This window comes from Homo sapiens, chromosome 5 (assembly GCF_000001405.40).
Source record: "Homo sapiens chromosome 5, GRCh38.p14 Primary Assembly".
Lineage (NCBI taxonomy): Eukaryota > Metazoa > Chordata > Mammalia > Primates > Hominidae > Homo > Homo sapiens.
This window is the reverse complement of record NC_000005.10, coordinates 86,588,062-86,660,150: the sequence shown is the minus strand read 5'-3', so window position 1 is coordinate 86,660,150 and position 72,089 is coordinate 86,588,062. Positions and strand designations below refer to the sequence as shown.

At 36.6% G+C, this 72,089-nt stretch overlaps 1 protein-coding gene and 1 non-coding gene across 2 annotated transcripts, besides 6 other annotated features; both read right to left on the bottom strand.

Annotated features, from left to right (window-relative positions):
- Positions 14,888-15,534: an enhancer, noted in NCBI's record as "OCT4-NANOG-H3K27ac-H3K4me1 hESC enhancer chr5:85940434-85941080 (GRCh37/hg19 assembly coordinates)". NCBI's record gives its function as "activates a minimal SCP1, AML or CMV promoter by ChIP-STARR-seq in naive H9 embryonic stem cells {active_cell/tissue: H9 hESC(naive)}" and the evidence as "EXISTENCE:reporter gene assay evidence [ECO:0000049][PMID:30033119]".
- COX7C (cytochrome c oxidase subunit 7C) lies at positions 39,189-42,210 on the bottom strand. The gene is made up of 3 exons (NM_001867.3): positions 42,021-42,210; positions 40,655-40,798; positions 39,189-39,483 (listed from the first exon to the last, which is right to left on the bottom strand). The coding sequence occupies exons 1-2, from the start codon at positions 42,093-42,095 to the stop codon at positions 40,682-40,684; spliced, it is 192 nt and encodes a 63-aa protein (NP_001858.1). The 5' UTR covers positions 42,096-42,210; the 3' UTR covers positions 39,189-39,483; positions 40,655-40,681.
- SNORD138 (small nucleolar RNA, C/D box 138) lies at positions 39,583-39,645 on the bottom strand. Its single transcript, NR_145802.2, has one exon. It is a non-coding gene; the product is annotated as a small nucleolar RNA, C/D box 138 (small nucleolar RNA).
- Positions 41,120-41,785: an enhancer, noted in NCBI's record as "NANOG-H3K27ac-H3K4me1 hESC enhancer chr5:85914183-85914848 (GRCh37/hg19 assembly coordinates)". NCBI's record gives its function as "activates a minimal SCP1, AML or CMV promoter by ChIP-STARR-seq in primed H9 embryonic stem cells {active_cell/tissue: H9 hESC(primed)}" and the evidence as "EXISTENCE:reporter gene assay evidence [ECO:0000049][PMID:30033119]".
- Positions 41,786-42,451: an enhancer, noted in NCBI's record as "NANOG-H3K27ac-H3K4me1 hESC enhancer chr5:85913517-85914182 (GRCh37/hg19 assembly coordinates)". NCBI's record gives its function as "activates a minimal SCP1, AML or CMV promoter by ChIP-STARR-seq in primed H9 embryonic stem cells {active_cell/tissue: H9 hESC(primed)}" and the evidence as "EXISTENCE:reporter gene assay evidence [ECO:0000049][PMID:30033119]".
- Positions 42,083-42,172: an enhancer, noted in NCBI's record as "active region_22745". NCBI's record gives its function as "activates an Ori minimal core promoter by ATAC-STARR-seq in GM12878 lymphoblastoid cells {active_cell/tissue: GM12878}" and the evidence as "EXISTENCE:reporter gene assay evidence [ECO:0000049][PMID:35858748]".
- Positions 42,105-42,399: an enhancer, noted in NCBI's record as "tiled region #5947; HepG2 Activating DNase unmatched - State 1:Tss, and K562 Activating DNase unmatched - State 1:Tss". NCBI's record gives its function as "activates a minimal TATA promoter and a strong SV40 promoter by Sharpr-MPRA in HepG2 and K562 cells {active_cell/tissue: HepG2 | K562}" and the evidence as "EXISTENCE:reporter gene assay evidence [ECO:0000049][PMID:27701403]".
- Positions 42,463-42,542: an enhancer, noted in NCBI's record as "active region_22744". NCBI's record gives its function as "activates an Ori minimal core promoter by ATAC-STARR-seq in GM12878 lymphoblastoid cells {active_cell/tissue: GM12878}" and the evidence as "EXISTENCE:reporter gene assay evidence [ECO:0000049][PMID:35858748]".

The window sequence follows — 72,089 nt, the reverse complement described above, 5'->3', positions numbered from 1 at the left end:
TATAAAAATCCTAGAAGAAAATCTAGGCAATACCACTCAAGACATAGACATGGACAGAGATTTCATGACAAAAAAACCAAAAGCAATTGCAACAAAAGCAAAAATTGATAAATGGGATCTAATTAAGCTAAAAGTGTTTCTGCATAGCAAAAGAAACTATCAATAGAGTAAACAGACAATCTACAGAATGGGAGAAAATATTTGCAATCTATCCACCTGACAAATGTCTTATTTCCAGAGTCTACAAAAAATTAAATTTACACGAAAAAAAAACAACCCCATTAAAAAGTGGGCAAAGGACATGAACAGACACTTCTCAAAAGAAGACATTCATGCACCCAAGAAACATGAAAAAAAAGTTCAACATCACTGATCATTAGTGAAATGTAAATCAAAACCACAATGAGATACCATCTCACGCCAGTCAGAATGGCAATTATTAAAAAGTCCAGAAACAATAAATGCTGGGGAGGTTGCTGAGAGAAAGGAAGGCTTTTACACTGTTGGTGGGAGTGTAAATTAGTTCAACCATTGTGGAGGACAATGTGGTGATTTCTCAAACATCGAGAAGCAGAAATACAATTTGACCCAGCAATCCCATTAATGGGTATATACCTAAAGGAATATAAATCATTCTGTTATAAAGATACATGCATGCATATAACATGGAATCACCAAAATGCCCATCAATAATAGACTGGATAAAGAAAATGTGGTACATATACAACATGGAATACTACGTGGCCATAAAAAGGAACAAGATCATGTCCTTTGCAGGGACATGGGTGGATCTGGAAGCTGTTATCCTCAGCAAACTAATGCAGGAACAGAAAAACAAACACCACATGTTCTCATAGGTGGGAGCTGTACAATGAGAACCTATGGTCACATTTGTTCTCATTCGTTCCCAGGGGAAACAACATACACTGAGCCTGTCGGGGGTTGAGGGTAGAGGGAGGAAGAGCATCAGGAAGAATAGCTAATTAATGCTGGGTTTAATACCTAGGTGATGGGATGATCCATGCAGCAAACCACCATGGCACATATTTACCTACATAAGAAACCTCCACATCCTGCACATGTACCCCTGAACTTAAAATAAAAGTTGAAGATAAAAAGTAAGATATTTGCATATGAATATTTATTTTTAAATGCATAGATGATTTCTAGAAGGTTACACTAGAAAGTGTTAAATTGTTAACAGTGGTTACTTCATGGGAGTGAGTTTCTTCCCACTCTTTACCTCACTTCATGGTTAAAATTTTAGATCAATATATATTTATTGCATAATAAAAATATTTTTGCCATTATTCTATCTTCTCGTGGTTCCCGTAAGGTATGAATATTGTTTAGAAATTCTGAATCAGGAAATATCCGTCACAAGATATCCACAACATAATAAAAATAAATAAGGAAATTGGAGTAAAAAGAAATTAGAGCAGAAAACAAATTAAAACTAAGGTTTTGTCCACAAAAAATTCTGCTAAACAGTTTTTTCCAGTTCTTAAAGATGGACTGATAGTTGTTAGATGGGCTGTTTTCTTATACAGTTTGCTCCACTTGTTAGAGAAGCTCTGTGCCTCCAAATGTCTGAAGGAAATGGGCAAATATGATCAGTTTTGATAATTATGTAATATTATCCTAGTGCTATGACCTAAGAGTACTTTCTACTACCCTTGCTCTTCAATAGGACATTGTTTTCCATGGTAATCATCGTATTTCTTCATGGAAAGGAAACTGTCCATGTAAGAGAAGGGCAAATCAAAGAATCATCGGTTGATCCCAAATCAATGAAGTTTTTCTTTAGATGTGTCAACCATAGAAAAATTTTAAAATAACCATTAAAAAAACTAATTTGCTTCTTGACATATTTTATCACATAAAAGGAGGTTTAGATAGTTGAAGATTTGTTAATCCTAGGATAATGCCAAAAATTACTTTAATAATTTGTTGTACAGCCCTGAACTACAAGAAAATTTAGAAATGTGCTTTATCTAGAATCGAGAACATCTATAAAAACAAGGAAATGTATGTTTCCCTGGTAAAATGCTATACTACATTGTGGTCTTTATTTTCATTCCAAAATTTAGGCCTGTCTACCACTAACTATAGATACTAGCATTTTCTTTTAGCAGTTTCAGAACCATCGTTTTTTTCCATCATCTGGCCATAATAAAAAGTAATCGACACATCATATTAAATGTGTACAAAATCATGTAAAGTAAGGTGAAATGTGTAGGGTATATCAAATGTTCATGTTTACAGGTTAGTCCTTCCTTGTTTGCATTTAATTTCCTAACAAAAACATTAAATCAAACATACTAAATCAGCCATCTCTCCCATTTGATTCTGATTTCATACCATCCATTAATGTGTATGGCTCCTTGATGTAATGAATATGTATTTAATTTTCCCTACTTCTATTCCCACTTTGTAAAACAATTTTTTTCCAGGGCTTACAGAAAGTGCCTAAAGCGAAAAGATTTCTTCAAAGCTCTGATTTTATTTTTCTTTTGCCAAATATGTGAAAAAATTCCTCAAGTGCATTAGTGTATTCTACTGCATATATAGATATAGTCTATTAAAGTTCAAACACTACCCGAGCACCTTCATTTTTTGAAGTTTACATTACAAAGAAGGGAGAAGAGTGGGAAAAAGGAGAAAAAGAGGAGGGAGAGAAATACTGAAATAGCATTAAAGAACTATGGCATATTTTTAATATTTCCATTTATCAATTATTACTTTAAAATGCAATATCTGTGCTAAAACTTCATTTGGAGATAACATAAAAAGTATAAATTTGAAGCTGAGGATATGAGATATGGACCATCCTTTTCGTCTTTCCTCTTCTCCCATCTTCTTCCTCACCCACCTCCCTACTCTGGTTTGCCAGAAATCCTGCTAAGCTTTATAAAAAATGGCTCATTTGTGCTAGTTCTGATGGTTCTGATATTGGAAGTGCTATGAAGCCTCCCAGAGTTCTCACCCATGGAGGAAATGTGTTCCTGTCTACATTTCTCCAAAACATTGCATGGACACATGAACACAATGCCCAACCAGGGAATTAGAGGAAGAAAAAGAGGCCAGAGGGGAGTCTACAAATATCTGAGTGAATCTGTGTCCCAGGTGTGTTGTGGTAGGACCGTTTCTTAATACTCCATATTATACTAGTACTTCACTTATTGAAAATCCGTAGAAAATTATTAATCTATAACTTAATATTGTACAAATAAAATACCAATAAAATGTTTATATGAAAAACTGGCTTTAAAGTTCATTTGGAAAATAAAACATGCAAGAATGCAAAGGATATTTTGAAAAAAATTAGGAGTGAGAGAGAGAGAGGGGAAAGAGGAAAAGAGAAGAAAAGAGAATTTGACTTGCCAAATACTAAGCCTATTATGAAGTTAAAGTAGTGTGGAACTAACAAAAAGTAAACAGCTGGATTAATGGAACAGATTAGAATTCTGTCAATAAAGCAAAAGATATAAGGGAATATAGTTACCACATAAGTGGCACTTCATATCATGGAAAATTAGTTATTCAATAAATGATGTTAGGACAAATAGATATACATGCATGGGAAAATTTTTTATGAATACCTCCCTAATTTCCAATATGAAAAATAAATTTCAGGTGAAATTTGTATATAAAGAACTCAAAACCATAAAAGCAGTAAAAAATGTTATGGGGTAATTTAAAAAATAAATTTGGCATGGGAGTACATTCTAAATATGTCACAAAGACTACAAGTCATAAAAATGTTAACATAGCAATAAAAATTAGAAGAGAAAAGGCAACATCAAAAAGACAACTACAATTTTAAAAAAATGAAAAACTACTTGCAACACAGTTAAAATTTCATATAGAAGAAGCTTCTTCGAATCAACAAAACCAACAACACAATAGAAAAATAAGCAGAAAAATGGACAGTTCATAGAAAAGAAATAAAACAGTTTTTAAGTATTTGAAAATGTTTAATCTCTTTTATTTTAGGAGAAAGGCAACTCAAGCTAACTTAAAAATTCTAACGTTCACTTATCTAATCATCAAAGATCAAAAAGTTTGAAAACAAGGAAATAGAAAATTTTAGTTCTTAGTGGTGCGAGTGTGAATTAGTACAATATTTAAGGAGTGACATTCAGCAACATTTATCCAAACTGAAAATCATCAGTGATAATGTGTATCATTAGTTAACTCCATTTACTTGCTAAATATGATTCCATTGCGTGAATCCAGTTTGTTCATCCATCACCAGTTGAAGGTCAATTCGATTGTTTCTACTTTTTGGATATTATAAGTATAGCTATCATAAATTATTATATAACTTCTTATAAATTTATTTTTCTTGCACCCGTTATAAAATTTTATATATATATATATATATATATATATATATATTTTTTTTTTTTTTTTTTTTTTTTTTTTTTGAGACGGAGTCTCGCTCTGTCCCCCAGGCTGGAGTGCAGTAGCACGATCTCGGCTCACTGCAAGCCCCGCCTCCCGGGTTCCCGCCATTCTCCTGCCTCAACCTTCCGAGTACCTGGGACTACAGGCGCCCGCCACCATGCCCAGCTAATTTTTTGTATTTGTAGTAGAGACGGGGTTTCACCATTTTAGCCAGGATGGTCTTGATCTCCTGACCTCGTGATCCACCCGCCTTGGCCTCCAAAAGTGCTGGGATTACAGGCGTGAGCCAACGCACCTGGCCAAAAATGATATATTTTTATAAATATAAATATAAAATGATATATTCTAGCGCCAGTTATAAAATGATACTGTCACAATGATATTCGGTTGTCTGATATAAGAGGTTAATAACAATGTATGTGGCTGTGAATGGAGGGTCAGTTAAATTTTGTCACACAAGGAAACACTATGCAGCTTTTAAAAATAACAAGGATATTTATGTATATAACTCACACAGAAGACAAAAATTGTCATCATACAGAGGTAAAGACAGATGACTAGACATGGATAATAGCAAGGAAGCAAAGTGAAGAATCTCTAATGTATTACTATTTGAGTAAACAGAGAAAAAGAAAGGAAATACATATATACATATACATACAGGTTTGTATGTGAATACTATCTGAAATTGGCAAGAGTACTAGTTTCTGTAAAAGGAACAAGTGGCTGAGGACTAGAATGAAAGAGACCTATTTTTTTCTCTCTACCTTTTGTACCTTTCTTTTGTACCCTTCACATTTGCTACTATGAGAATATTCTACCTTTTAGAAATTTTTCATTAATTAATTAATGTTTAAGAGAAAGAAAATGAATTCTAAAGAGATGAATTTGTGTCTTACTGCCAAATATCAGATATGAATATGGAGACAAGACAGAGGCTTTGTGCAAAATTAATTCTACATTTGGAACTCATTTCTCCTCTGAGAAACAGTGGTTGAATACAAATCCACATAGGTAATTGTTGGCAAAAGACTTTTTTCCCTAGGATTTTCTTGTATTCCTCTCAGAGTTCTTGTTTGCTTAGAAGCCTTCAGAGATGGAAGGCAGAATGCTTAGCGGAAGATCTAAATGTACCTCTGCTGAAGAAAGTTCCTATTTGGGTAGGTAATAATTAATGGGAGATTTGAGAGTATGCAGCAGTTTTCAAGGCTGGGAATTCCAAAGGTGAATGTGCATCTTTGTAATTGAGAAGCGCATGTAAACCCCAAGCATGTGTCATGTAATGTTAGTGATCAGAAATGCATCTTCATCAGAGCAGCCTCCTTCCTTGAGAGTGGCATTATCCTCCCTATTAATAGAGTTCTGATTTTTCCTCATATCACACATAAGAGCTTTCACACTGAATTACACGAGAGGAGAGGATGAAATTGGGAATGCTAACAAGCTATAAAGCCAGGTTTGACTTACATCCTTTCCCCACTTTCTGGAGGCTTAATGCCTTGGAGCATCTGTGAAAGCTGGTGACCGCAGGTTCTTCCTGGCAGTGTTATAATCCAGTTCACTTTATTAGGAGGGTCTAACATGGGAAGGGCCTAAGGTAGAAACTGAGTAACAACAGTAGGTTGTAATTTATTCTTACCTCAGTATACTGGGGATATATAAATTTAAGGGCCTAGTGGATGTAGAGCAGTGGGGAATTCATACACAGAATGGTATTTTCAACCTAATAGGGATACAGCTCTCAGGTGTTTTGTATGTTTTGTGTTCCACACAGCTTGGTACATCCATATAGTATCCTCTGGGCCGTGTGTGTGTGTGTGTGTGTGTGTGTGTGTGTAAATGAAATGTTGCAATAAGTTGCTCAGCTATGTCTACCGCTCCCTGCATTGTTTGCCTCTGGGAAAAGAAAAAGTTGTATCTTCTGACACAGATGTTTTCCCCTGGGGTATCAGGACCAGGCCTAGGCAGCAGCTTAAAGTAAGCCTGTTGGCTTTCGGATCCTTTCATGTCTATTTTTGCACCTCACACTATGTAACTTCCCTAGCCCTGATCTTCAGATCCATGGGTTGAATTTTTCCCAGTTCTCTTCTTCCTTTCTTTCTGGTTCCTTCTGCCTCTCCCATCAAATTTAACAGCCTTGCTCCCCATCATTTCAATTTCAGATTTTTCAGAAAAAAAAACTGCATACTTTAACATATAGCTAAAATTCTAATATATGTGCTAATGTTACACCTACTTATACAACGTATTTACATTTAAAGGGGGTTGTCTGGAGATGTAATGATTTAACCCAAAGGGATGAAAGTGTCTCACATTTGTATAGCACTTGGTAGATTACTTCAAAGGCTTTTCACAAACAACATTCTAATGAATCTAAGTCACCCTGAGGCAGAGAGGGTAGGCATTTTAATTAACATGCACATTGGTGATAACTTGAGGCTCTGAGAAGTTTGAAGCTGCCCCAGAGTCACACAGTATCCAGCAAGATATTGACTGAAGTCACTGATTCCTACTTCAGCGTTCTTTCTACTATATCAGACACATACAGAAATAGCTGTAAGCAATGAATATATATGTGATCATGGCACATAAGTACCCAGTGGCTCCATCTGCTCATAGGGCCTGTAATATTCAAGGAACAAATCTGTAAATGGGGATGAAGTTAGAGATTCTGTTAAAAATGCAGATTTCTGGGCCATCATTCATTTACTAAATCAGTAACAGAATCTCTGATGCACATGACATCTTGAAAAACCTTGAATGATTCCTTCTTCCTAGTACAGATGTATGTATTTTCTAACCTAAAATTCTCCAGTGTTTACCATGACGTTACACAGATGGCTTTAATTTCTTTGGCATGTCACTAAAAGCCTTCTACAGTATCGTCCTAGCCAGCATTCTTCATTCAGGTGTTTTACTGCTCTTTTTCACTTTGATCCCTGCATATATTCTGCAGTTTATTCCCTCAGGGCTTTACCAAACACGAGTTGCCATAACTTTCATTGCCTACTGCTCCATGCAACTTTTCTTGACCAGCTGGGATTTCTTCTTCTTCCTCTGAACTCACAGCATCCTTTTCAGTGTTAGCTCTGACTTTTGACAAATGCATATAGTCATGTAGCCAGGATCGAGATATATTACAGTTTCATCCTTCAGAAATTCTCTTGCACTCTTTGTAAGAAATCTTTCCTCCCTACTGCCAAACCCAGCTGATGAGTTTTCTGTAGCTATAGTTTTGCCTCTTTAGGATGTCATGTAAATGGAGTCATAGTGTGTAGTCTCTTGAGGCTGGCTTCATACACTTGGCAAAATGCATTTGATTTTCATGCCTATTATATTGTGTATCACTAGTTAATTCCATTTTCTTGCTGAATATGATTCCGTTGTGTAAATGTACAATTTGTTTATCCATTCACCAAAAGGCATTTAGATTGCTTCTACTTTTTAGATAAGCATAGCCGTCATAAACATGTGTATACAGTTTTTTGTATAAATATGTTAATATTTTTATTGAGTAAATATCTCAGAGTAGAATTTATAAATTGCATGGTAAGTTTAACTTTATAAGAAATGCCAAATTATTTTTCACGACTGTTTTGTATTCATAGTAGCAGTATGTGAGAGTTACAGTTGCTCTACATCCCTGCAAGCACTTGGTATTGTCAATTTTTTTTCTTTTTCATTGTAGGCATTCTGATAGATGTGTAATAGTATCTTACTGTGGTTTTAATTTGCATTTTCTTAGTGAATAATTAATGATGTTGAATATCTTTTCGTGTCCTTATTTTCCATCCATGTATCTTATTTGCTTTAGTGCCTGTCCAAATCTTTGCCCATACTTTTTTTTTATTTTAATTGGGTGGTTTATTTTCTCATTATTTAGTTTTGAGGGTACTTGAAATATTTTGGATACATGTCCTTTATTAGATACATGTTTCATAAATATTTTCCAAGTCTCTAGGTTGCCTTTTCCTTATTTTTAAGTTTCTTTCAAAGAGAAGAAGTTTTAAAATTTTGATGAAGTTGCTTTTTATCAATGGACTGTACTTTTCGTACCATATATAAGAAATCCTTACCAAATCCAAGGCCACACATATTTTCTCCTTTGATTTCTTCTAGAAATTTTACAGTTTTTGGTTTTGCATTCGGATCCCTGACCCATTATGAGTTAATTTTGTGTATGAATCATGATTACTTTTGTTGTAAAAACTAGCCTTTCTTCATTGTAGTTATTTCTTCATTATAACTTTTTTGACCACGTATATGTGGCATGGGATGATCTCTTCTGTTCTATTGATCTATGTGATAATAGATATTGTTTTGTTGATTTATGTGTTTTTGGCTTTTGAGTTTTTTGTTTTGTTTTGTTTTTTTTGGTGAGGGGGCAGAGTTTTGTTCTGTCACTCAGGCTGGAGTGCAATGGGGTGATCATGGCTCACTGCAAACCCTGCCTCCTGGGCTCAAGCCATCCTCCCACCTCAGCCTCCCAAGTAGCATAGCTGGGACTATAGGTGTGTACCAACATATCTGGCTAATTTTTTATTTTGTGTAGAGACAGAGTCTCACTATGTTGTTCAGGCTGGTCTTGAGCTCCTAAACTCTGGCTGTCCACCAGCCTTGGCCTCCCAAAGTGCTGAGATTACAGGTGTGAGCCACTGTTCCTAGCCTGATAACTTAAAAAAAAAAAATAACACTTTATGGCTTTGCAAAAAAAAATCACTTTCTGCTTTATATCAAAATTACCTAATATAACTGTCTTGGACTCTTTTGCTAAACTGTGAACCTAGGGAAGGCTGTAGGCCTATATTTGCATCTTCTGATTACTTAGTTCAAAGTGTTGCACAGAGAAGATGATCAAGATGGGAAAAATGCATGGTTTTAAATCACATTCTTGTTTGCATAATTACCATCATAGTTTTGTTTGCTGGAGGACAAACTTAAGTTGGCAGACTGAACAGAAGTAAAAATAATAATGCTCTTCCCTTTTATTCCTGCAAGGATACATATATCTTCGCATGAAATAAATACAGCCCAATTTATTAGAAATTAGACTGAAAGTGTTTTATTCATTGCCGAAAAGCCAAATTTCAGAGCCACCAGATTCACGTAGCCTCATCTTTTGCTGGAGGGAATAAAACAGAGTTCGCTGGAAGAAACTCAGGAAGATTATTTAGAGCTATGGAATATTTTCAAGTGAAAGTGAACCCATTCTGTAAATAGAGATACATAACATAACAATGTTAGATGGGTAACGGTTCTTGATTTATGTTTGTATGTATGGGTTATTAATAGTAGTGGTAAGCATTTGGGGCATTTAGTTTTCATATTCTGAAACTGTTTAGAAGATAAGACAAGTGCTGCCTTTGCTGTCAGTGTCATCTGAACAGCGAGCCTTAATTTCTAGTACAGCATTGTCATCTGCTCAAAGCTAGTTTAATCACACATAGCAGGTTAAAGAGCAAGTGACCTTTTCAGGAATGAGGGGAGACTATATCAAATAAATTCTGTATTTTTTGTCTGCTGGGACAGATGTTAGATTGTGCTGGCATCTGTACAAATTCACAAATAGTTCCAGCTATGATTGTTAATTTACAGAAGAATTTCTATTACCCAGTGCCTCAATATGATAAATCTTATTATCACTCTTGTTCTCATATACCTTTGTCAACATTTGCTGAGACATATGCAGGAAGATTGTATTCTGGGAAAAGGTCACCTCATGCTGATGAATAGTGTACTGACATTGTAAAGATGATTTAGAGCGTCCAGACATCACCAAACCAACTGTCAGTTTCAGGCAAGGAATTTAAGCAAGTTTAAAATGGATGATAATCAAGGAGTAAAAAGGAGAGGGTAGTTTATCAGAAATCTTTGGATATGATGTAATATGGACATGGCTTAGAATATTTCATCCCTCCAATTTCTTTCAACTCCAGTTTATTATATCCTTTGTCATTTTGAAGTATTTTTGTCACCTTTCTCTTTAGCTGCCATTCATGAGAATGGAAAGCATTAGCTTTCTAATCCCTGTTTGACACTATACTCCTATTCTTAAGAATAATACCAAAAGGAGCTTCATAGATTAACATGACAAAACAATTGCAAAGATTAAAATAGCACTTTTATTGTAAAATATATGTGAAACTATTTTTAAAATCTTTTTTATAGTGAAAAGGTTTAAAAAGAAAGTACAAGAAAGAAGTTCCATGCTTCACAATTACACAACTTTTGAAGATCTTTCATCTATTTCTTATTTTTCATTTCTTTTGCTGCTAGAGTATTTTAAATAAAAATTCACACAGCATATCGTTTTATCCACACGTGCTTTAGTCTTTCTAATGAGAAAATTTTAAAAAACGTAATCACAGTAACATTAATCACACCTAACAAACTCAGCAATTATTATTTTATATCAGCTAATATCTAGTCCATGTTTAAACCTTCCCAGTTCTCTCAAAAATATCCTTTTTATTGTTGGTGTATTTGAGTCTGAATTCAAACAAATTTTAAACATTGCATTTGATCGATACCTGTCTTAAATTTCTTCTAATCCGTAACACGTTTCCTTTTCCTACTCTTTCTAAATATCCCCCTCCACTCCACTCTAGGTTATTTGTCTCATAGAATTTCTCAGGTTCTATTATAGATTTTTATTTTGGGATGCTCATTTAGCATATTTTTCTGGATTTATTTTCTATATAAGTGATCGAATCTACATGCTTAATTAAATTCAAGGAGTCAGGTTTCATTTTATTGTATTTTATTTGGGGAAATATTTTATTTGGGGAAAAAACATAAGTGGCTCTATGTATCCCTTATTACATCACATTAAGAGACACATAATGTCTGATTTTCCTACTTTTAATGATATTAAAATTGATCGAGAGGTTAATCCATCTATTGTAAAGTTGCCATCAACCTTTTACCTAATGGTTTTAGAAGGCATTGATGATTACTATCTAGATTAGTTACTATATTACATTTTGCAAAATGGACATTTTCTAATTGTATTATTCCTTTTCATTTTTTTAGTTTTACTTCTTTTTTCTATATTATTAATATATAACACTTATTTTTCCCAAACACTTTCAAAAACTTTTAATTTAATTTAATTTTCTTTTTTGAGACAGGGTCTTGCTATGTTGCCCAGACTGGTGAGCTCCTGGGCTCAAGTGATCCTCCTGCCTCAGCCTCACAGCTCAGCCTTCCAAGTAGCTGGAATTAGAGGTACATGCCATCTCACCTGGCTCATTATGATGTTTTTACCTTGTCAGAAAACAAGACTGTTACTCAAAACAGTGGCAATAATTTTATAGAAGGAAATAAGAAAGAGACAAGGAGACTTTCAGTTGTTCTTTACTACAAAACAGCAACAACAACCACTTGATTCAGTTCCCTGGAGCACATGACTAGACTGTTAAAAAGAACAACCACTATCTAGGACACAAATATATAAATGTGAAACATTAGCAAATTGTACGGGAAAACAAGTATGTGATGTAATATTAGACATAGATAAAAATTTGTCTGTTACCTTTTTTATTAACATTCATTGGTGTAAACTTCCACTAGAATAAAAATTACATGAATGCAGGAATTTTTGTCTACTTTGTTCACTGCTAAATTCACAAGACTTGAAAAGATGCTTGGCACATCATAAACTCTAGGCAAATATTTACTGAATCAATACTAAATTAACGAGTTAGATAATTTCAAGAAGTGATTAGTTAACAGTGATTACATCAAGAAAGAAGGAGATGAAGAGGAAAATACACTCTGGTCACTTGTGGTAATAGTTTACCACTGTGAGTTAAGAACTTACATTAGGAATGTATGTGTGCCACTATATGTAGTCTAAAGTCTTTGAATTATTTACTTACATCCCTTGCCAGTTAAACAGACACCTCTGGATCAAAGAATTGGTGGCATAGTTTTTATTTCCCCCACTGATAGCCTCCACTCCTATTTCTCCAGTCAGGAAAAATTTCATATTAAGTGTCTTCCATGTTTGCAAATACCTGTTGAATAATGAATGCAAAATTCACTGGTATACTGAAGTTGCTGGTAAAATATGTAACCAAGTTTTCTCCATAGAAAAAGAATATTTACCTCTGATGTTTTAAGATTTCTTATCATTTCACTTAATTATGCTGTTATTAGGATAAGGATAATAAGTATATTCAAAAGTCCCTTTTGAAATTAAAGAAAGTCTAAGGCACAATCTCAAAAAAAATCTTGTGCTGTCAGTGCCTCTTTTCATTAAAAAAAAAGAAGAATGTGCTTAATTTAGAGATGCTAGTCTACTGATGATCCTCCAACTTCTCTGACAACTCCCTCCTTTCTTTGTATCATCTCCTGTGGATAAGGGATGTTCATTGTTTCTCCTTTAGAGAGTTAACTGACTCTTACAATGGCAACAAAGATTTACTTAAATTTATATCACACACACTCATGCATGCACACACGTGCACAAGCCTACAAACTTTATCACCAGTTCTGACCATTTTCCTGTGCTCTGGGTCTGCATTTCCAGATGCACAATATCTCAAGCATGACTGAAGTCAAGTTTCAAATAGAATTCCAAAAGAGTTCCACTAGATCCCATGGAATTTATTATTTCTGCCAGTATCAATTTCTCAGTCTCTCAAGGTTAAAACCTTCTTATCACCCTTATCTTCTCTCCATTTTGCCATTCCACCTACAATTAATCACTAAATCCCACTGGTTTGACTTCCCTTATCTCTTGAATTGGTCTTTTCTGTTCCATTCCCATGGTCCCTTCTCTCATTACCTCTCAGCTTAACTATCAAAATAGCCTCTTAATTGGTCTTTAGTCTTTCTCTACTCCAGTCAATTTTGTCTACTGCTGCCAGATTAATTTTCACAATGCACAACTCAAAGTATATAACCTTCCGGCTCAAAAAGTCCAGTAGTCCCCTATTACTTAGAGGATTAAGTCCAAACTATTTTGCTTGGCTCTATGACCTTTGTCTGAATCACCCATAGTATATGCCCTAATTGCCAGCCAAAGTGAGTTATTTCCCACTTCCCAAATAAACTCTAGGATTTTCTGCCTATATTTCTTTAATTATGCTTCTCTCCATCTGGAATGTTCCCTTCCCACAGCCCTTTTCACTTCCATGTCCATACAAATACCCTCATCCCTCAAGACATTGCACAAATGCCATACACTTTCAAGGAGACCTTTCTACTTATCCTTTCCTCATGTTGTGGTCTCCTTTCTAAATTCCCTCTTCATTTTGTTGATACTTCTCATAGAAAAATTATCACATGTGAACTTAAATTGTGACTAATTGTATATTATTATATTTCCCTTTAGGGAATTTTTCTATCTTTAGAAAGAAGCCAGGTTTTAAAAATCTGTTACTATTCTTTTATCTTTCTGTATTAGGCTGTTCTCGCATTGCTGTAAAGAAATACCTGAAACTGGCTAATTTATAATGGAAGAATTGTAACTGGCTCATGGTTCTGTAGGTTGTACAGGAAACATAGTGCTGGCAATCTGCTTCTGGAGAGGCCTCAGGAAGCTTTTACTCCTGGCAGAAGGTGTTGTGAGATCAAGCACTTCATGTGGCAAAAGCAGCAGCAACAGTGGGGAGGGAGGTGCCATACACTTTTAAATGAACAGATCTTAGAAGAACTCATTATAATGAAAACAGAATGAAGCCAAGAGGGATCTGCCCCTGTGATTCAAACAGCTCCCATGAGGCCCCACCTCCAGCACTGGGGATTAAAATTCAACATGAGATTTGGGTAAAGACAAATATCTAAACTGTGTTATTTTACCCCTGGCCACTCCCAAGTCTCTGTCCTTCTCACATTGCAAAATACAATCAGGCCTTCCCAACTGTCCCCCAAAATCTTAACTCATTCCAGCAGTTACTCAAAAGTCCCGAATCCAAGTCTAAAGTCTCATCTGGGACTCATCTCTTCCCACCTATAAGCCTGTAAAATCAAAACAAGTTATTTACTTCCAAGATGTAATAGTGGGTATAGGCATTGGGTAAACATTGCCATTCAGAAAGAGAGAAATCAGCCAAAAGAAAAGGACTACAGGTCCCACACATATCCCAAACCTAGCAGGGCACTCATTGAATTTTAAAGCTTTAAAATAATCTCCTTTAACTCCATGTCCCACATCCAGGGCATACTGGCACAAGGGGTGGGCTCTGAAGGCCTTGGGCAGCTCCACCCCTGTGGTTTTGCAGTGTACATATCCCAAGTCTGCTCTTGCAGACTGTTGTTGAGCGCCTATGGTTTTTCCAGGCTCAGGGTGCAAGCTGCCGGTGGATCTACCTTTATGGGGTCTAGAGGACAGTGGTCCCCTTCCCACAGATCCAGCAGGCAGTGTCCCAGTGGGGACTTTGTATGGAGGCCCCAACCCTACATTACCCCTCTGCACTGCCTAAGTAGAGGTTCTCTATGGGGTTCCACCCCGTAGCAGGCTTTTGCCTAGGCATCCAGGCTTTTCCATACATCCTCTGAAATCTAGGCAAAGGCTACCAGGAATCCACCACTCTCATACTCTCTGTGTCTGCAGGCTTAACACCACAGGGGAGACACTAAGGCCTACAGCTTGCATTCTCCAAAGTGGCAGCTTGAGGTGTACCTGGGACCATTTGAGCCCGGCTGGAGCTGGAACTAGAGTCGCCCGCCAGTGTGCAGAAAGCAGTGTCCTGAGGCTGCACAAGTCAGTATGCCTGGCCCATGAAACCAGTCAGACCTCCTAGGCTTCTGGGCCTGTGATGTGAGGGGCTGCCATGAAGGTCTCTGAAATGCCTTTGAGGCCTTTTTCCCATTGTCTTGGCTAGTAGCACCTGGCTCCTTTTTAGTTATGCAAATATCTCTAGCAAGTGGTTGCTCCAGAGCCTGCTTGAATTTCTCTCCCCACAAAAAAAGATTTTTCTTCTCTGCTATATGGCCAGGCTGCAAATTTTCCAAACTTTTTTGTTCTGTTTCCCTTTTAAATATAAGTTCCAATTTTAAATCATTCATTTGCTCCCTCATTTAAGTATAGGTTGTTAGAAGCAGCCAGACCACATTTTGAACATTCTGCTGCTTAGAAGTTTCTTCCACCAGACACCCTAAATCATCACTCTTTAGTTCAAACTTCCACAGATTCCTAGGGCATGAACAGAATGCAGAAAAGCTCTTTGTTAGGGCGTAACACACGTGGCCTTTGCTCCAGTTCCCAATAAGTTCCTCATTTCCATCTGAAACCTCGGCTGTCTGGACTTCATTGTCCATGTAACTATCAGCTTTTTGGTCACAACAATTTAACCATTCTCTAAGAAGTTCCAAACATTCCCTCATCTTCCTATCTTCTTCTGAGCCCTCCAAACTCTTCCAACCTCTGCCTATTATCCAGTTCCAAAGGCACTTCCACATTTTCAAGTATCTTTATAGCAATACACCTTTCCTGGTACCAATTTTCTATATTTGGCCCTTCTTGCATTGCTATAAAGAAATACCTGAAACTGGCTAATTTATAACAAAAGTGGTTTAACTGACTCATGGTTCCATAGGCTATACAGGAAACATAGAGCTGGCATCTGCTTCTGGGGAGGCCTCAGGAAGCTTTTACTCATGGCAGATGGTAAAGTGGGGGCAAGGGATGGGGGAAGGTGCCACACATTTTTAATGATGAGTTCTCATGAGTACTTATTATCACAAAGACAGCACCAAGCCATGAAGAATCTGGCACCGTGATCCAAATACTTCCCATTAGGCCCCACTTTCAGCACTGGGGATTAAAATTCAACATGAGATTTGGGTGGGGATAAATACCTAAACTATATCACCCTCCCTCACAATATATGACACAGTCCTTTGCATACTATAAAGCCACATAAATATATGTTGAATTAGCATTAACTAGCTTTGTGGTAATTCTGAAAAACCAGCTACATTACTTGTGTATTAACAGAAATAACCATCTAAGTGTGGCTACTGTGCTGCCATTATCTGGGTGTTAGTAGGCACTATGTGTGCATGGCAATGTTGATAATGAAAATATCAAGGATGGAAACTAAGCTTTCTGGTCCTTTATGCACATCACATGGAAACTAATACAATGTGGATCATGCTTGCATTGATGCATCCTTGCTAAATGATTTGTATAAACTACAATAATTGTTTCCAACATTTCTCAAAGAATAAAGGGTTCATTATTTTGAATCAGCTGATCACAACCCTCAAATATACACATTCATTTTTCAACACCCCAAGGAGAAGCACCAAAGTCACAACAAAAGAAGATGATTTCAGATGGTAGTTTCCTGTAAATAATTTCCTGGTAGTAAGCATTTACAAGAACTAGTGGGTAACACTTCTCTGTCTACTGCGTCTTTGCCTTCTCTTGCCCTATTGCAAATTAGTACTCTTGTTCATAATGACAGTCCTAGGTCACTGCCAGATCCTTCTTCAGCAAAGAAAGATGTATATTCTGCTCTATTTCCTATGGCACATAAGCACTTTAGACATTTAAAATTCTCAAAAGTAAAATTTCACACTACTTAAATATAGAATTAAGGAGGTGCCAAATCACCACAATCTATGTGATTTTAAATTAAAATGATATACTATGTAATGAAAGCAATAGAAAGCTTTAACTCAGAGCTTCCCACCATTCCCTATTCCATGGAAAAAAAGGACAGTGGCAAGCTCTGAAAAATTTTAAAACGTCTCTACAATTGTACCACCAATTGAACAAAAGTTATTGGATAAATCATCTTAGTTATTTTTCATGGCTTTAGGAATAGTTATATAAATACAATCCACTTAGTATTTATATAACTTAAGGCTTAAAAATGACATACTTCTGTTATAGAACTGTGATAGATGAAACTTCATGTCTGTGGGGAGAGAGTTGAGCTCTCTCTCTCACCCACTGAATATCTTGAGAAAGGAAGAATAATTGAATTAAACAAAAATTGATAAAGTTTAATATAGGGAAATGGAGCAGGAAGAATTCTGTTCTATTATTGTTTAAAGAGTATTTATTTTCCTTTCTGGTTTCTCCCCTAAATAGTTGTGGATGTATGTTGGCAAAGCACTTAGCTTCTGAGGGCCTCAGTTTCTTACATAATACAAGAAAGTTGAACTACATGATCATTATGGGCCCTTCCTGCTTTCTTTTTCTTATGGGAAAATAGTTAATAAACATGTAAATTAGAAATATAACCTCAGCTAATGATAAGTGCTATGTAAAAATTTGGGTGGGACAAAAGAGTCACTAGAAGTAAGGAGGTGGCATTTAAGGTGAAACTTAAGTGATAAGAAGATAGTCATATGAAAATGTTGGGGCGCAGTGTGCTAGGCAGAGAGAACAGGAAATTCAAAAGCCCCAAGGCAGGAAAAAGACCACTGTGAAGGCTGGCACAGTGATAGGGTATGACATTGGGGAGGTGAGTCTATGGTAAAGAGTTTAGGTTTGACTTCATGACTAATCATAAAGGGAAAAGACTGACGGGGTTGATGCTGAAGAGTGATATGATCTGATTTAAGTTTTAAGACAACTATATGAGGTGCTGTGTAAGCAACAGACTGTAAGGAAGCAAGAGTATTAGCAGACAAGGCAGAAGGCTAAGGATGGTGGTAGAGACTAGGCCTTCAGCAGTGGGACAATGGTGAGAAACAATTGGACATGAAAGTATGTTTAGGAGAGAGCAAAAACAGGACTTGCTAATGGATTGGAGGAGAAGGGTGGGGAAAAGAGAGGACTAAGGATGTCTAGTTATTGATCTGACAAATACATGATTTTGTCTATAATGATAGTTTAATCTAAGGGCTCAGCTGTTGGTTATTTGCAACCGTTCAGCTGTATATGTGTCTGGATCATAGTGGAGATGTGAAGATTGAAAATGAAGATTTGAGAGACCTCAGCTTATACATGGTATTTAAAACCATGAGACTGGATAAAATCTTGAATGCTCTCATATTCACCTTTTTATTATCCAGCGGAAAAATTGGATCAGGTACATTGAGTCATTCTTATTAAATTACTTGCCATAGTATTTTAAAGTTCTCTGTGCTGATTTAATGATGTGATGCAGATGGGGAGAGAAGCTATGAAGTGTGGCTCTGAAAATACATGCTTTTAGTTGTAGCTTAATTTGAGGTTTTACTGTTAGTTTTTTATAACTGTGCAGTATTTTCCAGGCATATCTTCACCTAATGTTGTTCTTTATCAGACTGAAAGGGAAGACACAAGTTTTATCATCTAAATTTACTTTGATTGTGTCCCATTACCATTTGGTTTCTCATATATCCAAAGCCAATTGATTTCCAATTAAGAACAAAGTCTTCTTTAATTTTAAATCCACTTAATTAATTGTTTTAATTTCAAACATAACAGCATTGCAGGGAAATCTTCGTTTAAAGTTTATTATTAACTGAAGTAAACAGAAGATAATGGAAACTGGAAGCATAGGAATCTTCTGTTAACAATAAGTTCTTTATCTTTATAATAGAAGCTAGTGTTTCACCTTTATTTTCCCCATTTCTTTCTAAGATAAGCACTTAAGTCTCCTTTACATAAATAGTACGAAAGACAAAGGGCTTATTTCCTTAAAAGACAAAAAGCCATTATAAATCAGTAAGTGAATAATGATGCACATTCCAACCAAAAACTGAAAGCAAAACAAAACAAAAAGCAAGGCAAAGAATATAATCAGGCAATTCACATCATATAATAGATGCTTAACCTCAGTTTATACACATTGTACTCTGATTTTTTTCCCAAATTTTTTTATTTTATAGTAATAAACTGTAATTTTGTGATATCTGGTATATAATTCTGTGTGCCACTGGTCCTTTTTTTTTTTACTTTTCTTAGCGTCTTAAACTATTTCTCTGTGTCTCCTTTATTCTCCTAACTTATCTCTGATTTTAATCCTGATCTGCAGAATAACTAGATCTAAGCAGAAGGAAACTGAGGAAATGGAAGCAGGAAGTATTATTGGTACTAATTATTGGCCATCAAATCTGAGTTTCCTTCCCCTCTTGACTTTTTCTGATATATTTTCAAAATTCTCTTTTTGATAAATCTTGTTTTCCCAGTTTCTAATTAATCTACTTTTTGAAAATTTTTTTCTGTATTTACTCTTACAGATCCTTCCGTATTTCTCTACATAACAAAATATCTAAGATTTTCTTGACATTTTCTAAAGGAAAATTAAATTCAGATTACCTCTGAACATTAAATAATATGGAAACATTTCTTTGAAAGGTAGAATAGAAAAGTTCTGAGAATTCACATCAACAAAAAAGGACTCTTAGAAATGGGAACTAGGAGTTGCAGCTAATAAGGATGTTGGTTCTAGCAGGTAACATACAAATTGCTCTTAGAATGAAAATATACCTTTGAAGGATCTATTACATTTATCTTAAATATCCAGAAACTAGGCTTTGGAAGCTCAGAAACTAAGAATTAAATTTTTTTTTCCTCAAAATGGAATAAAAAGATTAGAGTGGTCCTAGCAGTCAGGCCACAGTCTAGTTTGGAAAGGGAGCTGACGCAGTTTCTTGATAAAAGACAAGGAGTTAAATAAAGCAATTCTCCCTCCCTCCTCTTTACAAAAATATTTTGAATTTTTTTTTTGAGCTAAATTCTCCTTTGATGCAGCTCTACTCTTAGTATCAGATCTAGGTTTCACTATTTCTAACTTTTTACATATATAATGACTAGTATATCTCATTATTAGTTTACCAACAGGATTCAAAATTGTAGGAAGCACAGAGCAGCCAGTAGATAGAAATACGGGGTAATGACAACAGGCTTTACCAATAGCTGTTGCAATATTAAGAGTGATCCTCATGTAAACAATAGGAGAAACATGTTTCCTGTCCACAAATTGCTCTATTACACCGGAGTAACTAACATCTAATATGGTTGGCAAACCATTACCTCACTTGCTGACAGTGGTACAGCTCTAACTTGTGTCATAATCCTGAGCTGGCCACCTCACATGTGCAGCAGAGGTAGCTGAACACCACAGTTTTCAGGTGGGTGCTCCATCTATAAAGAAGCAGCCACCTTCCCTTCAACTCAGCCTTTACCTTATTGACAAGCCCACACTTTGCCAGCTAGTCTGCAACTCTTGAATACGTTTCAGAATGAAACAGAGATATGTTTGGCTTTAAAAGACCTACCTCCTATATCATCTTCTAAAATTCATAGCTCAAACTCAGTGCTGAGTTGGGTTCCCCGCTTGGCAACAAAATGTTTTCCATTAAATATGGAATTTTTTGTTGCTTAGTCTGTATGGATTTTCTCTTTCTTTCAAGGTAATAAAGAAATTAATGACAGAATTAGCTAGATTATTGATAATTATTGGTTTAAAAATAGACTGTGAAATATTGATATAAAAGGTATTTTTGCTGTAATAAACTTAAAATCAGCAAAGGCAGTATCTTCTTTTAGTTTGAAAAAATTATTTTTGGAGTTAAGAAAATGTATTAAATCAAATCTCTACCAACCCACCCTTAGATAATAACCCATCAGAAACAGTTTTAAAATATATATATAAGAAAATGTTGATGGAGTATGTGGGCTGAGAAACCTTGGGTAGAACACAAAATGTATCCATTTGATACAAAATAGAAATAACTATTAACTTGATCTATTTTTAAGAACTAAAAAGCAGATTCTAACATCAAAGTATATTTTACTGCAAAGCTGCAAAAATGGACTTTGAAATACCTGAGAAATTAAAGAGACAAGTCTGATTTTAATTGCATGAAACTTATAACTTTTATGGATATTATGCACTTCTGTACTCCCAAATTTATATTCTTAGAAATATACTCATTTGCAGTTTACCTTCAGGTTTACACACATACATGTGTGTGCACACATGCATGAGTACAGACAACTTACATAATCAAATTGTAAGAGAAAATGTAAGCGACAGCACTTGAAAACTGAATTCAGAACACTAAATTTTTAGAAAATTAATAATGGTAAGGGTTTAGCTCTTTGAATCAGTAAAATCTACATTATCTCATATGGTGGCCCAGATCTTAGAGCTTTGGCAGTCATTCCTTTTGCTTAGGCAAGTTCTTTCATTCATAATGGCTGTGTACAAAATCAATTCAAAATTTAATAAAACAATAATCATTTAATACACAGTTTTTGTGGGTCAAGAATTCAGGAGAAGCTCAGCCATAAAGTTTTTGCTCAAGGTGTCTCATGAGGTTGCAGTCATGTGGCTGTGGCTGAGTCAGCTCCTAAGTTTCTTTACTCACCTTACTGGTATATCATCTGCAAAAATTCAAACAGCTGGGACTGAAACATCTGGGGCTGCTTGGGCCTCTTGCTCCATCTCTGTGATCTGTGTGATTTCTCCAGCATGGAATCTTCAGGATAGTCCGGTTTCTTACATGCTAACTCCGGACCCCCAAAGAGAGAAAGAGAGCAAGCTAAGACCTTTATTATCTTTTATGACCTTTTTTTTTTAACCACAATTATTGATGGATTGAGTTAAAAATTTCTGCTCAGGTTCAAGGGGGAACATAGATGCACCATTTAATGGAGGCGTTATCAATATCACATTGTAAGAATGTGACATGGGATATATATTGCTGTGTCCAAATGTGGATAAATACAATCTGCCACACTAACAAATGTCTGGCTAAGCGTTACACTTAGAATTTTTTCTATATAATGATATTTATAACAGTAATAGAAATAGTTTTAAAATGGCAAATAAGGAATTGCCACCACCATAGAGGAAAGAGATCATTCTTTTTGATGAACATACACTCTCAGGTGACAGCTTTTTATACTTAATTGTATCCATCTCATGTGTACGTTCAGTTTCTGTGCTTCTTCTTTTTCTTATATTTATTTATTTTATTTTATTTTTTCTGAGACAGGGTCTCTCACTTTGTCACGCAGGCTAGAGTGCAGTGGCACAATCTCAGCTCACTGTAGCCTCGATCTCCTGGGCTCAAGGTATCCTCCTGCCTCAGCTCCCCCATGTGCCTGGGGCTACAGGCACGCACCACCATGACCAGTTAATTTTTTTGAGGGTTTTGCCATGTTGCCAGGGCTGGTCTTGAACTCCTGACCTCAAGCAATCCACCCTCCTCAGCCTCTCAAAGTGCTAGGATAACAGGCATGAGCCACCACACCTGGCCCCTTTCATTTTTTTGTTGTTGCTGTTTAACAGATACTTATTACCTGCTCTATAGTAAGCAGTGTATAAGAGGATGAGGTTGAAGTTATAGGCACAAAGTCATAATTGCTGTCCTCATTGAACACAATGAGAACTGTGTTTTGAATAGTTTGTAAATGAGGCAAGTCTTCAACATAAGTAGCAGCAGATTTGAATTTTAGGAGTTCATGAAGACTCTACAAGAAAAAAACTGCATAGTACCAGGTTGAGTTCAAATAAAGGTAATGTAAAGTAGGGAGACCAAATTTGCGTGTGTGTGTGTGTGTGTGTGTGTGTGTGTGTGTGTGTGTGTGATTTAGAAATAGACTCTGAAATAACTTAAAGAGATCAAATTTGCGTGTGTGTGTGTGTGTGTGTGTGTGTGTGATTTAGAAATAGACTCTGAAATATCTTAAAGAAAGAAGTTCAAAAAAGAAAAATGTTTTGAGACCGTGATGGTGGTAGTACCACAAAAAGATAATTAGCTTAGTTCTCCAAGGAAACTTACTGGAAAGTATATATCAATTTAATTATGTAAATTTGAGCATAAGTGCTTTAGTGTATATTCTATAGGAGTTGTGTGTGTGTGATAAGTCTCCTATTATCTTATAACTTTTTTTAGTGTTTTGAAAATCAAAACAATGTCTGGGACACTGCCAGAAAAAGGTATTTATTACATAAAAAATTATGATTTTATAGAAACTTAAAACCTTAGCTAATTATTAATTTTAAAAATCTAAGGTCAAAGCCCTCTTCTATTAATAGGTTTGATATTCTGGTGTATAATCTGTGCAAAATAAAGTCATAAAAGCTCATTGTTTGTAGGGACTTTAAAAATCATCTAGTCCCCAAGTTTCTCCCATGTTTTAATCCATTCCACAAAATTTCCCACCAAAGTTGTCCAGTTTTTTTTCTTAAGTAACTTCAGTGAGAGGGCAAAGCATGGCCAGCATCCAGTGATGTGGTGTTTATTTCATTTTTCAGTCTCCTTGCAAATACAGTTGATTCTCTTTATTCAAAGATTCTGCAATTGTGAATTTGCCTACTCACAAAAATTTATTTGTAACTCCAAAATCAACAGTTACTGCACTTTTGCAGTCATTCATGGACATGAGCAAAGTGGCAAAAACTTTGAATGTAATTATGTGCACGTTCCCAGTTGAGGAACAAAATGGTGCTTTGCCTTCTTGTTTCAAATCTGATACTGTAAACAAATATTCTTTCTGCAATCTATTTAGTGACACGTATTTTGCATTTTTGTGCTTTCTGTTGGTAATTTTGTTATTTAAATGGCCCCCAAGCTCAGTGCAGAAATACTGCCTAGTGTTGCTAAGTGCAAGAAGGCTGTGATATATCTTACAGAAGAAGTACATGTGTTAAATAAGCTTTGTTTAGGCATGAGTTATAGTGCTGATGGCTATGAGTTCAATGTTAATGAATCAATGATATACATTAAATAAAATGTCTTTAAACAGAAACACAAAAACATGTTTATGTATGGATCCATTGGGAAAAAAAATGTTGTGAATGGGGCTTGCAGAAACCTAACCTTGTATTTCCCCTATGAGCAATAATTCAGTATTTATTAATTCAGTGTCTGCCACAACTTTGTAGAACATAAATACTGTGAATAATGAGAATTAAGTGCACAAATAAGCATATTACAAATACCCAATAAGAGTGAGCACTGAGCTTTCCTTTGAGTATTCTCAGTAGCCTCAAATGACATTTCTGAACTTTTAATTCTTTCTCACTGTAGAAAGAATAGATCTTACGATATAGCTTCTAAATTATACTGAGAAAAAAAATCAAATAACTACAAATCATATTAGCCGTGATTATTTGGCCTAGCAACCAGAATTCTGTTGTGCTTTTCCTCTGTCAGAACTATTTTCACAAAAATAGCCACTGGAGCCAGTTTACAGTCAACCCTCATAGAAGTAACAGAGAGAAGGCAAAATTATATTCACGTTGGCTAGAGAACAAGCAGCACATGATAGAGAAGTATGATAGAAACAAAACATTTTTTTTTCTTCTTTTTTGAGACGGAATCTCGCTCTGTCACCCAGGCTGGAGTGCAATGGCGCGGTCTCAGCTCACTGCAAGCTCCGCCTCCTGGGTTCACGGCATTCTCCTGCCTCAGCCTCCAGAGTAGATGGGACTACAGACACCCGCCACCACGCCCGGCTAATTTTTTGTATTTTTAATGGATACGGGGTTACACCATGTTAGCCAGGATGGTCTCAATCTCCTGACCTCATGATCTGCTCACTTCGGCCTCCCAAGGTGCTGGGATTACAGGCGTGAGCCACCGTGACCAGCCAGGAACAAAACTTTTAAACCATTTGCTATGGTCTGAATGTTTGTGTTTTCCCCAAATTCATATGTTGAAACATAAACCTCATGATATTGGTATTAAGAGGTGAGGTGTTTGGGAGATGATTAGGTCATGAGGACTCTGCCCGCATGAATGAGATTCCTGACCTTATACAAGAGGCCTGAGGGAGCCTGTTTGCCCCTTCTGCCATGTAAGAACACATAAGACAGGCCATCTATGAGGAACAAACCCTCAAAAGACACTAAATCTTCTGGTACCTTGATCCTGGACTTCCCAGACTCCAGAGCTGTAAGCAATAAATGTCCATTGTTTATAAATCATCTAGTCTAAGGTATTTTGTTATAGCATCCCGAATGGATTAATACATCATCCCTGGATTTCATGATCAACAACTTTTTCTTTTAATTCAATGGCAATCCTTCAATAATAACCCATGGCAATTGTCTATATTCCAAATGTGTAAGCATGGCTTGACAGGGAGAGAAAATTTTGTTGTGTTTTAAGGTGTTGGTAGTAGAAAAACCAGAAAGTTGCAGCTATTGGAATGATGTGAACAGAAGCAAAAGTATACCGATGATAATTACCATATATTACATTTCCACATGCTCCCCAGCATTTTCAAATCTTGTTGTTGTTAAGCACGGCAGTGTGACTAGTCCTGGCTGATGTTTGGGCAGAAGTGGCACACTCTTCTAGTAGAAGCCTACAAGCAGGTTTCTTCTCCACTACTTCCCTTGTACTCTTTTCCCCTGACACAGTGAGCCTAAGAATTTCTATTATTGTGATGGTATCACGAGAGGACTAAACCTCTGTCATCCTGAGTCCTTAAACAAGAAGCAGACCTCTACTACCCCACCCAGCTTGATGACTAATTATCATGTAGAATAAACCTTGGTTTTGTTAAACCACCTTGACTTTGGGATTACTTTATTTCATTATTGTTACATATTAAATGCTTCTCTTTCTTCATTTCATCCTGAATACACATACAAGGTGTTCTGGGTCAGAGACAGGTTTCCTAGTACTAATTCCTCACAGTAAAGAAGTGCATTGGGCCCCCTTTGCCCAAGTCCTAACCCTTATGGCAGCATAGTAAAAGCCAGGTCAATTGACCTACATAAATGGCCAAGGAAAAATTATTTTTCCCTGCTTATAAAGAGGAAGGAGGCAGCTGTCACCTTTCCCTTCTAAAAGGATCTCTTGACTTCAACCCTTTGATAGGTAAATAAAATCTCTCCGGGAGCCAGATAGCCCATACATATCTCAACTTTTAAAACCTACCTACCTAGAGAGGTCTTCAGATTCTGGAGTTTCATCCTGTTTTGAAATGTGTTATGGTTTAGATGTTTTCCCCCTCCAAACTTCATGTTGAAATTTGATCCCCAATGTGGCACCTCTTAATGCCATCACAATAGCAATTAAATTTCAACATGAGTTTTGGAGGGGAAATTCAAAACATAGCAGAGGCCTTGTTACCTGGTGTCTAAGTGTCTATATGTCAATATGAATGCATCTAACAAGGGTCTCATACGTTCAAATGTGAGGGAGGCTCAAAGCAATAGTAAGTATTGAGAAAAAAGGGCTTCCTCAGAATAAATTCTGTACAAGTCATAGTTTCTATAAGAAGCTGGGGACTCCAACTCCTTCAAGTCTGACTCAATCTTGGTATAATAAAGTAATTTAACTACATGGACCTGGCCCAGAATGTGCCTTAGGGGGACAAACACCTCTCTGGGCTTGGCTTCTGCTGTCACCTTCATCGTACTTTTCTCTAGTGATGATTTCCAGCAGTTGTCATTCAAACTGACTGTAAATTAGACTTCGAATTTAAAAGACCCAAAGCAACTTCAAATTTTTCCCTTTAAAGGGTAAAGTAAAGCTCTTAAACTGAGGTTATGTTATTACTTAATTAAGAGAAATTAAATGAAGATCTAAATATCAGCTATAAAATCTTTCTTTTTGTTTTCTTGTTTTGTTTTGTTTTTGAGACGGAGTCTGGCTCTGTTGCCCAGGCTGGAGGGCAGTGGCACGATCTGGGCTGACTGCAAGCTCCACCTCCCGGGTTCAGGCCATTCTCCTGCCTCAGCCTCCCAAGTAGCTGGGACTACAGGTGCCTGCAACCACACCCGGCTAACTTTTTGTATTTTTGGTAGAGACGGGGTTTCACCATGTTAGCCAGGATGGTCTCGATCTCCTGACCTCGTGATCCGCCCACCTTGGCCTCCCAAAGTTCTAGGATTACAGGCGTGAGCCACCACGCCTGGCCAAAATCTTTCTGAATGTAAATTCTAATCCAGTTTTCAAGGGGAATCTGAGAGTCTCTTGAGGAACCAGGGCATCATGTTCTAAACATTTCTCCTTCTGTGGACAGAAAGCCTAACAGAACACAATATAAAATAACATGAACTTTATCCATGGCTTCAGTCTTTTTTTTTTTCTTCAATTTAGCTCATCAACACCAAGCCACAGGGGTCTGTCTTCAAAATCTTAACATAGCAGGGAGAGGAACATTTTATCTTCCTGATGAAAATAATAAAAATAATTCTTATCTCCCATAAAATTCCTATCCTCAAAAAGTTGGGGTAAATGGTGACTGTACTTTGTGCATATCGTTGTGGTATTTCACATGGTGTTTGGTTTTTTCTCACCTGTAATTTAGTTTGACATCTGGGAAGAAATATCTGAAGCATAACTAGTTATCATTTCCCACCTCTTAATAATAGTATAAAGTATTTGTAGGCATTGTGAATTTAATTCACATACAAACAATATGCTTATGGATGGTAAGCATATACTAATTTCCACATCAAAAATTAAAAAAAAAAAGAAGCTTTTTGCTGTGTAAGTCTTTTGACAGAGCCTCTTTTAATGGTTCATTTTTTTTTCTCATAATTATATTTCTGGCATAGGTTTGGCTCCAAACAAGAGCATTTATCTTAGCCTTGATAAGGATCCAGGTGCTAAATGATAACTTGAAAACTGAATAGAGGGAAAATTTAAATAATTTAGAAGGCAGACACATAGAGAAATAAGGGATATTTGGAAGGTGAAGACACGCAAATAAGAGAAACTGTTTACAAAATAATGTTGTAAACATCATTTAGGGGAATTATTGATTCTACAGCAACCTCTGCCTTCTTTCCCACCCAGTGTGAGAGAACCTATTGGGGAGATTAAGAGCTTATGTGGCATGAACCAGGCCTGAGTTCAAATCCCCTTGTGTCATTTAATAGGTACCATGTCCTTGAGCATATCTGGACACTCTCTTAGATACAGTTTGTTGTTATGTAAAAATAGAGAGAAGGATCCTTGACTTCTCTCATTCTCCTACTCCTTTAACAACCAATGTGCCAGGAAATTCTTGTCAGGAAATCCTATTAGCTCTACCTTCAAAATATCTAATGGCTAAATTTATGCATCAACTTGACTAGTCCATGTAGTGCCCAGATATTTGGTTAAACATGATTCCTGGGTATGTCTGTGAGGGTGTTTCTGGAAGAGATTAACATTTGAATCAGTAGACTAAGTAAAGCATATTTTCTCCCCAACATGAGTGGAACTCATCCAGCCTGCTGTAGGCCTGAATAGAATAATAGGCTACGATAGAATTCTTTCTTTCTGCCTGTTTTTGAGCTAAGATGTCACTCTTCTGCTTTTAGATTTGGACTTGAACTGAAACTTCACCATCAGCTTTCCTGGTTCTCAGGCCTTCAGACTTAGACTGGAATTATACCATCAGCTTGCCAACTTCAGATCTTGAAATTCTCAACTTCCATAATCACATGAGCCGATGCCTTATGGTCAGTCTCCCCATTCCTCTCCAGATAGATAGATAGATAGATAGATAGATAGATAGATAGATAGACAGATAGATAGATAGATGATAGATAGATGTAGATGTCTATCTCCTATCGGGTGTGTTTCTCTAGAGAACCCAGGCTAATACAAAATAAATCCATGTTGGTTCAAGAGCCCATTATCCTTTGTCTGAATACTGAATATGCTTCTCCTTTGTCTTCTGATTTCAATCTTGCTTCCTACTGTCTTGGGTTCTCAATGTAGCAGCCACAATGAACCTTTTAAAATTTAAGTTAGATTGCAAGTTTTAAGATCTGTCCTTCCTTTCCTCTAAAGTCTCCACTAATTCCCCTTCTCATTCAGAGTAAAAGACAAGGTCCTTACAAAGGCTTACAAGGCTCAACTTTATCCAGCCCCCAGTGACTTATCTCTTACTAGGCTGTATCTCATTGGTATACTCTAGCTACTCTGACTGTTTTACTATTCTTTAAGCCTGATAGACAAAACTCTGCCTTAGAAACACTCTTTTCTCAGATTTCTCAAGTTTTTGCTTAAATATTAACTTCTCAATAAAGCCTTCATTTCCACTGCAACCTCAACTGGGCACGGTGATGCATGCTAAGATCATGCCACTGCACTCCAGCCTGGGCAACAGAGCAAAACTCTCTCTCTCTCTCTCTCTCTCTCTTTCTCTCTCTCTCTCTCTCTCTCTATATATATATATATGTATATATACTTTGTATAACCAACCCTTTTCCGTATCTATGAGCTCAGATTCTTCACATGCCTTAAGACATGAATTCCAAAATATTGTTTCAGATACACTAGGCTTCCAGCCGCTGACCCCATTCCTCCCATTACCCTTTTTCAGCCTCTTTTCCAGTACTTACGGCATCTTAATTTGTACTCAATTTATGTGCATAAGCATCTATATTTTCCTGAGTTTCTGCACTCCTGAAAGATGGGGAATACGTACTTCTCTTAGTGTTTCTCTCAAAGGCCACTACAGTACCTTAAACATAGGAGTTAAATAGATATTGAGTGAAATGAATATATGTCTTTGTCAAACAACTCCTTGGGAAGAGCACATAGAGTTTCTGGACTGACAGTTACTGCATTGATGGAGTACTGACATCCTATGTACCTATGTAAATGGGGCTGCCTTCAACTTTAGAGATCAGCATTCATCTTATTAAATATTAAAATGAGCTCTCTGTAGAGTACTTTTTTTACTGTCATTTGATTAACTGCACTATAAAGTTATTTTATAATGTCAGAGAAAGTGCGAAGTATTCAAGACATCACAAGACTACCACAGGTCTTAGAATACAGAGGCATTTAGATTTTAAGACCAGAACTAAATTAACTATGGAAATAGAGTAGTGAAAGCACTTTTCACATTGGCTGGCCCCGTGAAGAATTTTCTACTCTCATTTCTTTTACTGAGTCACTATATAAAAATCCAGTGTTGTATTTTGCACATGTACACAATATAATAGAATTCCTAAAGAATCTAATGAAGTGCACAAGTGTAAGAAGCCCATTGCTGAAACAGGACAATTAGGGACAACAGGACACATGATTTTTCTGCATTTTATTTTCAAATATCTCTTAAACTGAATAATGTTCTAAACCTGATTGAACCTTCATATTCCCATTCTCAGATTACTTGTTTCTGGTTATTCTTCTCCACAGCTTCTCTTCTTCCCAGGTCATCAGGCAGGTAGTTGCAAATATAATATTGCTCTTGTCATTCATATGCTAAAAATTGTAAAGGGCTGTATCCCACCATCACTTCTAGACCTTAAGTTGTCACATAAACAACTCACCCATCCCACTCCCACCCAGGACCTTTCTTCTTTGCCACACACATGTCTACCAAGTCTCCTCGAGGGTACTCAATAAGCCAAGGACTTCTTCATACTTCACAAATCTTAGCTATTTTCTTATCTTGAACTGTGTTCATAATCTCCCCTTTGGTTGGCATGCTCGTCCATTGAATTCGCTTCCACAGACACTTAGCAAGTATTTACTGTTTCCCAGAAACTGTGTTAGGTAACAGACACAAAATGTAAATATGTCACAGTTGCCTTCAAGGATACTTCATCATTCTTTTAATCTTTATTTGTCAATTTTTTTCTTTTGTCTTTTCTTTAACACTACTTAAGATCCTCTGAGACAAAAAATTTTCACCTCACCTGATAATGCTTATTCTTTTACTCCATACATCTTTTTATTCCATATTCCACAATTTTTTAATTATACTATGTCATCTCTAATTTCTTAGGTCAGGTTTTCTCTGGGAAATGCTTTGACAGTGCTTGAACTGATATGAATATTCACATATTCTAAAATAACATCATTTAGTAGCATATACACAAAGCATCATCTCTATATTCTGAAACTTTTATATAATAAATATATATAATATGAATTTCTAGAAAAGACTACAATAACCTATGGTGAAAATCGTAACATTTATTGCTTCTGGAAGTTGGGGACAGGGATTGACTGGCAAAGGACATGAGAGAACTTTAAAGATTAAGGTAACGTTCTGTATTTTAATAGGCATTTGCATTATACAGATACATTTGTCTAAACTCATTGAACAATTATGATTTTGTGCATTTCGTTGTATGCACATTTTACCTTTCTCTGTCTTTGATTTGTATTTATTTCTTAGCTGTTATATACCTTTCTTCCAGTTCCTTTATTAAACTTTTAGGCAAATCTATCCTTAGGCATCTTACAATTTAAAAGATTACTGTGTTTTTCATGTATTTTTTCTCCCCGTTTGGTTGACTCTTGTTTCCCATCGCTTCCCCATTCTGTTCCTGTTCTAAATTTTTGAATTTCTAATTTATGGTGTTTTTTCTCCCCTAATATTTGCAAATGGTTGTTTGAGGTTAATTCAGATTAGGTTGTGTTAGGGATTTTTTCTGCTGCATGAATGGTATTTATTAGGGGCAGAATTTTCATCAGCTGAAATAAAATGTTAGGCTTCTAAATTTCTACTTTATTCTTATAATAACTTTATGTGACTGTCATCTGTCATATTTTTGCTTTGATTTTTTATGTGCTAATATAATTATTATTAACCTTTGAGAATTTGAGGAAGATAACTAGGTTTTTTTGTTCAAGGGTATTTCACTTGATATGGTGAAATATTATAGTTTCTTTAACCAATGTACTTGTTTGGTTGGGAAAAACTTGGTGTCTTCTGATTTTGTGACCCTCTTTTTGTTTTAACAGGAATATTCATTTCCCCCTTTTGCTTCCTTTTTCTTCTTTTACCTCTAAGGCACCAAGGGCGCAATCTTCTTGACACTTCTATTTACTTGGAAGTGGTGCCATTCTGAAACTCTTGCCTTGGGCTCCATTGATTTTCAAGTTCCTGTCTTTCAATTCCCCATCAGTCACCTACAAGAGCTCAAACTAACTCTCAGTATTTTCTTGCTCTGAGTGGCACTTGGTTTGAGCAATTTTATCTGTATTTTACCATCCCCATTCTCCCTACCCTACATCCCTCATCTATATTCCCATCTTGCCCTCATCTCTGCTTGTCTCCCATTGGGTGTAGGCTCTAGATACAATTTTGCTTGTCTCAAGTGTTTATTTTCCTATTGGTAGGTAATTTAAAATCTATTTCCTAGCTACATTAAAGGTATAGGTTATGAGTGAATTTTCTTTTCCTGACAATCAGCATGATTTTTTTTGGAGGATGTGAAGGGAGATTTAGATTTAAAATAAGTCCATTTTTTTCCTATGAAAACATGGAAATACTTAGAATTCCTTTTCTAAAATCCAGATAATTTACATTAAATCCCACAATGAAAAACATTGCAAGCCATAGTCTTGCTGTAAGTTCATTGTACTCTGCATCCAAAAGTAATGGATTTCAGAGCTGTGTAATTCAGAACTATTTCCCCAAAGCGCAGACTCTTAGTAAAAGGCAACATTTGGGAATTTCAGACCATCTGTTGTATAATTGGTAATGAAATAATGGTACCAAGATTAAGCAGAATTAGTTCTGCTATACTGAGTGTATACAACCCAATTAGTCAATTTTTGGTGTTGGTAAAATCCACAATTTCCCAAAACAGGTGTATATATATATATATGGGTGAAAGGAACTCTACGGGTGGTCCAGTAACTGAAAAGGGAAACTATGACCACTGAACCATCAGAAATTACCATCTGATGGGTTAAAAAAACAGTAAAATTCAGTAATTTCATATGGTTCAACTTAGTATATATTCTGTCTGGGGAAAATAAACAATCACTTTTAAACAATTGTTTTGGTAGCTAGTATGAAGGCTGGAGCGTGAATAAAGATTTCACACTAGGCAGTTTCATAGATGGTATAAAATCCCTCTCACAACATAATGAATGGGAAATTTTTTTGATAATACTAAGCTAATTAGGGTTAAGATAACCCTGATAAATTTATCAATATATGGGTACTTAACAATCACCTCCTGGTCCTCCTTAGAGAGGGATGCATCAAGTAGAGAACTTCCTAGACTGGTTTCTAATGCTTTTAAACTCGAAGATGCCATTAAATCTGATTAGTATTCTTCCATGCCTTCATCTATCTAAATATATTTGTTGAAAGCTTAATATTTACTAAGCATAGTGCTATGTTTTGGAATCCAGCAAAGAAAACACACAAAGCTTATTCTAAAAAATACAGACCCCTATTCAACCCATAATAATTATGCTATCCACCTTTTGTTAGAGCTGGGAAAATTTGGGGGGAGGAGTGAATTTTAGTAGGAATAATCTGCAAAATTCAAAGTTGAGATGACTGTACAGGAATGTAACACAAAGCTGTACTGTTTTACAGTGATACAGAGGTACTGAACAGGAAAGCACGAGGGCTCTGGCATGATGCTGTGTCCCTCTGGAAGAAGAGACTCACTTTCCAATTTTTACAAAAGTATACAATGGGTAAATAGAGTCCATGAAAATGAGAGATAAGGTGGAAATGGCTAGTAGGTAGTTGCTCAGAGCTGCATCTGAAAACCACTTTGAAAGCCCAAGATGACTTATCTCCATCATTCTGGCCCCTGTCCACACATGAAAAGTGCTGAAAAGAGATCTTACCACCTCTGAGTCAGGCTTTTGTGTGGTACCCACATTTGTAATTGTAGATACAATTCACTTTAATTGGGAAGAGTCCTTAAAAGATCATCTAGTTGACACAATTCTTTGACTGAAGAATCAGAGAAGTAGATAAGTGATACTTTTGAAGGACATATGAAGTGCTTAAGTATTCTGAAGGTAGGACAACTTTTACTGCAGTAACTAATGATCCCCAAACCCCAAATGCTTATAACAATGAAAATTTCTTGCTCACTCTATACATCTGACATGGGGCTACACTTACAGAGTCTTTCAGGAACCTAGGCTGATGGAGGCTATATCCCTGTAGCAGGAAGAAGGGAAGTTGGTGAAGGGTATACTGCCTTTTAGAGCTTTCATGTAGAGGTAATGCATGTAACTTCTCAGTTTTTTATTGTCAAAGCAAAGGGGTTAGATTTTGATCCTATGTGTACAGAAATAGAGCTGTCATATTTATGAAAAGCCTTAATGATTACTATACCAGGTTAAGGAAGGAAATGTGGGTACCACACAAATCAACTATACATTTTTTGAATTATATACTCAGTAAAAAATCATCACTGTATTAAGATATATGGAAAGTGGCTATCTTCCCTCTGGGTTATAACGTTACAATAGCTATGATAACAAAACACCATTTGATAATAGATGAAGTTTTTAAAAAGGTTTTGATGTAGGCAGAGTATAAATCATATAAAAGCTCATATTATTATTTTCTATTGAAAGGAGACAGAAAGAAAAAGCATAAACGGTATTTCTGCTCTATTCTATATAGCTTACTCTAAAGACCTATGCTGTGATCTTTATTTATTGGAAACACTAAAATGAAGGCTTATTACATTTTATGGCATTCCAGTCCATCTTTTTAGTATAGTATATAGAATAATTGCAGCAGGCAGTGTCTTTTGCATACCCAATAGCCACTTTCTCTTCCCTTTCTGGTAGAATCCTGACTTGTTTCAGTATCTCCTCTGCCCACGTAAGACTTGTGAGAAAATGCTAATTGATCAAATTTAATCATTGTCATGCTATTCCCTTGCCCGTGTTATATTCAGAAGTGAATTTATCACTTTTCTGGACAGTGACTAATGAGGGATAGTCTGAAGGAAAGCTTTCTTCACTTTGAAAAATAACAAAGACAGTAATTTTTCTTGCTGGGTATTGTCAAGTCTGTATGGGATAACTGGAACTGTAGCAGCCATCTTATGAGAATGAAAGAAATGGTTTAGAAAAAACAGGCTGAGGAACTTGGAGGGCCCTAAAATTCCTGAGCTCCATCTTTTGTTACACAAGATTAAAAAAAATAAAAAATTCCCCAGTTCTTTAAGCCAGTGCTTCTTAAAATGCTGGCTTGATATAAGATGAAGAGCTTTCCTGGAATGTATATCAACACACTTTCCTTCATTAAGGGTTTGTCTGCAAAGAAAAAGAGATATCAGATAGACTAAACAGTGGTGACATAGTTGAGTTACATTTTGGTGCAAATTTAAACTCATTTTTTTTCAACTGGATTATTTCAATACATTTATGTTTGGTGGGAGAACCAATTTCCAACTATCCAGGAAAAATTCATTTTTATTCATAAAGCATTGAAACATACATTTAGTGCGTAAGAGGCCTAGAATTTGTTTTTAGGTAATTTTTATTCTTGGCTTCAGATTATTGAAAGGATTAATAGAATAGAGTGTTAATGGATCACCAGCTAAATTATAGATGCAGGATACATGAATAAAGAAGGCTCTCTGGGCTCAGAAAGATCACAAGCTGGTATGAAAGGTAGATAAGGAAATCAGTAATTACAGTACCTGCTGAATTATAAGGCTGTTTACAGGGTGTTAGAGATTTATGTGGAGTGTGTTAAATCAGGAAGGGACTGGGTTTGGTGGCACATGCCTATAATCTCTCAAAGGAGGAGTAATTGCGGCCAGGAGTATGAGACCAGCCTGGGCAATACAGTGAGACTCAGTCTCCTCAAAAAATAAAAAGTACTAGCCAGGGATGGTGACAAGCCCCTGTAGCCACAACTACTCCAGATGCTGAGGCAGGAGGATCCCCTGGAGGGTGGCAGCCAGCTATGATTGTGCCACTGTACTCCAGCCTGGGTGACAAATCGAGACCCTATCTCTTAAAAAAATAAAATAAAAAGGGAAGGCTTTATAGAAAAGGTGGCACCTGAGCTAAATTAAGACTTGGAGGTGGTACATAAAACTGTGTGATATGGCTGGGATGAGGCTGAAACTATAGGGAAGTGACCATTGTCATGGTGAGGTGTCTTACAGTGAGTAAAATGATGACTTGCATTTTAGCACTATCATTCTGGCATCACTTTTGAAGACACAGTGTCTACAGCACAGACCAATCTATTAACTATTGCAGAATTGCTCTGGGATCAACTTTAACGACTTACACAATGCCCATTATACTTCCCCCATCTCGCTTGTTTCAATTAAGCACTCTACACTAAAAGCTTAAGAAAATTTGCCTCAATTTAGGTGTATTTTCTTTTTTTTTTTTTCTGTTTTCTTTTTTGAGACAGTCTTGCTCTGTCTGCCAGGCTGGAGTGCAGTGGTGTGACCTCGGGTCACTGCAACCTCTGCCTCCTGGGTTCAAGCAATTCTCCTGTCTCGGCCTCCTAAGTAGCTGGGATTGTAGGCGCCCACCACTACACCCAACTATTTTTTTGTATTTTTAGTAGAAATGGGGTTTCACCATGTTGGCCAGGCTGGTCTCGAACTTCTGACCTCGTGATTCACCCACCTCGGCCTCTGAGTGCTGGGATTACAGGTGTGAGCCACTGCGCTGGGCCTCTATTTTCATTTTTAATCTTCACAACTACACCAAATTAGATAAAAGGGAGGTACAGATTGTCGAAGACGAGGAATTTATCAACCCTGGCTTTGAATCCAGCCAAGACTTAGTTCTGAGCCCACATTCTTAACCTCTATGGTCTCTGCAGCAAAACCTAAGACATTTTGAATTACTTCCTTCATTGTGGCCATAACTTAATTACGGAAACAGTGATAGTGACTTCTCTTTAAAACAAATCCTGGATTCTAACCAAAATTCCTATTCCAGTATTCTAGTGAGTTAGGGAAGCATCTGCAAAAGGTACAAACTTTTTACTTGGTCCTGATTAGTTTCACATGGGCATTTGTGGGTTCATCCAGTGTAATTTTTTTTTTTTTCCCCGAGAATCTGGATTTTTATGGAGACCTCCTGGTTTTAAATATTGGCTTGAATTTTAAAAACCAGTTTAGGGAAATAGAAAACTGAACTACTGTTATGGTTAATTTTGTGTCAACTTGGCAAGGACACAGTGCTCAAATATTTGGATCAACAATCCTCTAGATATTTCTGTGAAGGTGTTTCTTGAATTATCATGAGTTTACCATTTAAGTCAGTGGACTTGGAGTAAAGCTGATCCTCCTTATGTGGCTAAGCTTCTTGAATTCGTTGAAGATCTTAATGAACAAAGACTGACCACAAGGAGGTCCTCCCGCAAGGAGGAATTCTGACAGCGACTGCCTTTGCCGAGTCTCCAGCCCGCGGGCATACCCATATTTTCAACCCAAGCCTCCAGAATCAGATGACAATTTTAATTTTTTCTATGTGCATCCTCTTGATCTGCTTGTCTAGAGAACCCTAACACAGAAACTAAGCAGTTATACACCCTCTACCACTTACAATAAACTTACGCACTTACAGCCAGCCTGCTGAAGGCTTTTTATGGGGATGGCACAATCTGTACTATTACAAGACAGGCAGAGGAGGTTTTTTTCTCACTCACATATATCCCTCAAATACTTTTCTAGCTAGACCTAGCTACCCATAACTGTTACTATTGATTCCTAATATATATTTGAACATCCTCTCCAAAAAATTCATATTCATTTAGGACTTGTGAGAAGTTTTTATATAACTTACTGGATCTCAAAAACAATCCAGTGAGGTAAGCCTTACCATAATTTCCAGGAAAACCAAAATCATCTAACGAACCTTAAACTCTTACTCTTGCTTCTACTTTGAGACGGAGTATCGCTCCATCACCCAGGCTGGAGTGCGATGGCATGTTCGCAGCCCAATGCAACCTCCGCCTCCCAGGTTCAAGTGATTCTCCTGCCTCAGCCTCCTGAGTAGCTGGTACTACAGGCACATGCCACCATTCCCAGCTAGTTTTTTTGTATTTTTAGTAGAGACGGGGTTTCACCATGTTGGCCAGGATGGTCTTGATCTCTTGACCTCGTGATCCGTGCGCCTTGGCCTCCCAAAGTGCTGGGATTACAGGCATGAGCCATCATGCCTGGCCGCTTCAACTTTTTCCAAAGATAAAAAACCTTTATGTTCCATACAAGGAACTCTCTCAATACAGGATACCTGATTTATCACTGAATAATCAAAAAACAATGACATACAAGTACAGGGGATATATGAGCAAAGTCATATAAATTAAGGTTGCACCATAATTAAGCAGTTGTCAGGTGACTGTTGAAGAGCCTAAAGTGAGGCAGTAGTCGAGAAACAAAAATATCAAAATGTTAAGTTTTTAGCAAATCAGTAGTTGTACAGAAGGGCCATATAAGAAATCTAATGATATAGTGGGGAGTGGCCTACACAGCTATTTTCTTCAATGAAGAGATATAGAACCACTCAGAACAATTTTTCAAAAATCCAGAAATACACTTTTATGGAAATACTGTTTTTTAAATGTTGATTTAAAAAGAGCATCACCCTTTCACCAAAGTCTAGAGGCCAAACAGACTACCAGTTTGGAGTGTTTTACAGCATTTTAACATCACTGGTATTCCAACAGTGAGCAGAGGAAAATACTCAGTAGCTAGTTACTGTCCCACATCTTACACAAAGTCCTAAAATGTAATGACCTCATTACATTTTAAATGGCAAGCAGCATTTCACTACTTACAAAATAAATTCGATTCACATATACAATTACTAATCAGAACTACCTTTTATCCCATTTCTGCTAGGCTATATGATAGTCAAAGCACCAGAATAAATTGGGAGTACTTCCTATACTACAAATTTCATGGTATTATATTCAATTTCAAATATTCTTTTATTCATTCTAAATAAGACCAATACTGGTCACCAAAACACTTACTGAGGCAAACACTTCTGTTTTAGGTTACAGACCTAGAGGAAAAAAAACAAAAATGAAGCTCCTAAATATCTGATTAACCACAACTTCAATTTGAATAAATTAAGTTTTCTTGATGATTAATCAATCATGGGAAAAAAAATTTACTATGTCAAAGGGCAAGAGCAAAAGTATTTTTTCCAAGTTAACGATAAAAAAAAAAATCATAGAAATAAACCTAAGATCGATTTGTATTTCCCTTTTATTATATAAATTACCAACAAAATCCTGACCTGGGAATCAAAAATTTAATATAACCTCAGTTTAACACCATTAAATAAGCTAAATCACAGAGAGTAATACTGGAATGTTACCCAAATAATAAAGTAGGCAAATGGCCAATTATTACATTCCCTATTTCAAAAAAGAGGCATTAAGCATTCACGTCATAAGTTTATTGACAAACATATCTAGTATGGCATATGAGTTCTAGTTTGATCCACTTCCAGAGGCTGCACCTCTTAAAATGCTCTTCATATCTGCAAAATAAAAACAGAAATTAATGGCATTTTAAAAATCCCATTCATTTAACAGAAATCATGTAGTTTCATGAAAATATTTTCTATCAGTTTGAGTAGTACATCAGAAAGCGTTTACAGTATCATGAATTCATTCATACTGATTTGCTTCATCACATGCACCGCAACCTTTCCGCATTAGTAGCTTGGATAAGTTATTCCCCCTCTAAACTATGACACTCTTTCCAATCATCCTAGTGTTCTATAGTATTACTCTGAGAAACTCTGATGACAATTAAGCTAAATATTTTATCCACACACAGCAAATCTGCTAACCTTCCAATATGAACGACTCCTTTGAGCATATATTAACATATCCCCTTGACACAAGGCTTCTCAACCTCAGCACCACTGGTAATTTTGCCCCCAAGTTGGAACGATCAAAAATGTCTCACATTGCCAAATGCCCCATTGTGTTGTAAAATCATCCTCATTTAAGAACCACTGCCTTAATGAGGAAAGTATATTTAAAAGTTTGAGTTTCCCAACATGGCTGAGTTGGTGAGGCACAGATTTACAATTGCATAATTATCTGGGACTTATGTATCAAGGAGCACTAGAAGGGTTTTATCTTCAGGGATTTTTCACAACTTAAACAAGTATTGTAAGCCAATTTAAAAACTAGGAGCACAGTGACCACTTTCTAAAAGAAATGGAAATGTTTATAGTGTTTTAAAAGACACATTCTCAGCTACTGTTCTAGTAACAGTGTTCAAGATAGAGTAACATTAATCAGTTTATCAGTTTTACCTGGTTAAAAGTGTGAGTTCTGCAACAAGAAACTGCCTGGGCAAGAGTCCTGGTCCACCATTATACTAGTTATGAGATGTTGAACAACTTAACATCTCTGTGTCTCAGATGGGGTTACTATCATCCGCCTCACAAGCTTGCTAGAGAACATGAGATATCGATGTAAAGTGTACCTGATAAGCAGTAGTATTCAATAAACACTGGCCATTATTGAAATATTTTTATATAGGTTTACAACTAGTCTCCACCAATGCCACATCTACACATAACCTCAGGAATCAGCCCTACACAACAATGTATTTGTGTGTGTGTTCTGGGTGATGGGGAAGAGGCTACTTAATAAAAAGGCCTGCTTTAACATGATTAGAAATCCACTAACTACCTGTTAAATGGAGGAACTGAAACATCCTTATGTTTTAAGCAGTTGGTGTCTTACTACAAGGAAGGGTGTAGCAAATGCAGATCCAAAGTACAAACACATCTTAGCTAGTAACGACCACTTGTTTTCCACTGAAAATGGCAAATTCTGTTGGAAAAAAAGAGAAAAAGTAATCGAAATTGAATCTCAAATCATCTGCTTAATAATCAAAATACAAGTATACAGGAAATGCTAGTTATATTTTACATCATCAGGTTAACATATGCCATAAATCATAACATCGTTTTAAACATTTATCTTTCAAATCCTATGACCTTCATCACAAAACACTACATGGCAAGAAATAATCTGGCTTTACTAAGCACTAGGCAATGAATGGTCTTGAGGACTCAAACGTCAAATAGTGAGAAGTTTCTTACTTTAGAAAATCGAAAAAACTACTGTCCTAAGTAGTCACCTTAGAAGATACATGGCAATGTTAAGTGCAATACAGCTCTTTTTTTTTCTTTTTTTTTTTTTTTGAGACGGAGTCCCGCTCTGTCCAGGCTGGAGTGCAGTGGCCCGATCTCGGCTCACTGCAACCTCCACCTCCCGGGTTCAAGCGATTCTCCTGCCTCAGCCTCCCGAGTAGCTGGGATTAGAGGCACACACCACCACGTCCGGCTAATTTTTTTGTACTTTTTAGTAGAGACAGGGTTTCGCCATGTTGGCCAGGCTGGTCTGGAACTCCTGACCTCAGGTGATCCGAACGCCTTAGCCTCCCGATTACAGGCGTGCGCCACCGCACCTGGCCCACAGTTTTTTTTGTTTGTTTGTTTTTCATTACCAAGCACCTTCTCTGGCCTTTATGACTAGGCCTCGTGTGACCCTCCGAGATTGTTACTGCTATGTGGTTTAAGTTATTTACACCTGAGGCCAAACCCAGCCTTAACTGAGGTGAAGGGTTAGTACTTCTAACTTAGGCAGCTAGTTTAAAAAGCCTGTTCCATAACCAGAGGCCCTGATTTCCTCATGATTTTCCAATGACCTTCATTTCGGGTCCGATGACCTCCAGCTCGGATTTAACCAACACACCTACAGCCGTGGCCTCCCGGAGCCATCTCAGGGCTTTCTGCGGGGCGGGGGAGGGGGCGTCAGGTGGCTGATGGAGGCAGGGCTTCCGGATCTACCTGCCCATTCCTTTAGCGGCTACGCGCTAGGATGCCCAGCTTCCTCACTGGTCCTTGGGCTAAGTGGAATGCTAGTCTGCGTCTCAGCCTGGTTTCTGGCTATCATCTCCCACGCCACAGCCCGGAGGCGGCCTTGCAGGTGCGCGAGTCACAGCCAAGCGCCCCCTCCCCCAACGAAGCCGTGCCCCTTACACACTAACCTTCCCAGGGCCCTCCTCATAGTGGCTCCTACGGACCACAGAGGTTGTGAACCTCCGGATGCTCTGGCCCAACATACCGCTGCTGGAAGCTCTGCGAAAGGCGCAGAGAATGAGGACAGATGAAATGGCGGCACCTCACCAAGACCTTTTTTTTCACGACCTTGTTCCCCGGTGCGCAAGGACTGAAAAGAAAGATGGGAAATGGGGCGGAGCCTTGAGGAAACGCGACAAAGCGGAAATCGCCCTGGATTGTGGGAATTGTAGTTCAGACCATTGCGGAGCCTTATCAGCCCCCGAAGGATTGTGGGAAATGTAGTTTCGCGCCAGGCTTAGGTCTAGGATTCCTGGGGCCTGTTACCGGAAACGATTTTATTGAATCAAGTGAAGCAGTTTCACCCCGTATACTCTAGTCTGTTGAAAAGGACAATAAACCCATCCCTTTTCTCTTCTTTCTTTCTTTTTTAAAAATAAAGTATATGCTAGGTGTCAATGATTTCGAGGACTTTTGCCAATGCTGAGAGATATGTGCTAATGATCCTAGCTGAAGAAACAAAGCATAAACACAAGTAATCAAACAACGTGCAGCACAAAGGACTTCAGAGAGAAAACTGAAATGCTAAGGGAATGATCACTAAAGATAATGGGAATCGAATAAAAAAGAAGGAAGAACAAAGGGCAGGGAAAACTCAAGTCTGGTATGAGTACAGCATGTGTGAGGAGTAGAAGGGAAAAGTGGCCTCTGACACCTGGAGCTAGCCTGGACTAGGAACTGGTGTCCGCCTGATGAACGTACACAATTTCAGCAAGCATTAGCATCCAACAAGACCACTCTGACAGTGTTCATTAAGAAAAGAATATGATCACTGTGTAATCACATCTGAACACAGATAAAACATTGTCCAAGCCACGAAAATGACCGGACATCACCCTATCTGGTTTAATTTGATGACTTCTGCTTCTTTACCAATTACAATCTTAGCCTTGATCTAGCCTTTCTTCCTCCTAAGATTTGGTAAGGTAGCCAATATTAGGAGAAAAAAATCCCAAATCCAATAAGCATTTTCTAATATTTTACAGAGAACCCTTACTGCAATGAATAATAAACCCCGTTTGTCAATTACATGTGTGCTTCTGGTGGTCTTTGACCAGAAGGTATTGAGAAGAAACCAGTGATAAATGAACCTGGGAAAGTGGTGTTAGGTTAGATTGTGAAAGGCCCTGGTAACCTAAATGTTATGTTATTCATCTGTGGGGGAGTGTATATTGCCTCACGTGTCTCATTTATATAGCATTAGGAAACAATTCCAATAAGACCTAAGGTTTGCTTTGAAAAGGGCATAACATATATGCTCTTTTCGTCTTTTTTTTTTTTTTTTTTTTCAGTTTTTGGAAGAGAACAACCATGCCCCTCCCCCCCAAAAAAACACTTAAAAAAAACACTTAAATTCATATTTTGTTTCAACAAGTAGCTTCTTTTTGAGTAGGGGTTCATGAAATGCATCATAACTGGTGTCCTCTACCACCTAATTTATAGAAGTTATGTGACATTCCATTTTTTTTTAACATTCCGTTCACTGCCTTTACATATTAAAGAATTCTGATTTAACTATAATTGAGAAACTTTTTCACACTTAATATTTCTAGATTACACTTTTCAATCTAGTGTGAGTAATGTTATCTGTGGATTTGGTTCATTGTTGCTTCTAATTCACATTAATTGAGCCTCCATTGGGTATCTGGCTTTGAGTTAACTCTTTAGGGACCTGCAGGGCAGAGATTCCAGAATATGGTTTCAGAACTGTCTGCCTTCTCATGGGCTTTGTGGTAAGTTAAATACAAAAAAAAAAAATATGTTTGGCCGGGCGCGGTGGCTCACGCCTGTAATCCCAGCACTTTGGGAGGCCAAGGCAGGCGGATCACGAGGTCAGGAGATTGAGACCATCCTGGCTAACACGGTGAAACCCCGTCTCTACTAAAAATACAAAAAATTAGCCGGGCGTGGTGTCGGGCGCCTGTAGTCCCAGCTACTTGGGAGGCGGGGGCAGGAGAATGGTGTGAACCCGGGAGGCAGAGCGTGCAGTGAGCCGAGATCACACCACTGCACTCCAGCCTGGGCGACAGAGCGAGACTCCATCTCAAAAAAAAAAAAAAAAAAAGTTTATACCTATGTAAATATGGGGGAGGGTGGTGGTTACACTCAAGTGCCGGGCATGTGAGTGAAGCTATCTTGGACACTTCAGCCCAGCCCCGCCCTCAGCTGAATATTGCTGAGTGACCACAGTCACTGCTGTGTGGAGCAGAGTTGTCTAGTTGACTCCTACCCAAAATGTTGTTCTAGAGATTTGTGTGGTATAATAAAATGGTTGTTTTTTCAAGTCATTAAGTTTGGGGTAGTTTTTTATGGAGCAACAAAGAGAGAACTAGAAGTAACACAGCTGTTCTATTTAAGGAAATTAGCCTTTCTTCTAGATGCCATGAGGAAAACAGTTTCTCATTACCAATCTGTAGATGAGAATTTGGCTGTATCATGTAAAATATTATCTTTGCTTCAAATATATCTTTCTCTGGAGTCATGTTTCTGTGATAGTTCTTCAGCTATAATGAAGATGGATGTGCCAAACATGCCAAAACATTGAAAGTATGGGAGGTAGAGTGGTTCCATTTGAAGGTGGTGTAGCAGCTGGCATATTCTAGAGAATGCTAGACACTCAGAAATGCACTTTGCAGCTTTTTGATGCTACTGATAAGTTAGGAGGTAAATTGAAGTGGGATTCAAAGTGGCTGAGATCACTCATTCTTGGCAGATTACTGACTTTTGTATTAGTGGCTAGATACCACCTATAGAGCACACTCTTGAGAATTATTTCAAAATATTTTCTAAAGAATATTTTTGTCAATAAGCCACACTGAGCACAAAATAAAATTTTATACTAGTTGCTATATGGTTTTTTCTTAATTACTAAGTAGAAAGCAATTAATAAATTAGTTAACTAATGAATGTAGTCTGAGTTTAGGAGTTTTATGCTAATTTTGGTCTCTTTCAAATTCACTAAAGAAGGAAGAAAAAGTTTAAATAAATCTAGCAATATTCCATTTTTGTGTAGGCATCGTAGGAAATTAAAGATGGCCACAATTTTTTGGAAATTCTTTCTATTGAGTGGTGGGGTCTAACATCCCTTTTCTTGACCTTAGTGACCGGATTGACCAATAGAATGCAACAGAGTGACATTCTGAGACTTCTGAGGCTAGCTCATCAAAAGCCTTGCAGCTTCTCTTTAGCAACTTGGAATGTTTTCTTGGGAGAAGTCAAATACCATGTGAGAAGTCTAACTATCCAGAGACTTTCAGGACTAAGAGGAAAACCAAACTAACTATATGGAGAAGCCACATTACCAGGGGCAGGGGTTGGGGGTAGGCTATGTGCAGAAGGGGAGAGGGAAGAAGAGGGAAGAAGGACAAGGAGAAGGAGAGGGTAAGTAGGGAGAGGGAGACAGGGAAAGGGACAGACTTACCAGCACCCAGCTATTCTTGCCATCCCAGCCCAGGCATCAGATATATTTGTAAAGGTGCCTTCAGGTGACTTTAGCCACAGCTATATTTGCCTGCAACTTTATGAAGCTTGTTAAACAAGAACTGCCCAACTGAGCCCATTAGCCCCCAGAATTGTAAGAGAAAATAGTAAATTGTTTCCTTGAGTCACTAAGTTTTGGGGTAGTTTGTTATACGGGAGTATAAACCTGGAACAGATATGTTTTATTTTTTCTTATACAAGTAGCCTAACAATTTATATTCATGTCATAATAGCTGGCAAGAAAAATGTGAATAATTCTAGAGCAACTTTGGATTCAGTATGATACTCTTTCACTATAAAGTGCATTTAAAGAGAAATGAGACATTTCATGAATTGATGGGTACAAAATAGAAAGTGTCTTTAGAGACATGAGGTTTACTTCAGCATTATATCTTAAAAATAAAATCCAATTATTTTAAGTAGTGAGTAGGGTGTATATCAAAGAATGAGCAATGTACTTTCTAGATCCACTTGAGGCTTTAGAGACTGAAATTCCGTTATATAAAACAGTATATCCAAAAACTAAAGTACAATATTTGTCATTTTCTCAATATTGTATAGAACAGTATATCCAAAAATTAAAGTACAATATTTGTCATTTTTCTCAACAGCTGCTATGTTAGATTTTTAAGGACTAGGTTGAAGTTTTTTTTAAAAAATAAATTGTTTAGTGAATAAATTACATGTTTCCATCCTATGTTGCAAAACTCAAGTTAACAAGTTTCTTTTTAAGTTTTTATAACTTCTCGCTACTGTAGCATTAGAATCAGGGCTCTGTGTTAACATCTATTTGAAATTTTATGTTTGTTGGGGAAAGGGTTGAGGGGGAGCCTGGCTTCAGGAAAAGGAGAAAATGAGATTCTTCTGAAGAAATTAGGGTTGTGAAATATTCTGTGAGTCTTCTGAATGATTTATTGATGACTCACTGAAAGAGAAAGTTTTGCAAAAATCCTTACTTACTGATCAAAAAACTATAATATATGTTTAACTCTTTATATTGTTTCTTCTTTATAAAATGCCCTCGCTTCCTTCCTCTTTTTCCTATTGTTGACTTCAAAATTCTACATCCATGTCACTTTCTCTAAGAAGCCTTCCTAAAACCCTTAAAAGAAATCAATTTATCTTTCCTTCAAGGTCACCTAGAATTTAATTTATAATACTCTTATGTTAGTAATATCATGCATTGTAATTAGTTATGTATGTATCTATCTCCTTACCATATGCTTTTTTTTTTTAAAAAAAAGGACAGTGTTTTGTCATTTTATCCTCTCATATAGTAAGTACTCAATAAATTTTTGTTTCATGAATAGATGGATAAATAATGTATTCAATACAAAGTGGTTCAGTGTTTCTTCAACAAAGTGGTCCCTGGTGCAAAACACATATTTTTTCAGTGGTTCAGTGTGTTCTTAATTCTACTTAAACTTTTAAAATTCATTAATAAAAACTAACACCCAGTTCTTACCATAGCCTTTACATATAAGATCTCATTTAATCTTCATAATAATAGAAAGTGGTTCAGTGTTTCTTCAACAAAGTGGTCCCTGGTGCAAAATACATATTTTTTCAGTGGCTCACTGTGTCCTTAATTCTACTTAAACTTTTAATATTCATTAATAAAAACTAACATCCAGTTCTTACCATAGACTTTACATATAAGATCTCATTTAATCTTCATAATAATCCTATGAAGGAGCTATTACTATTGTTATCATTACTATTTTATGGAAGAAGCAATTGAGGCTAATGAGTCTAAATAACTTGCTTTGAGCATCAACAGCTAATAAGTAGCAAAACTGGAAGTTAAACCAAGGTTTATCTGATTTCAAAGTTTCTGCTCCTAATCATTGCATACCGTGGTCTAAATGAATTGCTTGGAAGACGGGTTGCTCATAGCCTAAGGGAAGGCAGGTGAGAGTTCAGTTTATACATGATTATATATGGATTCAATTGTGTGTGTGTGTGCATGTGTGTGTGAGATATGGTTTCACTCTGTCCCCACCCAAATGTCATCTTGAATTGTAATCCCCATAATCCCCATATGTTGTGGGAGGGACCTGGTGGGAGGTCATTGAATCATGGGGGTGGTTTCCCCCATGCTATTCTCCTGATAGTGAGTGAGTTCTCATGAGATCCGATGGTTTTATAAGCATCTGGCATTTCCTCTGCTTGCACTTCTCCTTCCTGCTGCCTTGTGAAGAAGGTGCCTTGCTTCTCCTTTGCCTTCCACCATGATTGTAAGTTTCCTGAGGCCTCCTCAGCCATGCTGAACTATGAGTCAATGAAACATCTTTTCTTTAGAAATTATCCAGTCTCAGGTATGTCTTTATTAGCAGCATGAGAACACACTAATACAGTGTATGTAGGCTCTTCATGACTTAAAGCTTCATCTTCTGCTGCCTTACGCTGAACAGATCTCTCAGATTGCAGAGAGAATTAGAGTTGGACTGTTCTTCAGGTTCCAGAGACAGCATGGCTGGGTGGTAGAATGGCAGGGCAGACTGCCAGGTCTTGTGATCGTTGACTAACACCAGGGCTCTGAACTTGTGCTTCTAACACATCTAAATTGTCTTCTAGGAGACTTGAAGTCATTGGTTTTGCAAACATTAATCAAATCCACCTTTGGAAATATTTTCCTCAGAAAAGTTAAATCTGCCAGGGCTTGAGATTGCAATGGGATAATTGCATGCTGGCTGCCTCATTCTTATCCTCTCTCAGCTACTTAGCTGGCCTGGGGTTGAATCTCTTTGGCAGGGGGATACTAGACCCTACCACATTTATGGTGCTTTTCTACTACTAGAAGGGAGTGAGAAATGCCTGGATTATCCTTTTGTTATTATTTCTACTTAAAAATTTAGAAGGAGGGAATTCTCCCTAACTCATTCTACGAAGCCAGTATCACCATGATACCAAAGCTAAACAAGGACACAACAAAATAAGAAAACCACACACCAATATCCCTGATGATCATAGATGCGACAATCCTCAAAAACATACTAGCAAATGGAATTCAATAGAACATCAAAAAATACAGCAAGATTAAGTGGAATTTATTCCAGAAATTCAAAGATGGTTCAACATATGCAAATCAATAAATGTGATTTACCACATAAACAGAATTAAAAATAAAAACCACATGATCATCTCAATGCAGAAAAAGCATCTGATAAAATTCAGTATCTCTTCAGGATAAAAACCTTTAACAAATTAGGAATACAAGGACCATACCTCAAAATAATAAAAACCATATATGACAAACCCACAGGTAACATCATAATGAATGAAGAAAAGCTGAAAACATTCTTTCTAAGGTCTGGAAGAAGACAAGAATGCCCCCTTTCACCACTCTTATTCAACACAGAACTAGCAGTCCTAGCCAGAGCAATCAGAAAAGAGAGAAATGAAAGGCATTCAAATTGGAAAATAAGAAATCAAATTATCTCTGTTTTCTGATGATATAATGTTATACCTAGAAAACCCTAAAAAGATTCCTATACTTGATAAATGAATTCAGTAAAGTTTTAGGATACAAAATCAGCATATAAAAATCAGCAGTGTCTCATACACACCAATAATGATCAAGCCAAGAAGCCAAGAAGTAAATCAAGAACTGAATCCCATTTACAATAGCTCTAAGAAGAATAGAATACATAGGAATATATTTAATTAAGAAAGTTTCAAATAAAATTATGAAACACTGAAGAAAGACATTGTAGTCAACACAAAAAAGTGGAAACACATCCCATGCTCATGGATCAGAAGAATTCATATTATTAAAATGACCATACTGCCCAAAGCAATATACAGATTCAATGCAGTCCCTGTCAAACTAGCAACATAATTTTTCACAGAATTAGAAAACACAATCCTAAATTTCATAGGTAACCAAAAGGGAGCCTGAATGGCCTAAGCAATCCTAAGCAAAAAGAACAAAGTTGAAGGTGTCATATTTTCTGACTTCAAATTATACTACAAGCCTATAGTAACCAAAACAGCATGGTGCTTGGATAAAAATAGATAGATCAATGGAATAGAATAGAGAACCCAGAAATGAAGCCACATAACTACAGACAACTGATCTTCAACAAAGTCAACAAAAACATACACCAGGGAAATCAAACCCTATTCAATAAATGGTGCTGGGAAAATTGGATATCTATATGCGGAAGAATGAAACTGGACCCATATCTCTTATCATATACAAAAATTAACTAAAAAATAGGTTAAAGACTTAAAAGACCCCAACTATGAAAATACTAGAAGAAAATTTTGGAAAAACTCTTCTGCACATTGGCCTTGGCAAAGAATTCATGACTAAGAATTCAAAAGCACAAGAAACAAATCTAAAATAAGACAAATGGGACTTAATTAAACTAAAAAGCTTCAGCACTGCGATGAATAATAATCAATAGAGTGAACAGACAACTTGCAAACTGGGAGAAAATATTTGCAAACAATGCGTCCCTTAGGAGCCTGAGATCCAAAAGTTACAAAGAACTCAAACAACTCAACAAGACAAAACTCCCAAAACTCATCAAAAGTGGGCAAAGGACATAAATAGGCATTTTTTTTTCAAAAGAAGACATACAAATAACCAACAAGCACATGAAAAAATGGTCATTACTAATCATCAGATAAATGCAAATTAAAACCACAGTGGGATATTACCTTACACCAGTCAGAATTGTTGTTATTAAAAAAGTCAAACAACAACAGATATTAGTGAGGATGCAGAGAAAAGGAACGCTTATGCACTGTTGGTGGAAATGTAAATTAGTACAACTTCTATGAAAAACATTATGGAGGTTTCTCAAAGAACTAAAAGTAGAACTGCCATTTGATCCAGGAATCCCACGACTGAATATCTAACGAAAGGAAAGTAAATCATGATTTCAGAAAGATACCTGTGCTCATATGTTTATCGCAGCACTATTCACAATAGCAAAGATGAGGGAATCAATCTAAGTGTCCATTAGTGGGTGATTGGATAATGAAAATGTGTCTATATATATATATATATACATATGAATATATATGTATATTCATATGTATATATGAATGAATGCTTTAGGAATACTACTTATTTATTTTAAAAGAATAAAATCGTATCCTTTGCAGCAACATCAGTGGAATTAGAGGCCATTATCTTAAGTGAAATAACTCAGAAACAGAAAGTCAAATGCCACATGTTTTCACTTATAAGTGGGAGTTAAGTAATATATACACATGGACATAGATTGTGGAATAATAGACATTGGAAACTTAAAAACATACATGTGGGAAGTGGGTAAAGGATGAAAAATTACTTAATGTGTGTAATGTACACTATTCAGGTGATGGTTACACTAAACTCAGACTTCACCACTATGCAATATAACCATGTATCAAAACTGCACTTATGCTCCCTAAATTTATACAAAAAAATTTTTATTTAAAAATATTTGTGCGTTAGGTCGTTTTTGCTCTGCTATAAAGAAATACCTGAAACTGGGTAATTTATAAAGAAAAGAGACTTAATTGGCTTACAGTTCTGTAGGCTGTACAGGAAACATGGCACCAGCATCTGCTTCTTGTAAGGGCCTCAGGGAGCTTATAATTATGGCAGAAGGCAAAGGGAGAGTAGGCCCATCACATGACAAAAATGAGAGAAAGAGAGAGAAAGGGTAGGTGCCAGACTTTTCTAAAAATACAGATCTTGTGTGAACTAACTGAGCAAGAACTGACATCCCTAAGGGGATAGTGCTAAACCATTCATGAGGGATCAGCCCATATCATCCAATCACCTCTCATTAGGCCCCACCTCCAACACTGAGAACCATATGTCAACATGAGATTTAGAGGAGACAAACATTCACACTATATTGATTTGGAAATAATTTAATATATTTAGAATATATATAAAATGTATAAAATATACTTATTTTTATATATGAACTTATAAATATTAACTTATACTTAATGGAAATGTATAGATATTTAAATATAATAATAAAATTTAATTATTTTAAAATATTAGGAAATAATTTCAAACTTGCACAAATAAAGTTGCTTAAATAAAATTAGTACAAGAAACATTTATATATTCTTTAGCTAGATTTGCCTATTTAAAAAACTTTATTTTATTTTCTTTAACATTTGTACTTTTTCTTTCTCTATACCTATTTTTTTTTCTGAGTGGTTTGAGCCTAACTTACATTGTACCACTTGACCCCTAAGTACTTCTGTTTGTATTTCCTAAGAATAGGGCTATTCTCTTATATAACTACAGTGCAGTATCAACCTGATGAATTTATACTGATATAATATTTTTATCTATGCATATTCCAGTTTTGTTAGCAGATCTACTAATAATGTCTAGAGACAAATACTGCATTTAGCCATTATATCTCTTTATCTCCTTAGTCTTCTATAAGCTGGAGCATTTTTGATATGATTTTGCTCCGTGTCCCCACCCAAATCTCATCTTGAATTGTAATCCTCATGTTTTGAGGGAGGGACCTGTAATCCCCACATGTCGAGGGAGGGAGGTGACTGGATTATGGGGACCATTTCCTTCATGTTGTTCTCGTGATAGTGAGTGAGTTCTCATGAGATCTGATAGCTTTATAAGTGTTTGACAGTTCCTCCTTCACCCGCTCTTCTCTCTCTCACCTGCCGCCATGTAAGATGTGTCTGCTTCCCCTTATGCCATTACTTTAAGTTTCCAGAGGCCTCCCTAGCCATGTGTAACTGTGAGTCAATTAAATCTTTTTTCTTTATAAATGACCCAGTCTTGGGCAGTTCTTTATAGCAGTGTGAAAACAGACTAATACAATTTCCATAGCCTTTATTTGTCTCTTAAGAAACTAACATGTCTGAGTAATACAGCCCGTCTCTACATTTTGAAAAACACAGAACATTCCTCATTTTGTGTTTGTCCAGCGTTTCCTTAGGAGTAGACTGAGACTATGTGTTCTTGGGCAAATGCTGCATAGGTGATCTCGTGTCATTTTAGGGCATCACATGCAGAGGCACAGTATGTCCATCTGTTCCTCATTGGTGACATTAATGTTCACAATGTAGTCAAGATGTTGTTTGACTTTTCCACTGTGCAATTACTGTTTCTCTCTTGCAACTAATAAGTACCCCACGGGAAGACATGTTAAGACCATGCTAATATCTTACTCCTCACAAAAATTTCCTTTGGATATAGGCTCCACTGATTATTATTTCCTGATTATTACCATAATAGTTGTGAAATAATGATTTTCCAACTCCAGTACTCCTTCCATATTTACTAACTGTCCTTTTACATTCAACTATATGAAAAAGACCTTCTTCCTACTCTATATATTTACTTAATCTATTTATTATTGGTAAACACTAATGAATTTTTAAGTGGTTTATAATTCAATACTCTACTTAAATATTTTAGTGCTTACAGTGTTCCAGATTTGGTAGCCCCTTCAAGCTTCCATCTGTGTTTGTTATGTGTCCTCATCATTTTTTATTTTTTAATATTTCTTATTTTATTTCATAACAAGATATTCCTGGCCTATTTATACCTACCTTATGTCAGTCCTGGGAACCAGAATCTCTATGAAGAATGCTCATTGGTTTTTGTTAGTGGTAAATGGTAATAAAGATCAAGGGCTGGGTGTTTTGCATGTTCACTGCTACTAGGATGCCTTTGCTTCCTAGAAGTTATGTATGTACACATAACATATACGTGTACATAAACATGAAAATGCAGATGCATATACACATTTTAGAAATCATATCTGGCCAGGCGCGGTGGCTCATGCCTGTTATCTCAGCACTTTGGGAGGCCAAGGCGGACGGATCACGAGGTCAAGAGATAGAGACCATCCTGGCCAACATGGTGAAACCCGTCTCTACTGAAAATACAAAAATTAGATGGGTGTGGTGGCACGCGCCTGTAGTCCCAGCTACTTGGGAGACTGAGGCAGGAGAATCGCTTTAACCCAGGAGGCAGAGGTTGCAGTGAGCTGAGATCGTGCCACTGCACTCCAGCCTGGCAACAGAGCAAGACTCTGTCTCAAAAAAAAAAACCAAAAAAAACAAAAAAGGAAAAATAAAAAAGAAAAAGAAATCACATCTTTCATCAATACCTCAATTTTTAATCCATCCCCACAGGGCTCTTTCTTGCTTTCCCCTGCTCCAAGTCTGATCTATCTTGCTAGGAGAAATAATGGATCTTCTTTATAGTCTCTCCATAGAAAATGATATTGCAAAATTGTCACATGAAGGGGTGATCAAAAGGTATGCAACAAAAAACTATAGGAAACTGTCTTATAGAAATGTATCAGGCAATTAATGATTAAAATATTATTTTACTTTTGTGTGTTTGTCCTTCACATGGAAGCAGCAAGGAGAAGTGCAGAGTGAAAGGGGGTAAAACCCCTTATAAAGCCATCAGATCTCATGAGAACTCACTATGACGAGAACAGCATGGAGGTAACCACCCCCGCTTCACTTCAACACCTAATGTTTTATTTTTAATGCTTTGTGGTTTTTATCTAAAAAGTGCCTCCTTATGATCCACCTCTGCTTGTCACCTAGCACAACTGCATAAATTAATGTCCAAGGAGACAGAAATTGTCAGAGAATGAAGTATGTTCAATTATACGATACATTTTAAAAATGTTATTTTTTCCCCAAGTGTTTCAAAATATATATGCTACAGGATGGCTTTATTCAACAGTCTCGGCTCCAAAATAACTTCTGGGTATTTCCAAATATCAAATCCACTCCAAGGAGATTTGACAAGACTTAGTTTGTACCAAGAGAGTATGAGAAGGTGAAATGATTTAGAATATCAGAAGCTAAACCAAACAACAGACAAAAAACAAAGTGAAAAAACGTCTCGTTACCTTTGGATACCATTTTTTCCCTTAAAAGTGTTTCGTGTTTTTCATTCCAACTTATTTGTCTTACCTTAATTTAGGTTTAAAAATGGTTCACTTTTCTTGAATCATCTCATAATACAACCATTTGTCATTGAGAATTACCAAGTATGGGTAGATACATATTTATAAGATAAACACAGAAACTAATATTTCTCAATTTGAAAATCACCAAGTCTCGTTATATTTATATTCCATCTCCATTTTAGCTTAACTTGCTGTGACACTTTGTTACTGCTTTGACCAGGTCTTGTTAAATTGCTACAGTAGGGCGGGGTGTGGCGGCTCACGCCTGTAATCCCAGCACTTTGTGAGACCAAGGTGGGTGGATCATGAGGTCAGGAGTTCAAGACCAGCCTGGCCAAGATGGTGGAACCCCATCTCTACTAAAAATACAGGCAGGATGCGGTGGCTCACGCCTGTAATCCCAGCACTTTGGGAGGCGGAGGCGGGCGGATCACGAGGTCAGGAGATCGGGACCATCCTGGCTAACATGGTGAAACCCAGTCTCTACTAAAAACAAAACAAAAAAAATACAAGAAATTAGCCAGGTGTGGTGGCACACGCCTGTAGTCCCAGTTACTGGGGAGACTGAGGCAGGAGAATTGCTTGAACCCGGGAGGTGGAGGTTGGAGTGAGCCGAGATCTCACGCCACTGCACTCCAGCCTGGGCGACAGAGTGAGACTCTTAAAAAAAAGAAAAAAGAAATTACTATGGTATCTCGTGCTTTGTTTTATAACTAGAATACCAAATGATTAAGTAGCTTCATTTATTCTTTTTAGGGAAACATAATTTAAATGATGAAGGGTTTTTTATAATAAATTTGATGCATTGTTCTAAAAAGAAAGACTTTTTCCAGAGTAGGAGCAAAATAAATATAGGAGAGATTTGAGAGTAGAACTAACGTTCTTGTATTCTATATGTTGAATATAAACAATTGTGCAAGTAACTCCCTGAAAATCATGATTTATAACCAGGTCCAATACTATTGATCAATGTATGTAAGCTGCTGCTGTATTTCTATTATTCGGGTGAGACTACAGAGAGGCACTCTGATCCTCTAAACAATGTGTTTGTTGGCAACTACATTGTTAAAATAGTGATACGGTTTGGCTGTGTCCCCATGCAAATCTCATCTTGAACTGTAGTTCCCATAATCCCCACGTGTTGTGGGAGGGACCCTGTGGGAGGTAACTGAATCATTGGGGTGGTTACCTCCACGCTGTTCTCGTGATAGTGAGTTCTCATGAGATCGGATGGTTTTATAAGGGGTTTTACCCCCCCCCTTCACTCTGCACTTCTCCTTGCTGCTGCCATGTGAAGAAGGATGTGTTTGCTTCTCTTTCTGCCATGATTGTAAGTTTCCTGTGGCCTCCCCAGCCCTACGGAACTGTGAGTCAATTAAACCTCTTTCCTTTATAAATTACACAGTCTTGGGTATGTTCTTATAGCAGTGTGAGAATGAACTAATACATATAGTCCATCAAAAGGTATTTGTGTTATAACAGTTTCTGTGTTTGGCTTTTCAGTTTGGACTTATAATTTTGAAAAAATGGAATTTACTTGATAATAACATCTGTGCCCTTTGTGTAAATTATGACTGCATTCAACAAAGAGTTGTTTTAAACATGTCAGCTAATTATAAAACTATTACACAAAGTGGGTTAGGTTTAATTACCAGTTCTCTTCACATCCCTCATTGAACAGCATTCGAAAACTGTATTATTATCCCTGAATTGTGCTTGGCCATCTTCTTTCCTACTTGTGCTAAGGGATTTTTATAAATAACAGACTTATAAAACTCATTTATGGATTTACTGTGAGGATTTTTTTCCTAAGGATGTGGTTCAATACACTTCACAGTGTCATTTTTATGAGGACCCATAGGAAAAATTTCTCTCTGGTCTTAGACTAGAATAAACAGGCTTCTTCCGAGTAGCTGACTTGCTTTTTTGCCTGTTTGCCTATGGGTACTGTTAATAATGAACTTCACTGTGATTTCCTCTTTAGGTTCCTAGAAAACTTAGAGCCAAATATGCGATCCATCTTCAGTAGAAACGATGAATGTATTTTGTGTACCCTACTCCTGGCTGTATCTTCTTTTCTAAATTCACCTTTGCTTCACTTTACTTCTCAATTTAAAATCTATTTTATCTTGTTATATAGTGTGTGTCTTTCTTTGGCACGTCAAATGTTTTCTGGAATAATATTAACATGTAAATCAACTAATAAATCATAAATCATAAATTTCCTCACATAGAAAGTTGTTGCAGTGTAATTTATCAAGTTTTCTCTTCTATGCTTTATGGAGCCTGGGCCAGACAACATAATTGAAGCTAGCTAATGTAACATACAATCCCCAAATTTAGTGGCTTAACACAATTTATTTCTCACTCATGTCATAATCTGAATCAGATGTTAAGCATGTGATCTTCCACGTGATAATTTAAGTGCCATCATCTTCTAGGGTCTCTTTGGAGTCCTCTACTCGATTCACACACTACTACCTAGAAGACAGGGGTCTGAGAAATATGGGATTTCTGTGTGCTTGAGAGGAAATTGGAAATAGCTTGGTTTAAGACATACTGTTTTCTTCAGAGACTTTCTAATTTCTTGCTGGAGTATTATGGAGTGACTCCACAGGAATTTAATATCCGGTGGTTAAATATAATCTTGGGGCTTTGTTACAGTGGCTGAAAAATCCTCATAATTCTACTGTGGTTTTCTTGCTCCTACACATTTCCCCAGAGTTGCACACTCCAAGGAACACACTATAACCTGGAATCAGACTGACATGGGTTCAATCCAAGATCTACCATATTTAGCTTTGGGCTAGTTGCATAACATTTCCCTATCTTTCAAGTGGGGACAATAATGTTACCCACTTTATGGACTTGTTATGAGGGTTAATTGAAATATTTGATGCTTTAGAGTGTTCTATTAGTAAATGTCCCTATAATAATCCCCTTTGGAGGTATCCTCCTCCATGCCACTTTTTAATTAATTTTCTCTTTTTGCTTCATTGTCTAGATTGGCCAATGAAGTAGGTAGGTCCAAAATATTTTTTAAAAAGCTGATTCATTATTAGAATGTAATCTCTCAGAGGGCCAGGGGTTAGGTTTTTATCTGATTACTGATGTATCTATCGTAAGTACCCTGCATAAAGACAATCAATGACCGTTCACTGAAAACAATGAATGATGTGGCAATTTGAATTTACATTAAATACTATGTTTTAAGTGTGAAATTGTTACTTTTTTTCTTTTATTACGACACAATATTTTACATATGTATGGAGTACGTGTGAGTAATTTTTACATACATAGAAGGTATAATGAGAAGGTTGGAGTATTTGGGTGATCTATAAGCTTAAGTATTCATCATTTCTACGTGTTGGTAACACTTCAAGTCCTTTCTTCCACTATTTTGAAATGTAGAATATATTATTGCTAACTATAGTCATCCTAGTCAACTACTGAATGTTAGAATTTTTTCCTTCTATCTAACTGTGAGTACCATTTCACCAACTTCTCTTCATTTCCCTCTCCCGCCCTCACATCCTCCGATGCCTCTATTATCTACCATTCTATTCTCTATGTCCTTCAGATTAAGTTTCTTAGTTCCCGCAGATGAGGGGGAGCATGAGGTATTTGTCTTTCTGTGCCTGTGTTATTTCACTTAACGTAATGACTGCCAGTTCCATCTGTGTTGCTGCAAATGATGCGATTTCATTTTTTATGGCTGAATACTATTCCTTTGTGTTTACATGTCACATTTTCTTTATCCATTCATCTGATGTGACACTTAGTGCTGATGGACACTTAGGTTGACTCTTTGCTACTGTTAATAGTGCTGTGATAAACGTGTGAGTTCAGGTATCCCTTTGATATATTGATTTCTTTTCCTTTGGATAAATACCCAATAGTAGGATTGCTGGATTGTATGACAGTTCTATTTTTAGCTTTCTGAGAGCTCTCCATACTGTTTTCCATAAAAGTGGTACTAATTTACGTTTGCACCAATAGTATGTAAGAGTTCCCTTTTCTCCACATTCTTACAGGCATCTGTTATTTTTGTCTTTTTATAATAGTTATTCTAACAGGTGTGAGGTGATATCTCATTGTGGTTTTGATTTTCATTTCCCTGATAATTAGTGGTAATGAGCATTTTTTTCGTTTACCTGTTTGTCACTGATATTTCTGTCTTTTGAGAATTGTCTATCCATGTGCTTTGCCCACTTTTTAATGGGATTTTTTAAAAACATTGTTTTGAGTTCCTTATAAATTCTAGATATTAGTCCCTTGTTAGATGAATAGTTTGCAAATCTTTCCTCCAAGTCAACAGATTGTCTCTTTACTCTTGTTCCTTTTGCTGTGCAAAAGATTTCTAGTTTAATAGAAGCCCAATTGTCTATTTTTGTTTCAGTTGTCTGTGCTTTTGAGGTCTCAGCCATAAAATATTTGCCTAGACCTATGTCTTGAACTGTTTTCTCTATGTTTTCGTCTAGTAGTTTTATAGTTTTGGGTCTTTTGTTTAAGTCTTTAATCCATCTTGAGTTGATTTTTGTATACAGTGAGAAATAGGAATCCAGTTTCATTCTTCTGCATATGAATATTCAATTTTCTAGCACCATTTATTGAATAGGGTGTCCTTTCCCCAGTGTATGTTCTTGGCATCTTTGTTGGATATCAGTTGGCTATAAATATGTGAATTTATTTCTGTGATCTCTATTCTGTTCCATTGGTCTATCTGTCTATTTTTATACTGATACCATACTGTCTTGGTTGCTATAGGCTTGTAATATAATTTGAAGTCAGGTAGTGTGATGCTTCCAGCTTTGATCTTTTTGCTTGGAATTGCTTTGGCTACTCTGGCTCTTTTTTGGTTTTATGCAAATTTTAGAGTTGATTTTTCAATTTCTGTGAAAAATGATGTTGGTATTTTGATGGGAATTGTATTGAATCTGTGTATTGCACTGGGGATTATGGTCATTTTAACAATATTAATCCTTCTGATCTATGATCATGGGATGTGTTTCCATTTGTTTGTGTCATCTACAATTTCTTTCATCAGTGTTTTGTAATTTTCCTTGTAGAGATCTTCTACCTCTTTGGTTAAATTTATTCCTAAGTATTTTATTTTTAACAGTTATTATAAATGGGATTTTCTTCTTGATTTCTTTTTTAGCCATTTCTTTATTGGCATGTAGAAACAAGACCGATTTTTGTAGGTTGATTTTGTATCCTGCAACTTCACTGAATTTGTTTATCAGCTCCAAAGTGTTTTCTGGTGGAGTCTTTTGAGTTTTCTAAGTAAAATACATGTTATTTGCAAAGAGGGACAACTCAACTTCCATTTTTCCCAACTTAGATGCCTTTCTTTCTTTCTCTGGCCTGATTGGAATGGCTAGAACTTCCAGTACTATATTGAATAAGAGTGGTGAAAGTTGACATACTTGTCTTGCTCAAGTTCTTATAGAAAAGGCTTTCTACTTTTGCCCATTCAGTGTGATATTAGCTGTGGGTTTGTCATACATGGACTCTATTATTTTGAGACATGTTCCATCTATGCCTAGTCTGTTGAAAGTTTTTATCTAAAGGGATGTTAATTCTATTAAATGATTTTCTGCATTTATTGAGAATATCCCATGATTTTGTCCTTTGTTCTGTTGATATGATGTATCACGTTTATTGATTTGTGTATGTTAAACCATCCTTGTATCTCCGGTATAAATCCCACTTGATCATGGGATATTATCTTTTTGATGCACTGTTGGATTTGATTTGCCAGTATTTTGTGGAGGATTTTCTATCTATATTCATCAGGGATATTGGCCTATAGTTCTCTTTTTATTGTTGTTGTGTCCTCTTCTGGTTTTGGTATAAGGGTAATGCTGGTTGTGTAAATGAGATAGTGAGAATTCTCTCCTATTCAATTTTTTTGGAATTGTTTAAGGAGGATTGGTGTTAGTTCTCCTATATACTTGGTAGAATTTGGCAGTGAATCTGTGGGGTCCTGGGCTTTCCTTTGTTGGGGGACTTTTCATTACTGCTCCACTCTTGCTGCTCATTATTGGTCTGTTTGGATTTTCTATTTATTCCTGATTCAATCTTTGTAGGTTTTATGTTTTCAAGAGTTTATCCTAAAGAAGAAAGGTTTAATTGGTTTATGGTTCAGCAGGCTGTACAGGAAGCACAATGCTGGTAACTACTTGACCTCTGTAGAGGCCTCAGGAAACTTACAATCATAGCAGAAGGCAAAGGAGGAGCACACATGTCACATAGCCAGAGCAGGTGCAAGAGATGGCGGGGAGGAGCCACACACTTTTAAACAACTAGATCTTGTGAGAACTCACTCATTATCACGAGGATGGAATCAAGAGGATGGTGCTAAATCATTCATGAGAAATCCACCCCCATGATCTAATCATCTCCCACCAGGCCCCATCTCCAATACTGGGGATTAGAATTCAACATGAGATTTGGACATAAGCAAACTACATCAGAAATCTTTGTACGTTTTTGATGTAGGCATTTATTGCTACAAACTACTTTTGCTGTGTCCCATAGATTTTAATAAGCCGTGTTTCCATTTTCATTTCTCTCAAGAGATTTTTTGATTTCCACGCTAATTTCTTCATTGAACCATGATTATTCATAAGCATGTTTTTTTTTTTTAATTTCCATGTGTTTGTATGATTTCCAAAGTTCCTGTTGGTATTGATTTCCAGTTTTATTCCCTTGTAGTCTGAGAAGACACTTGATATAATTTTGATTTTTAAAAACTTAATGAGACTTGTTTTGTGGCCTAACATATAGTCTGTCCTGGAGAATGTTCCATGTACTGATGAGAATAATGTATATTCTGCAGTTGTTGGACACTATGGCTTTCATTCTGGGCACCTGAAGTAGTGTAGTCTCTCTATAATTTATTCAGCTGTAAATAGCATCAGTGATATTTGTAATTTTCATGGTGGCTTATGGTGCAGTTATTAATGGTGACTGTGATGAAGGTTTGCTGGCAACTGGGATGTCAGCTAGGTTAGTCTTTGAGCTACAGTGGTGGCAGTGTGAGCTTCCTTCATGGAGCAGTGCGCTTGCACAATCTCTTGGCATCTCCCTGTATTCGTTTCAGGGCCCATGAGGGCTGAGGAGCTCTCCAGTGCCTAGGATTGCAGGAGTTCATGGTTGGAATATGAACCACTCAGCGCCTCTTACTTACCCTTTCCCCATATTAGGGAGTCTCTCTTGGCTTCCAGCTGTTCCTGGCCAAGCAGGCTGCCTGACTTTCTTTTCCTTCTTTACTTTAGGTATTTCCGGTCACCTTTCTATTGAATTCCAGTGTTTTCTTTGAGATGATCTATTCCAAGTGTGATTTTCTACCCACTATTTTGGCTCTTCTTAGTGGAAGCCATCTTGAAGCCTTCCCCACTTAGTTTTTAAAATTAACTTTATCGAGGTATAATTTACATGCAATAAAACATACACGTATTTTCAGTACACCAGTCAATGAATTTGACAACTCTATATAACTACTAACCCACACCACAATTAAGATACAGAACATTTCAGTAACCCAATGTTTATTTTTTGCAATATATTATAAAGGATATATATATATCCTTTTTTATATCATATATATATATATAAACAAAAACATTTTCTTATTATGCTTTAAGTTCTCGGATACATGTGCATAACATGCAGGTTTGTTGCCTAGGTATATATGTGCCGTGGTGGTTTGCTGTACCCGTCAACCCATCATTTACATGAGGTATTTCTCCTAATGCTATCCCTCTCCTAGCCCCCCACCTCCCAACAGGCCCCAGTGTGTGATGTTCCCCTCCCTGTGTCCAGGTGTTCTCATTGTTCAACTCCCACTATGAGTGAGAACATGCAGTGTTTGGTTTTCTTTTCCTGTGTTAGTTTGCTGAGAATGATGATTTCCAGCTTCATCCATGTCCCTGCAAAGGACATGAACTCATCCTTTCTTTATGGCTGTATAGTATTCCATGGTGTATATGTGCCACATTTTCTTCATCCAGTCTATCACTGATGGGCATTTGGGTTGGTTCCAAGTCTTTGCTATCGTCAACAGTGCTGCAATAAACATACATGAACATGTGTTTTTATAGTAGAATGATTTATAATCCTTTGGGTTTATACCCAGTAATGAAATTGCTGGGTCTAATGGTATTTCTGATTCTAAATTTTTGAGAACTTGCCACAACTGTCTTCTACAATGGTTGAACTAATTTCCATTGCCACCAGCAGTGTAAAAGTGTTTCTGTTTCTCCACATCCTCTCCAACATCTGTTGTTTCCTGACTTTTTAATGATCGTCATTCTAACTGGTGTGAGATGGTGTCTCATTGTGGTTTTGATTTGCATTTCTCTAATGAGCAGTGATGATGTGCTTTTTTTTCATATCTTTGTTGGCCACATAAATGTCTTCTTTTGAGAAATGTCTGTTCATATCCTTTGCCCACTTTTTGATGGGGTGTTTTTTTTCTTGCAAATATTAATTGCCATGAGTACCTTAGCCCTTGGTGACTGACTGTCCTCAAGGGCTGAACTGCACTCAGCCCTGTAAAAATGAGGCTCTACCTCAGGAACTGCACTGCTGACATTCTGCTTCAGGTAGTTCTTTGTTGAGGGGAATGTTCTGTGCATTACATAATATTTAGCTTCATCCCTGGCATCTATTCACTAAATGCCAGTAACTTCACCTCCCTCCTCTTACCCTGTGACAACCAAATATGTCTCCAGACATTGCCAAACATCCTCTCTGGTGGCAGAATCCCTCTGGGCTGAAAACTATTGTCCTATAGTCATCTATTTAGGGCAATGTGAGTCAACAGAATATGTGCCTAGTCTGAGTTGCTGTGCCTCACCTGACTCAGCAAGGTAAGGCCCTATTTCCTTGGGATCCTGCAATCCTCTGGCTTAGTGCCCACTCCATTCTCTGGCATCAGTGTATGCCATCCACTTCCTGGAGTGATGAACATTTATAGCTTCTATTGATCCACCCCACTGTTCCATACTGGGTCCAGGGCAGATGGGATGTAGTATTAAAGCTTGCTCTTGTTTTATTCCTGTCTTGTGAATGTGTGCTCTCAGATACCCACTCATTTAGAAGGTAATGAACCTATCCTTACATCTACCTTCAGAAATAGACAATTAGTTTGTAATTAAGTGAACACATGTGCTTATCACTGTATCTGGCAAGTAGTAATGCTCAATATATAGCAGTGTTTATTTGTTCCATACCATTGTTTTTCTGTGCTGCTATTTTTTCTGTGCTGGGATCAGTTTGTGTTAAGATGATCTTACCTTCTTCCTGTTTAGTGCACTGTCTTTATTTGTGTCATTTGCTTTTATATTAAGGCCATATGACCCAAGGATACTTCTCAAACTACTCATGCCACCAGGGCACCTGACCACTTGGGTCACCAATAACAAATTTCTCAGATTTTGTTGTGTGTTATTTTTTAATTTTTAATTTTTTCTTTTCTTTAAATCAGCTCCTTAGGGAACCCCGTTATCATTTGTATGATGCAAAGAAACTGCTTTCCTGACTAAGTCCCACTAGGAAGACAATCTTCTGAAGGAAAAGAAAAAGAAAGACATTCTAAGACATTCTGTCTCTGACAGATTCCTAGTTTTCTTACTATCATTGCCTAGAAGAACTATGGAGTTCTGTGATAGTATCTTGTATACATTTTGACTAACAAAGATAAACAGAGTATTTGATTAAAGACATCTTTAAGTTCATTTAAGGTAAATAATTTAAATATAATAATAGAAACTTAAGATGTGAGAGAATATCTCACTCACCGGATGAAAAAACCAGAATACTGTTCATTTACTGTGTAGAGAGGAACTTAAATCATGTAGAAAAATTTGAGTGTGGAGGACTACTAAAGAAGTATAGATTATTATTATATTTTTGTTAGTTTATTATATTTTATATTCTATATTATACTCTGTATTACTGATTCTGCATAATTTTTTTGGTATTTTTAATCTGTATGATTATTATAAACTCGAGCAAATTTATTGAAATGGTTATTGAAAAAAACCTTAATTTTATATTCTTGTAGCATAGCATCAGCATAAACTTGGCTTTTGAAACTCCAGGAGTGTGAGATACAAAATCCCTATTGCTCAAACACAGCAGGTTTTTAGTGTCTTTTCAGAAACTCAAAAGCTGAAGTTTTTTTCCTTTCTCTTTGCATTTCCTTCTTTTTCTTTTCTTGTCTTGTCTCTTCTTTTTTTTTTTTTTTTTCCCAGACAGGGTCTTGCTCTGTTTCCCAGGCTGGAGTGCAGTGGTGTGACCTCAGCTTACTGCAATCTCCACCTCCTAGGTTCAAGTGATTCTCCTCCTTCAGCATCCTGGGTAGCTGGGATTACAAGTGCCGCCACATGCCCAGCTGATTTTTGTACTTTTAGTAGAGACAGAGTTTCACCATATTGGCCAGGCTGGTCTCAAACTCCTGATCTCATGTGATCCACCCTCCTCAGCCTCCCAAAGTGCTGGGATTACAGGCATGAGCCACCATGCCTAGCCTCTCTTTCCATTTCTGCTGTAGAAATCCCATTGTGAAGGAAGAAAATTATGGAGAAGGTAGAGCTAATGGCCATTTATGGTTTAAAAAAATAGGTAATGAATGTAAAGTTATTTTCCCAGGATATAGGCTTTTACCATCTGAAGTAAAATCACTGATTTGAGTTATAGACCCTCTGAGAGCAGTCTTCAGTATATGTTGAGGAAGTAGACATACCTGACTTCAGGGAGATAAAAAAATCCAACAACTTTTCCTGTCATTCCCAAGAGGAAAGTAAAACCTTTGATTTTAAAATTAGAGATAAAGGCTTAGATACATATTAAGAAAAGAAGTAAGAATTTGACTTAAATTTACAATGCAACAGGCAACATTATATAGGGAAGGTGGGCGGGATTGATACCTGGAAGGGGTAAGCGATTAGGGAAGGAGTGGTTAGAGCCATATGCAAGATGAAAAAACATACTATTTGTTGACCTGTATAATTTTGTTTAGGACAAGATTGGTCCCTCCCTCCCTCCCTTCCTTCCTTCCTTCCTTCCTTCCTTCCTTCCTTCCTTCCTCCCTTCCTTCCTCCCTTCCTCTTTCTTTTTCTCTCTCTTTCATATTTTTTTTCATATAAGCAATGGGAATTTATTGGCACATGTAAATATCCACAGTGAAAACCATCTTAAAACTTTAGAGAAGTTGGAATTCCAAAGGAAAAAAAAAAGACAGAAACAAGTGTAAAAGATTAAGGATGCCAAATCTCACTACATCAGGAAAATAAGATGATAGATACCAAAATCTGAAAACATAAAGACCAATGAAGTCTGACAAGGTGATTTGATAATTTTAGTAACAGGGGAAAAAAGTTATCATTTTTTTTCCCTCTTAGGTACCAAATTGGCCATCTTTTTACCGAAGATGATGCCTCCATCTTCTGTACTTAACCTGACTTTTGTCAATGATGCTGTTACTGGAGAATTTCAATGATAATCTCTCCCAGGAATGTCACAATGACACCACAAACTCAGCCTGCATGAAAGTGAATTTATTACCTTGGTGAAACTCCATCCCCCCCCCAGAAACCTATCCTTCTAATTTTCCTTTTCGTTGATGCCATTCCCATTTCCTGGTTGCCCCAGCCCACAATCTGAGAGTTGTGTTTGCCTTTTTTCTCTACCTTTTCTAGGCACTCAGAACTTTGTGGGTTAGAGTGAAGATGAAAATCGAGATTGATAAAGAAAAAAACAACATAGAGTGTTTCAATCATTAGAAAGATAAAGAGCCTAGCCATGACGCTGAATACTCTTTTCTTCACCTTGTTCATGCAGAGCTGCCCATTGTTGCAGTGGTGAGGATTTTAAGTGGATATCTCAGAGCAAACAATAGCTGTTTATTTCTATTTTAGTTTACAGGAAGGATCAAAAGAAAGTATTCCTCCTGCATTGCATGAAGAAAGTCAGGAACTTTACACTTGATTTTCTAGCTTCTGATTTCAAGGTCACACCCTGTGTATCAAAACACGACTTACCTTAAACCAAACGCTCAGGTAGAAAAAATGTTGCCTTTGGATCTTTCAGCCTCTGAACTCTACTCTGGTTTCTACAATTCAGACACTTCTTTTCTGAACACCCCTCTCCAGGATTCCAAGAAAAATACACTCTCTTTTTCTTTGGGAAAAAATAAGGCTTTTATGAAATCTAAAATTAATACATTTTAAATCTATAAACAGTTGACGTCATATAAGGGTGTTGTTATCTGAAGTCTTTCCAACTTGATAGTAATTAAGACCTCAGCAAAAGAAATGAAACTTCTACAGATAATTTCAGATGACATGAAGAGGAAAAGCGTTCTTCATATCTGTTTTAGTTTAATCAGGAAAGGCTACTTTGGACAAAATTTAAAACATTCATGTGGTTTCTGGACCATGTAAGTGTTATAAAGTTACGGAAGCTTTTAGATAATGGGTTTTTTTCCTTGGCATGGGTACAACTATATAACTTACATATTATAGTTTAGATTTATAAGTTTTTAGGTGTTAGAAATTAGCATATTAAATAACAATGTTGAAAAACCCAACAGTTTCAATTTCTCCATAATGGATAGAAAGGTGTATTAAACTTGAAAATACAAGAAAACATGATATATTTTAAGTTTTAACACAGTTTTATTGTTTCTGGCAATATTAAATCATCTAAGCACTGGTTATGGTATAGAAGGTGACTTTAAGCAGATAATAGGATATTCTTAAAATATCAAAAAGTGACTAAAGTGAAATAAGACTTAGGTCAAATCTTTTTCCGGTGAAATATACAGAAAATGAAAACTAAAAAATAGATTTTGGCACAGGCCTTAATATTCCACTTCATTTTGTGTCTGTAAAAATAAGCATATTATGAATTTTAAAAACTTGTTATTTAAAAAATAATCAACAGACATTAAATCTAAATATTTATTTTGAAGGAGAAAGTGATGAATCAAAATAGTTAATTTTTGTTTAATAGGATGTAATATTTTAGGTACTTATTAGTGATGAGCTAATTTTAAAGTGGAAGTATATAGAAGGTTTCCAGCTTTATCTAAAATTTCTTAATAGGCTGGGCACAGTGGCTTACACCTGTAATCCCAGTACTTTGGGAGGCTGGGGCCGGTGGATCACCTGATGTCAGGAGTTTGAGACCAGCCTGGCCAACATGGTGAAAACCCATCTCTACTAAAAAAAAAAAAAATACAAAAATTAGCTGGGCGTGATGGCGGGCGCTTGTAATCCCAGCTACTCGGGAGGCTGAGGCAGGAGAATTGCTTGAACCCGGAACGCGGAGGTTTCAGTGAGCTGAGATTGTGCCATTGCATTCCAGCCTGGGTGACAAGAGTGAAACTTCATCTCAAAAAAACAAAAACAAAAACAAAAAATCTAAAAAAGCTTCTTAATAATTGATAGATTTTCTTTGAATAACCATGGGCCTAAGAACCAACATTACAGTTTCTAAATTCATCGGATTTCAGTTGATGAGATAAAAGATAATGTTGCTTAAACTTGTTCCCTCTTTTTCAGATTTTATTTGTAATATCTGCAATGTGTGTTGTGTCCTAGCAAATAGGATAAGCAGAAAAGTGATTCAGTGTTAAAACACAAAAAAAATGGAGTATAGAATTTCATTATTTTATCTAGGGTAATTTTTTTTAACAAAAAGATATTTCCTTAATTATGAAGTAACTTTTTAAATACAATGACAGAATGGATTAATTAAAATATAAAGGGACTGAAGAAAAATCTCCAAAATTGTATAACCTTAAAAAAATTGATCCCGTTTTATTATAAAATGTGTGCCGATTTTCAGCACCACAGTGAAAGAAGAGAACTAATTGCAGTGTTTCTTTCAAGTTTATTCTTTTGCAGCCAGAGGGTAGAAGAGAATGTTTTGGAAGATGCTCAACATTTAATTACCTAAATTCTGATTTTTCCTAATGAATGTCAATACTTTCAACCAATTGAATTCAAATGCTTAGTTTATACTATGTAGTACACAGAACATGTCAGAACTAATACAAAATGTAAATGAAAGAAGGAAAATGGCTAATATTTCCTTAGCATTCTCTTTCTCTTTTACCAGCACTTTAAAAAAATGCCCAGTCTGCTATGTCTGTGGATATTCTTGCCTATGTATGCATAAATAGTACTAGAAATCATGAAGAATGATGGATGTTTTTATAGGATTTTAATTATAACTGTGTGTAACTTTGAACTATAAAACAATTTAGTGAGATTAAGCAAAAAATTAACTATAGTAGGGAAGCAGAATTTTGTAGCAGGAGCATGTTCTACATGTTAGCAACTCAGATTTCAGTTTTTCTTGCTGATGATTAAATTCTGTTTTCTAAGGATAAGTCACAGATGCAAAGACACAAGCTACAGCCAAAAGCAGCCTTCAGACTTGTGAAGCCACTGATTTACCTAGCCCAGGAATCTCTCTCTGTTAACAATACCCAGTCATTTTTGTGGAGTACATGAATATGGTTCTTAAGGATCAGGGGCTGTATGAATTTCATTATGTAAAACATATTCAAAAATACATCTTACTTCCATGAGCATAGTGGTATGGTTGTTTATGTCACTAAATTTGGGGTGGTCTTTTATGCATCAATAGATAACTAGAACAGAATTTGGTACCTGGAAGTTGGGTGCTGATATTGTTTTGGTGATCAGGCAGTGAGTAGGCAGGACCTGCAGGCCTTGAGGAGGCTATTAGTGAGGGTACAAAAGAAAGTCAAGATAATGCTATAGAAAACTGGAGGAAAAGATGTACTTATTATATAGTGAGAGAAAATTTGGTAATGCTGTTTCTTGCGGTAATGTGGAAATTATAAATGCATATAAACACTTGATTAGCTGGGAAGATTTCTGGGCAGATTATTGGATGTATTTTCAGTTTTTTCCTAGCTTCTAAAAATAAAATGTGAGAGAAGAAAAGTAAACAATTTTTTTTTCAATTTCAAGCAAAATTTAGAGAAACTGTAAGGAGCTCAGATAATTTTTTCAGCCAGCAAATGCTCCCCAAATACGAAAAGGCTTTAAGGCAAGGATCAAATCCAGGGAGTTAGGGTAACTGTAAATACAAGAAGTCTTAGGGTAAAGGTGAAGACAAGAGCATGATTACCATCTTCTTTAGACTCCAGAATAATTAAAGGAGTATCTGCTAGACTTTTTTTATTAGATAAAAGGACTTCTAAAAGAAACATAAAGACTGTACTACAGCTATACAGGAGGATGAAGGTAGGGAAAAGTCTTCACACTAATTACCCACACATATCTATTTTCTTCTAAGGCTTATTGCTTAAGCTACTTGGCTTATCCATCTGGATGTCCAATAGGAATCTCCAACTCGTGACCAAGTACAACTTACTTCTTCCCTATTTCCAAAATCATTATTTTTTCTTGAACTTTCAGATTAAAAAGAAATTAGGCATCCCTATTGACTTACTCTTCCTCACATTTATTAGTCAGCAACCTTTGTCAACTCAGTATTTTCCTTCCTTCCTTTATCTATCATAGCCTCTCATGTCTGGGCTATTTCAATAGACTCTTAACGAGATTTTTGAGCCTTAGACTGAACTCCCTTGAATCCATCAATTCTAGAACAAAAGTCAAATCACATTACTTCTCTGCTTAAGCATCTTCAGTCATTTTGTATAGTTTTATTCAGGGTGATTACAAGATTTATAATTCAAATTCTTGAGAATGAAAGGAGGACTTATTAATAATTTGGTAGCACAGCAGGAACAAATCAAGCATCTAAGACAAACTTGTGCATGTGGTCAACTTATAGAATACTGTCTTAGTTTCTTAAACATACAGAAGATTCAATATCATAGGCATTGTTTTAGTGTAGATTCCCTAAAAGCAGAGTATATGGTGGGGATTCTTATGTAAGTTTTTATCGAGGGAATACTTTCAGGAAAAACATCTGAGGAATGGAGGCAAGCAGGACAGGGAAGGAAAGAAGCTTAACAGAGATGTGCTCTCAGTCTAGCCTCAGCCTGATCCCATAAGGAACTTGGCGTAAAAATAGCACCAGAGTTATCCAACTTTGAGACACTTGTCAGGTTGAGGAAATTCTTCTGAGAAGGATACAGCTGTAAGCTGTTCACAGCCAATGGCTAATGTGTGTATTAGAGTCCTAGGGCTACCATAACAAAATACCATACATGTATGTGGCTTACAACAACAGAAATTTATTGTCTCACAGTTATGGAGGCTAAAAGTCCAAAATAAGTGTATCATTAGGGCCATGTTCCCTTTGGAACTAGTAAGGGAGAATTCTTTCTTGCCAGTTCTGGCCTCTGGTGTTTGCTAGTAATTCTTGGTGGTCATTGGTTTGCAGCTGCAACACTTCAATACCTGCCGCTGTTGTCACATAGTTGTCTTCTTGCGTGTGTTTCTATTGTCACATGGCATTTCCCTTATCGGTGTCCAAATTTCTTTATTGTTACAGGGACATTGGTCATATTGGATTTGAGTTTGCCCTAATAGATTCATCTTGATTTGATTACATCTTCAAAGACTTTATTTCCATATAAAGTCATATTTATAGATACCTGGGGTAGGACCCCAACATACCTTTTTGGGAGGTGCAATTCAACCCATAACAATGGGGCATAAGAAAATAAGGGCTTCTGCCCAGGGCACCAATAGTATAGACTACAAGTATCTTTCCAACTTGATATTTTCCTCATGAGTTTGGACTTTAGATATACTGAACTATTGACATACTGAAAAAATTCTGAAGTTGCAATTTTCATGTAGTTGCATACTCTTCTTGCTTGAACTCTCTCCTTGGCCCCTCCGCTTGGGGAAAGTCTCTTCATTCCAGAAGCGTTTGGTTATTAATTCTTTCAATAACTTTTAATGCACATTATGTGGCACAATGCTAGATATTAGATATGGTGCTAAGTTATTAGGAATATAGGCCTTGGCCTTAAAGTAGGTTACAGTCTAGGAGGTGAGACAAAATATTAATATAAATAATTATAACAAAGTTCAATAAATGATAATATATTCACAGTATGCTATGGTCATTGAGAAGAAGAGCACCAAACTCAAGCAATGGCTGGAATGTAAGGGGTGACACGAGTCAGGAAGATTTTGACACCAAAGATTAAGATTTAGAATATAAAAAAAGTAGTTTCAGGTAAGTCCTTTAATAAAGCACCTGATTTTAACTCTACAAATTTTCTCTACTAGTTATTTAACTGTTTTGTTAACTCATTCATTAAATGATTCACTCATTAAATCTGACATTTTTTCTGAGTAAGGCAATGAGTTAAGTTCTGTTAGACATATGTCAGAACTGTTTTAAAACAAACATTAAGTACAGGCAATAGAATAAAACATATTTACCTTCTTTAAAGTTAATGTAGCAACTTCTTATTTTGAACTGTTGATCAAGCTATAGTTATTTATAATTGATTAGTTTCCTAGAAAAAAACTGTCAATCTGCAATTTGTACATCTCAAAGCAGTCCTTAAATATTCTAAAGGTAGTT

Excerpts from the sequence above, each read along its gene's own strand:
- COX7C (NM_001867.3), bottom strand. The coding sequence starts at position 42,095 with ATGTTGGGCCAGAGCATCCGGAGGTTCACAACCTCTGTGGTCCGTAGG. Across the intron at positions 40,799-42,020 it reads ATGAGGAGGGCCCTGGGAAG|AATTTGCCATTTTCAGTGGA; the intron begins GTTAGTGTGTAA and ends TTTTTCCAACAG.